The following is a 58450-nucleotide window of genomic DNA, read 5'->3' on the forward strand; positions in this document are numbered from 1 at the left end:
TGAGTAGCAGGAGGGGGGAGGAGGGGGGTTGCAGGAGGTGTTGATGTTTGTGTGAAGTGAAGGTCAGAGTGGGTGTGGGGTGTGAGATTGGGCCTTTCAAATCTACACTAGAACACATTCAAGTCGTCAGCCAGTTGTTGGTCCACCACAGGGTTGGGGGTAGGAGTCCTGTAATTCATAAGTTGTTTCATGCCACTCCACACTGATGCAGGGTCGTTAGCTGAAAACTTGTTTTTCAGCTCCTCAGAGTATCTTATTTAGCCACTCTGATTCCCTTATTCAGTGTGTTCCTGGCCTGATTGTACAAGACTTTATCCCCAACTCTGTAAGCATCCTCTTTATCCTGACGAAGCTGCCTGAGTTCCACTGTAAACATCATGGTTACTGGTGTAACCTCCGTTCCCTGATGGAGGGAACGAGACGTTGGTGTCGATGTAGTGACACTAGGGGTCACTCTTGGGAGCCCGAGACACCTCTGGTCTTTGATAAAAGGCCAATGAAAATTGGCGAGTGGTATTTGCATGCCACTCCCCCGAACATACGGGTATAAAAGGAGCTGGTATGCAACCACTCATTCAGGTTTTACGCTGAGGAGCTGATATAAGGTCCGGCCATTTCAGCGGGTAGTTCAGCGTTGTGGCAGGAGGGACCAACGTCTTGTTCCCTCCATCAGGGAACAGAGGTTACACCAGTAACCATGACGTTCCCTATCTGTCACTCACTCGACGTTGGTGTCGTAGTGTAGACACAGCAACGACAGGGCTGGGTCTGCCTCCTCCTGGGGCAGCGCTTGCAGGTTCACCACCTGGTCCCTAAAAGGAGTGGTGGGAACCTTGGGCACATAGCCTGGTCGGGGTCTCAGGATCACGTGAGAATAGCCCGGACCGAACTCCAGGCACGTTTCGCTGACAGAGAACACTTGCAGGTCACCTACCCTCTTGATGGAAGTGAGCACAGTCAGGAGGGCAGTCTTCAAGGAGAGTGCCTTAAGCTCAGCTGACTGCAAAGCTCAAAGGGGGCTCTCTGTAGACCCTGAAAAACTACAGAGGTCCGATGAGGGAACGAGGCGTGGCCTGGAGGGATTCAGCCTCCTGGCGCCTCTTAGGAACCTGATGATCAGATCATGCTTCCCTAAGGACTTACCATCGACTACGTCGTGGTGTGCTGCTATGTCAGCAACGTACACCTTCAAGGTGGAAGGGGACAGCCTCCCTTCCAACCTCTCTTGCAGGAAGGAAAGCACTGATCTGACTGCGCATCTCTGGGGGTCTTCCCGACGGAAAGAACACCACTTAGCGAACAGATGCCACTTAAAGGCATACAGGCGCCTCGTAGAGGGAGCCCTAGCCTGAGTGAACGTGTCTACCATCACAGGTGGGAGACAGCTTAGGTCTTCCACGTCCCGTCCAGGGGGCAGACATGGAGATTCCAGAGGTCTGGGCGCGGGTGCCGGATGGTGCCCCTTCCCTGAGAAAGAAGGTCCTTCCTCAGGGGAATTTGCCCGGGGGGAGCTGTCGCGAGGAGCATGAGGTCCGAGCACCACATCTGGGCGGGCCAGGAGGGTGCTTACCAGGACGACCTTCTCCTTGTCCTCCTTGACCTTGCACAGGGTCTGTGCAAGCAGGCTCACTGGGGGAAAATGCATATTTGCGAATACCAGGGGACCAGCTGTGTCTATGTCGAGGAAGGCCTCGGTCAGGGCGTACCAGAGCGGGCAGTGGGGAGGATTCTTGGGAGGTGAACAGGTGCACCTGTGCCTGTCGAATCAACTCCAAATCAGCTGGACCACCTGAAGGTGGAGTATCCACTCTCCCTTGAGGGTAACTTGTTGTGACGGCGCGTCCACCGAAGTGTTGAGGTTGCCCGGGATGTGAGTGGCTTGCAGTGACTTGAGGTGCTGCTGACTCCGTTGGAGGAGACGACGGGTGAGTTGTGACATACAGCGGGAGCGCAGACTGCCTTGGCGGTTGACATATGCTACCGCTGCCGTGCTGTCTGTCTGAACTAGCACGTGCTTGCCCTGGATCAACGGCCGGAACCTCCGCAGGGCGAGCAGAATTGCCAGTAACTCGAGGCAGTTGATGTGCCAACGCAGCCGCGGACCCATCCAGAGGCCGGTGGCTGCGTGCCTGTTGCCAACAGTGCCCCAGCCCGTTTTGGAGGTGTCTGTCGTGACCACGACGCACCTGGAGACCAGTTCTAGGGGAACACCTGCTCGTAGAAACGAGAGGTCGGTCCAAGGGCTGAAAAGACGGTGACAGACTGACGTAATGGCCACGCGGTGTGTCCCGTGGTGCCATGCCCATCTCGGGACTCGAGTCTGGAGCCAGTGCTGAAGCGGCCTCATATGCATCAACCTGAGCGGGGTGGCCACCGCCGAGGATGCCATATGCCCCAGGAGCCTCTGAAAAAGTTTCAGTAGAACCGCTGTTTTCTGTTTGAACGCCTTCAAACAGGCCAGCACCGACTGGGCGCACTTGTTCGTAAGATGCGCTGTCAAGGAGACTGAGTCCAACTCCAAACCGAGAAAAGAGATGCTCTGAACCGGGAGGAGCTTGCTCTTTTCCCAGTTGACCCGAAGCCCTAGTCGGCTGAGGTGTGAGAGCACCAGGTCCCTGAGTGCTCATAACACGTCTCGAGAGTGAGTTAAGATTAGCCAGTCGTCGAGTTAGTTGAGAATGCGAATGCCCACCTCCCTTAATGGGGCAAGGGCAGCATCTGCGATCTTCGGAAAGACGCGAGGAGACAGGGACAGGCCGAAAGGGAGGACTTTGTACTGATACGCCTGACCCTCGAACGCAAACTGCAGGAAGGGCCTGTGTCGAGGAAGGATCGAGACGTGAAAGTACGCATCCTTCGGGTCTACCGCCGCGAACCAATCTTGATGCCGGACGCTCGCTAGAATGCGTCTTTGTGTCAGCATCTTGAACGGGAGTCTGTGTAAAGCCCGGTTCAGTACTCGCAGGTCCAAGATTGGCCGCAACCCACCGCCTTTTTTCGGTACAATGAAGTAGGGGCTGTAAGACCCTTTCTTCATCTCGGCTGGAGGGACAGGTTCTATCGCGTCCTTCCGTAGGAGGGTAGCGATCTCTGCGCAAGGTAGCAGCATTTCCGTCTTTCACCAAGGTGAAGTGGACACCACTGAACCTGGGTGGATGCCCGGCGAAGTGAATCGCGCAGCCGAGTCGGACGGTCCGGACCAGCCCTCGTGACGGACTGGAAGGCGCAAGCCATGCATCCAAGTTCCACGCAAGGGGAACCAAAAGGACAACGTCATCGGATGTACCGGCAGGTGGGGCCTCGCGGCGGGGCGGAGCTCGAGGTGCCACACCACGCCGTGGCCGTGCTGAGTCCGAGGACATCGAAGCACTTACCTGGCTCCTTGTGACCACCCCCGGAACAGCCTGGGACGGGGGAGGAAGAGGCCTGTCCTCGTGACCCGTGGAGACTGTCACATCGGGGGCGGATTTGTGCCACAGCTGGGCGCTCAGGGCGGGAGACCGCCGCTGGAGCACCAACCTGCCAAATGGAGTGGTGGACGGTGGTCGAGATGCCAGCCGTACACACGGGATACGTGACCCAGGGAACAAGGAAACCACTCTTGCTGAGCTCTTGAGTACTGCAGCCACTTGGGCATGCAGTGCAATTAAATGCAAAAGGTAACAAAAAGATGAAGATCTGCTTACCAGCTCCAGAGCAGCGGGTTTTGTTGTCCCTGGGTCGCCCTTCTCAAGGGCGCTTTGAAGCCTTTCATGGGTTCTGGGCGGCCGCGAGATGGGTGGCGTCTGCTTCCTGCGGTGGGCTCCACGCCGGGGCCAGGCCGAAGGGGCGGACTGCGGCGGAGCCGATGCAGTCACTGCAGGGGGCGCCCTTGGCGATGAGTAGATGAGGTGCGGGATCTTGAGCCGCGCCGGGGCAGGATATGCTGGCTAGCATCCATCTACTGCTCTACCATTGAGAACTGCTGGGCAAAGTCCTCGACAGTGTCGCCGAATAGGCCTGCCTGGGAAATGGGGGCAGCAAGGAATCGTGTCTTGTCGGCCTCACCCATCTCGACCAGGTTGAGCCAAAGGTGGCACTCCTGGACCACTAGTGTGGCCATTGTCCGCCCGAGAGACCGCGCCGTGACCTCCGTCGCTCGGAGAGCGAGGTCGGTCGCCGAGCACAGTTCCTGCATCAATCCCGGGGCGGAACTACCCTCGTGCAGTTCCTTTAGCGCCTTAGCAGACTTGCAGGAGAGCCATGGCGTGCAGGGCGGAGGCGGCTTGTCCAGCGGCACCGTAGGCCTTGGCCGTCAGAGACGACGTAAATCTACAGGCCTTGGACGGGGGCTTTGGGCACCCGCGCCAGGTGGCGGCGCTCTGCGGGCATAGGTGCACCACGAGTGCCTTTATCCACCGGGGGATTGCCAAATAACCCTTGGCTGCCCCACCATCAAGGGTAGTGAGAGCGGGGAAGCTGAAAAGATCGGGACCGAATAGTAAAAAGTGCCTCCCGCAACCTTGTCAGCTCTTAATGCACTTCCGGGAAGAAAGGAACAGGGTGGGGCGTTGCTTTTGAGCCCAGGAACCAATCACCGAGCCGCGAGGGTTCAGGGAAGAGCGGTGAAATCCACTCTAACCGACGCTCGCGGCTGCCCGGGAAAGCATGTCGTCATCTCCGCGTCAGCCTGTGACTGGGCGATCGACCCCAAAGGGAGGAGCCCAGTTGAGGCTTCCGACTGGACGAGCCCGCTCTCCGATGCTGCGCTCGAGAGCTCATCAGTTTCACGGGCTCCGAATAAGAGGTCGAACTCACCGTGAGATGAGCCGGCGGACTCACCCGGAAGCCCGATCAGGGCAGATGAGCGTGCTGGGGAATGGGAGGTCCACGGGGATACCCGGCGGAGGCGGTCCCATTGGGGTCCCCAAATCACCCCCAGTGCTAGCCACGCTGGCCTCAAACCCGTGGGTAAAAGGACCAAGGCGGTAGCCTCTGGGGTGGCTCGCTTTCTTACGAAGGCGAGCCGCGACCACAACGTTGCCATGAACATATTCTCGCAATGAGAACATGACCATCCAAGAACGCTGTCTCCGCGTGAGCAGTGCCCAGACACGAAAGACAGTGATCGTGACCGTTAGAAGGCGAGAGATAACGAGCACAACCAGGAATAACACACAATCGGAAAAGCATCTTTAAAAAGATGCGTCTTTAAAAAGACGTTCCGTGTGTGCGCTCTTTTAGAGAAATATATACTCTTTTAGAGGGGAAAAATGCTCTTTCAGAAAATATACTCTCTAGTTTTTCTGCCGAAGCGCCCAGGGGCGTTCTCTGCAGTGCACCAGTGCAGAGGAGGGAGAAGCCGCTGAAATGCGCCGTCAGATCCAGCAGAGGTGAATGAACAGTAGTATTCAGCTCAGTGAGCATGACCGTTCGGCTCCGAAGAGAAAATCTGAATGAGTGGTTGCATACCAGCTCCTTTTATACCCGTATGTTCGGGGAAGTGGCATGCAAATACCACTCGCCAATTTTCATTGGCCTTTTATCAAAGACCAGAGGTGTCTCGGGCTCCCAAGAGTGACCCCTAGTGTCACTACATCAACACCAACGTCGAGTGAGTGACAGATAGGGAACCATGGTTTGTCATTGTTGAACTTTAAATAAGTCCTAGTAGGGATGCACATATCCTCACAGAAACTGATATATGATGTAACAGTATCTGTGAGCTCGTCCAGGTCTGTGGCTGCAGCCTCAAAAACACTCCAATCAGTGCAGTCAAAGCAGGCTTGTAGTTCCAGCTCTGCTTCATTGGTCCATCTCTTTACAGTCCTTACTACAGGCTTAGCAGATTTTAATTTCTGTCTGTAGGTTGGAAGAAGTTGAGCCAGACAGTGATCAGAGAGTCCCAAAGCTGCTCTAGGAACAGAGCGATATGCATCCTTTATTGTTGTGTAGCAATGATCCAGTATGTTCCTGTCTCTGGTGGGGTAAGTAAAGTGCTGTTTGTTTTTGGGCAGTTCACGTGTGAGGTTTGCTTTGTTAAAATTCCCAAGAATAATAATAACTGAGTCCGGGTACTCTTGTTCCATGTCTGTGATGTGATCAGTCGGTTGTTTTCCCCATTAAAACGAGAAGGCGGTGGAACATGCTTTTATATCAATGAAAGTTGGTGTACAGATGTAACAACGTTAAAGAGGATGTGCTGTCCTAATTTGGAAGAGCTCTTTATTAACTGTAAGCCTTTCTACTCGCCGCGGTAGTTTTTATCGTTTATTCTGTTGAGTGTGTATATAGCACCAAACACCTGTTTGAACACAGCGCTGCAACTGCTGGCTGATCAAATCACAGACACGGAACAACAATACCCGGACTCAGTTATTATTATTCTTGGGGATTTTAATAAAGCAAATCTCACACGTGAACTGCCCAAATACAAACACATTACATGCCAAACCAGAGACAGGAACATACTGGATCATTGTTACACAACAATAAAGGATGCATATCGCTCTGTCCCTAGAGCAGCTTTGGGACTATCTGATCACTGTCTGGTTCATCTTCTTCCAACCTACAGACAGAAATTAAAATCTGCTAAACCAGTATTAAGGACTGTAAAGAGATGGACCAACGAAGCAGAGCTGGAACTACAAGCCTGCTTTGACTGCACTGATTGGAGTGTTTTTGAGGCTGCAGCCACAGACCTGGACGAGCTCAAAGCTACTGTTACATCATATATCAGTTTCTGTGAGGATATGTGCATTCCTACTAGGACTTATTTAACATTTAACAACGACAAACCATGGTTTACAGTGGAACTCAGGCAGCTTCGTCAGGCCAAAGAGGATGCGTACAGAGTTGGGGATAAAGTCTTGTACAATCAGTCCAGGAACACACTGAATAAGGGAATCAGAGTGGCTAAAAGAAGATACTCTGAGAAGCTGAAAAACAAGTTTTCAGCTAACGACCCTGCATCAATGTGGAGTGGCATGAAACAACTTACGAATTACAGGACTCCTGCCGCCAACCCTATGGTGGACCAACAATTGGCTGACGACCTGAATGTGTTCTATTGTAGATTTGAAAGGCCCAATCTCACACCCCCACACCCACTCTGACCTTCACTTCACACAAACACCAACACCTCCTGCAACCCCCCTCCTCCCCTCTCCTGCTACTCAACCTGCACTTAAGATCTGTGAAGATGACGTGAGCCGCGTCTTTCGACATCAAAGGATAAGGAAAGCACAGGGCCCAGATGGCATTTCACCTGCATGTCTTAGATCCTGTGCACAGATCTTCAATAGATCACTGGAGCAGTGTGAAGTCCCATGCTGCTTCAAACGTTCCACTATCATCCCCATCCCAAAGAAACCAAAAATCACAGGAATTAATGACTACAGACCTGTCGCCCTGACGTCTGTGGTCATGAAATCATTTGAGAGACTGGTGTTGGCCCACCTGAAGAACATCACTGGACCCTTTCTAGATCCCCTTCAATTTGCTTATCGAGCAAACAGGTCTGTGGATGATGCAGTCAACATGGGATTGCATCATATCCTGCAACATCTGGACAGGCCAGGGACATATACAAGGATCCTTTTGTGGACTTCAGTTCTGCTTTCAACACCATCATCCCAGCTATTCTCCAGACTAAATTACACCAACTCTCTGTTCCCACGTCTATCTGTCAGTGGATTACCAGCTTTCTGACAGACAGGCAGCAGCTTGTGAGACAGGGGAAATTCACTTCCAGCACCTGTACAATCAGCACTGGTGCCCCCCAGGGATGTGTGCTCTCCCCACTACACTTCTCCCTGTACACCAAAGACTGCATCGCCAAGGACCCCTCTGTCAAGCTCCAGAAGTTTGCAGATGACACCACTGTCATCGGCCTCATCCGAGATGACGATGAGTCTGCATACAGAAGGGAGATTGATCAGCTGGCTGTCTGGTGCAGTCAAAACAACCTTGAGCTGAACACGCTCAAAACGGTGGAGATGATTGTGGACTTTAGGAGGAACACCCCAACACTGACCCCCCTCACCATTCTAAACAGCACTGTGGCAGCAGTGGCGTCATTCAGGTTCCTGGGCACTACCATCTCACAGGACCTGAAGTGGGAGACCCACATTGACTCCACTGTGAAAAAGGCCCAGCAGAGGTTGTACTTCCTTCGCCAGCTGAGGAAATTCAACCTGCCACAGGCGCTGCTGATACAGTTTTACTCAGCAGTCATTGAGTCTGTCCTCTGCACTTCAATAACTGTCTGGTTTGGTTAAGCTATGAAATCAGACATCAGAAGACTACAAAGGACAGTTCGGACTGCTGAGAGGATTATTGGTTGCCCCCCCCCCCCCCCACCCCCCTTCAAGAATTATACACTTCCAGAATGAGGAAAAAGGCTGAAAAAATCACTCTGGACCCCACTCACCCTGCCCACTACCTTTTTGAACTGTTGCCTTCTGGCCGACGCTTCAGAGCTCTGAGCACCAGAACCGTCAGGCACAGGAACAAATTTGCACTGTACATAACAGATTTGTATTTACACTGTACATAACAGATTGTATTAGATTTGCACTACCCATGTGTATGTGTGTATGTATGTATGTGTGTGTCTGTACGTGTATAATTAGTTTTATTTTTTATTATTATCTATGTCTTGCTGCTGTTTTTGTATTGTTTTTGTATGGTTGTACACTGGAAGCTCCTGTCACCAAGACAAATTCCTTGTATGTGTAAGCATACTTGGCAATAAAGCTCATTCTGATTCTGATTCTGTTAACAGCTAGGAACATTACACATATACAGCCCTAATTTGAAACGTATATAGAAACTTATAAACTACATAATTATGCTTTACATTTTGTGCATTTCAAGGCCAGTGATTCTGTCAAGCTCAGATGAGGAATCAGATGGTGCTGGGCATGATCATCCACCATCCAATGTGCCTTCACCTCCCCGAGTTCCAGAGAACCTCCAACCAGAGGCTCCTCACTCGCTCAACACCCGTCCGTTTATCCAGCCCCCTCCGCCTTCAACAACTTCAGTTGTTACACCAGATAACCCCTGTAGACTTCTGCAAGGTGCCAATTCTGCATTTAGAGATGGCATGTTTGAACGCCTCCTAACCTTCCTGGAGAAAAACAAGGAGATGCAGAGGTTCATGTGAAGATGATACAATCACTCCTCAAACAACGTGATGCAACCACTGTTGCAGCACTACCCGAGGATGTTGAAGGAATGGAGAGGAAATTGGCAGACCCCACCTTTCACAAAGGAGTGGTTAGTATGTCCTAATATTACCATTTAGCAGGTTCACCAAATGATCATAGAGCACCATACACTTGACTGAGTTCAATAAAAAATGTCAGGCATATCTCTATAAAATACAGGAATCTCTCTCTCTGTGTGTGTGTGTGTGTGTGTGTGTGTGTGTGTGTGTGTGTGTGTGTGTGTGTGTGTGTGTGTGTGTTTGTGTGTGTTCTTTGCATATCTCTCAACCGTTCATCCGATCGGCTTCAAGCTTGGCGGGTGTATTACTGGGAGGCAAAGGAAGTGCAATGTCAAGTTTCATATTCTGGCTAAAAGCTGTTTTCTGTTACACTTTCACAACAACCAGTTGCCTGCATTTAAGGCGTTTATGGGACTGTAAATTGTAGCTAATAACCTGTAGCAACTCGACGTGAATACAAAACTTGATATGAACACAAGACAGACGTCTCAATGGAAATATTTTCACACTCTAGTTTTTGTGTACATTGCCTTTCTGGATGTGACTCTACCCGAACAGGCACTACATTAGTGGATACCAATGTTGCATGTGCCATCTTCCTGCTGCTAGCATGCTGCTATTCAAATTGCTAGCTAGCTTCCTGAATATAAGCAACTTCAGCAAAATGGCAATGTCCAGAGTTCTTATTTAAATGTTCTAAAATTAAAATATCTCTAATACAGGACTTATCATGTCAAGTTGGGCTTTCTGAAATATGACACAAGTTAAGAATTTTCCAAAAAAGCCTTAAAGTGTTTCTGTGTTGTCTCCCCCTATAATGATAACCTTTTTTTCCCTTAGGTTGCCGTGGTGGCATTTATTGGAGGGAGTACTGTGGATGAAGCCACTCGGAGAATGATAGCCTTCCTTTTGGACCACCCCTTATCAAGAGAGTACAATTTTGTTGGGAGCCATGGAAAGCGAGAATTCCAGGGACTCAAACTGTTTGAGGTTTTATACAGAATGTTTACTTGCTGTAGGATTATTTGTAACATATTCATGTTCGAACAGAGGTTATTCAGAGTTGTTCATAAATCAGCGGAATCAAAACAATTTGATCGTATGCAAACAATAGAAAATTGTCCCTACTTGGGCAGAGAACACCATGAATTGTGATAATATGGGCCAGGTTATCTGCCAATTTCAGTGATTTAATCTAGGCACATCACCTACAGCACTTAATATACATTGATCTCCATGAAGATACCATAAGAATACCATACATGGTGGCTTATTTCACAGGCAGCTTGAAAAAAAATGTCCTTACAAACCAAATAAATAGAAAAGATGCTGAAAAGGCAGTGTCGAAGTGGCTAATTGGTGCCAGGGACAGGGGAGGAAACCGTACTGCAAGGGCACATGCTGGAGAGCAAGATGGGTATAAGTCGCTATGTTTTAAGTGGAACTACAATGCACAAAATGTTGACATAAATATAAATCCAGGGCATCTTTATGTATTTGGTTAATATGCAAATTATTGTATTTGAACTAGCAGGGCCCTATGAAACATGCATACTACATATTTAAATTACTTTTTTTGCATTTATTAATCACAGACACTAGTCCATATCACGATTATAATTTGATTAACAGCCCTACTATTTATTTTTTTAATAAAAAAAGACAAATTCCGTGACATTCCACATTATACAGTAAATTCCATTTTTATGACTCGATTCTGCGATTCCGTCTACGTTTTCCGCATCGTGGAAATCATAGGGCCCTAAACTACAAAACTTGACTGCCTGTTGTAGTGTTTATGTATTTTCTGCTGAGACAGAATTTCCACTTTTAAAAAGTCTGTTAAAAGCCGGATCAGGGTCGTGGTCGACACAAAAAGGCCGGCTCCATAATACAATAAAATAATAATATAATAAATAATATTAATTCAAATCCTAAGGCTAACCTGACACATCTGTTTTAACTGTGAAAAAGGGAATAAAAAGAGTGGCAAAATGGTTGATTAATTTATTTTCTCTTTTCAAGGGGCCGTTGGGAGGGTGAGGACAGAGGAGTGAGGAGCTGCACTGCGGTTTTGTTTTATTCAAGTTATTCAGATTATTTTTTATATAAGTTTTATATATGTTATTTTTCAGAGTTTTTAATAACTTTAGAACATAACTTTTAAGTCATGTTAATATGTTATGCAAGTTATGTACAAATTATTCCCACAAAAACCTTGCTTAATAAAGTAAAGCATGAACTACTGGTCTCTCTTCATTGAAGCAATACATTTTACATTTTAGTGTACTTAAGTCAGTTAAATGTAATATTTGTATTTAGGGGTTTACTATAAAATAAGGTGACCCAAGCAGACAAATATGGTAGCCCATTTATTTACCTGTTGTGGCCCATAAGAGCACTAGATAAGACCTAGCTGAGTCCCATCATCAACCCATGTAGGCAGACTCCTGTAGGCTCCAAATGGGAGAAACCTGGGTAACCCACATGGGCCCTATATGAAGCCCATCAAGGGCCCATCATCAACCCACCTGGGCTAACCCATGGAAACTGAGGACAAAATTGACTGGGCCCCAAATATCAGCCCAGGTGCAACCCCTTTGGGCCGCACATGGGAGTGCTGGCTGGGATACGGCATTCACTAAGATTTTCACTTTGTCATAAGACTTCATTGTATGTGTTGTAAAAATAAGTGAATGTTAAAGGGATATTTGATAATTTCCTCACCCTCATGCCATCCCAGATGTGTATGACTTTCTTCTGCAGAACATGAATGAAGATATTTAGAAAAACTGCTGGTCCATTCAATGTAAGTAAATGATAAGCGGTAAGAAACAGATCAATAATTAAGTCATTTTTTACTATAAATCTCCACTTTCACTTTCATAAGTACTCTTCTCTCTTAAGAGTTCTTCTTCTGTTTTTGGTGATTTACATAAGCATATCGCCCCCTACTGGGCAGGGAGGAGAATTTACAGTAAGAAAAAACTTAAATATTGATCTGTTTCTCACCCACACCTATCATATCGCTTCTGAAGACATAGAGTAAACCACTGGAGTTGTATGGATTACTTTTATGCTGCATTTATGTGATTTTTGTACCTTCTGATTTCTGATCACCATTCACTTGCATTGAAAGGACCAACAGAACTGAGAAATTCTTCTAAAAAGCTTCATTTGTGTTCAGCAGAAGACAGAAAGTCATGCACATCTGGGATGGCATGAGGGTGAGTAAATGATGAGAGAAATTTCATTTGTGGGTAAACTAAGTTTATTTTAAAGACTATCTAGGCACATAATAACACTATAGAACTGTAAATGTTTATAACTCTTTCAAGATGTACAGGCTCACACTTTAAATGGTCAGTGCTTTGTATTTTAGATCACTAAAATAGCAACAGATCCAGTGAAACAATTAAGGTTGAGTGATTGTTTTTACATTTTTACTGGCCATTCAAAAATGTGCCATTTTACAATGATAAGAGTGAAATAAAAGACTAAAAATAACACATTTGTACTTTTCTTTTACTTGGATTGTAAATGTTCAGGACAAAGGCAAAATGGTTACTGTGTCTTTAAGAGGGTTTTATCGCATTATACAACACTGAAGGCACTCTGTGCAGTTTGTTTCATTGAGTTTAATCTTTTGAGAGCTGTAAAGTCCCATTATTTTAGCACCGTGTCATGCTGTTGCATCTGTATTCATTTACTTTAAGTATTCTGTTATTTTGTGACAAAAAAATAATTTAGCTATTATCATTCTGCACTGCTAGGAAAGAGGATTTCAGAGATTAATTGATTGAGATTGTGAGACTGCAGTCAGTATTAAACTTGTGATGATCTTGTAACTGAAGCACATTCATCCATTCAGCTATTAGTAGCCTATCTGTTCTCGATGGATCTTCCGTGATCCTTCCCGCGCTGTCAAGTGAAGCACATCAGTTTCATCTCTCACAGGCTACTCCCTCATTTGTTTGTGTGTGAGATGATGAAATACAGACTGCGTCCGCTATAATACGGAACACAATTTTGATCTCTTAAATACCGGATGTGGCGGACTGTTGGTAACTGTTATGCAACATATGAAGAAAGTTTGTCAATCAACTTGCGGACCTAACCGGCCCAATTTTTGACCGGCCCAACGGGAATTCTCCCGATCTTCCCGATGACAGTTATGTTTTCATCTTAACTAATGAAAAAGTCTTCAAAAATTATGTTTTCAAGCCTGCAAATACATTGACATAAAAACAAATTTAAACAAAGTACAGTGATAACCACTGAAATGAACCTTTTTAATTTACTATTAGGATTCAAGTTGTGCTTAGCACAGACTTCATGCAAGGTCAAACGGATGTGGTGTAGAGAACGAAGGGTGTGAAAACATGCCTGACAGGAAGAGGGTTTTGGTGTGGTGTCAAATTATTTTCAAACTACTCATTTTAAAAAAGCAGTTGAGAAATGTGCCTGACTTCTATGCACTCACACCATTCTATGAAAAATCAGCAACATTATCTTGCATGTATCTAATTTGTAGTTAATTTATGATACAGACATTTACAAATTACTTACAAATATTAACATTTGAAAAACAACAACATAAAAAAAACACCACTACAAGCCAAACTATTCTCAAACTACTCATTTCTAAAAAGCAGTTGTTGAATTTGCCTGTCTGGGAATAAATCAAAGTCAAATTTATTGACCTTTTATTTGCACCTTTATTTAACTTTTATTTAACCAGGTAAGTACCGTTGAGAAAAGAGACCTGGGCTGGGTTTCCCGAAGCACAAAGTAGAATGTTAGTAGTACTTAAGTAGTACTTAATCACTAAGGCAAGTTTCCCAAAAGCATTGTAATCCAAGTAGTTCGTAAAAACGTTCGTAAATTGAGGAGAGATTTGAGCCGCCCTTAAGTCCATTAAGTGCAACTTTAATGTATCTTTCTGGCATCTTTCACAATTTATCAAAGACAATGGGACAATGAATAAATTGTTTTGATATATTTTGATCATTAGAAAGCCATTTTAAGCTATTTCAGAGGATAAAATGTATTGAAAAAATCACTATGAAATCAATAGGCAGTCTCCACAGTCTGTGCATATGACGTGATAGGTCTAAATTTACATGACACATAATACAGTATAACATTATATTAGCCTTCTTTGATAAGCATAATTGTAATGGCAATAGAAATAAAATATGTCCTTATTAAACAGATTATTTAAGAAGACATGAGTAATGTAATGTGACCATGCAGTTTAAAACTTAAATAAATATGCCTAATAAATAATAAAAATTTGGTTAACAAAGGAGATTAGAGTAAGAGTGTAAAGTAAGTCTCTTTTTCCTCCACCTCCACCTCCTCCTCTTCTTCCTTCCTCCAATGGATGTTTCAAATCGGCTTGCCTATAGTCTTTTTACAAGGCAGTAACAAACTGCATGATGCATAATGGCAGAAAGGCTACAAGTACACAGTCTCTTGAACTCTAACCAGACTATCTATTAATGTTTATGAGTAGTTCAATACTGATGCCCATCATTTTAATCCTGTTCTGTGTGAATTTGCTCAGTTTCCAGCCAAAAAACATTAGGCTACTGTAGAGCCGAGGAGGGCGGGGCCGGGCTGGAATGAGACACACCCGGTCCCCAATCAGGCTGATGGGGCGCGCGAGGGATAAAGGCGCCGGGGACGACAGTTCGAGAGAGAGAGAATTACAGGCAGCTGTACTGTGTGTTTTTGGTTGTGTGTTTTGTTTAAATTGTTTATTAAATTATTATTTATATTATTAAGCCGGTTCTCGCCTCCTCCTTTCCACTGAACACCCTTACACTGGTGCCGAAACCCGGGAAGGAGGAGGGATTCCCGTCGCAGGGTCCTCGACACTGCCGTCCACCCAGGGGAGCGCCGCTGCCGTCCGACGGTGGACGGAGTAGCCCGACCACCCGGACGCGGGGAACGGCCGCCGTCCGCGAGGCGAGTGGGGACGGGACTCCCCGACCGCCTGGAGCGAGGGAGCCGCTGCCGGGGGCGGAGGAGTGCCCTGCCCTCCCCCGGGAACGCGGAGGGGTCGAGAGAAGACCGCCGTCCGCGAGGGGAGGAGGGAAGCGACTCCCCGACCACCTGGAGTGTAGAGCCGAGGAGGGCGGGGCCGGGCTGGAATGAGACACACTCGCGCGCCCCATCAGCCTGATTGGGGACCGGGTGTGTCTCATTCCAGCCCGGCCCCGCCCTCCTCGGCTCTACAGCTACGTGAGAGTCGCTTATGATTCACATCGTGCACATTCACCTTATGTGCATTTATTGCGTCACTTTCATTAATCTCTATGATTGAGAATCAATACATCTGAAACTCTGTTTTACTGAAGCCATAATTTTTTCTATAATTTAATTCTGTAATAGTTAATACATTTTCGTGCCTTGACAAGGTTACAAACAACTTCCATATTTGTTAGTTTTTCCACATTATTTTCATGTTGAGAAGACAAACTCTGGACATATTTTTCCAAAGTGATCAGCACCTTTGGACCGGACAGCACCCGTAATGAAGCACTTAAGTTCTACTTTATAACGAGCGATCTACGTGCTGGTTTGGGAAACAGGCCTTGCTCTATCGTAAAATAACGAGCAACATTATTTAAGATGATCGTAAAAGCTTAAGCTGCAACATTATCGGGAAACCCAGCCCTGGGCCTTGTTTCCCAATAACGATCGATCTTAGGGGTTAAGAGCGTTTTCTACATGCGATTTTACAATGTTCGTTATTATTTACTTGCGTTTCCCAAAACTGCACTTAACATGAATGTGTGAGGATGCACTTTAAGTGCTACTTAAGAGAGTCATTGTCCATGTGACTGTGCTAAAATGTGATCGTATAGTGCTGCTCGTCATTGTGACTTCATTATATTTTTGCGTAACTTTACAATAATTTGTAATTTACCTCGCTAATATTTGTTTAAAAATATTTCATAAATATTCAACCTAATTAACTACATATTTACATATTGTTATACAATAATTTTGTGCAGAACGATCTATTTCTTTTACACAATCTGCTTCCATTATCAGGCATGCATGTGTAATATTTGGTTTTCACACATTTCTCTTGATATGAAAGCTTCCAGGATTATTGAAGACAGCGGGGGCCCTGTGTATGATCCTGATAATTATCAGGATCATTGAATATTACGAGGTTCACCATGTTATCACGCAGCACAAAATAAGGAGACGTTTAGAAGATGTGTTTTAGGGACATTCACCAATAAAGCGGAGGTCTGCTCTTTTACTCCAAAAATGTATAACGGTGACAGCAAAAGGGCCGCAAAACTAAGATGAATCGTCAGATGGATTCTACAATCTATTAGACTTACAATGCTTTTGGGAAACGAGGCCCAGATCTTGACAGTATAGCACATAAATACATAAATCAACATTATATAAAACAAAACAAAATCATTAACAACAGTAACAATCAAAAGATTGTAATTATTTGGACTTATCATTCATTTTAAACATTTAAGAGTATTGCGATCTTGAAGTTTAAGGACAGATTGCAAACTTGTTCCAAGAAAATGGTGCTGAAAACTTAAAAGTATTTTTACCCATTTCAGAGTAAGCTTATACCATTTTGTGACAAAAGCTACAACATTATCTTTCATATGTCTAAACTGCAATTCAATTTATGATACAAATACTTACAAATTACAAATTACTTACAAATATTAACATTTGAAAAACAACACCACCAAAAAACATTACTGCAAACTGAAAGGATATTAATCATTAAGCATTTCTTCAAACAAAATATAGCCAAGAAACTTCGATATGATGCTCTATTCCAAAACCTAAGGACACTTTCAAAATTATTTATCCTAATTTGTCATACTGCTATGTTTATGTCAACATGTTTGATGCTTGAAATAGCACATTACAGGGGCTTCCCAGTGAGTTTTTTTTTTTTTTTTTTTTGCTTTATGAAAACAAATAAATAAATAGTGGTCCCACAGAAATGCCTAAATGAGTTGTTTACTCTCCTCAAAGGTGCATATTTGAGAAAGATGATGAAAATTTCATGAAGGAAGTTAGGCAACACTTCACACTTTTTTTTTTTTTTAATTTTATGCCATGGCATAAAAAACTAAACAAAACCACTAGTCAATACATCTGCTGAGGGAGTGGCAGTACATTTTGCATCTTTGTGGAAATGTAATGGTGGATTTTGTCTTTTACTATTGCAGCAAACGGGAATGCAAAAATAATATTTGCTATGGTACCTTTACAGAAGTTTACCCCACTATAGGGCAGCATTAGGATGCAGCAGTATCAGTTCCAGTGGGTGTTTCTGGTGTGGATTCACCCTAGCCCCCATTAGACCCCACCATAACCCGTTATAGTTACTTCCATGTTCCAAACCCGGAAATGTGAAAATGGTCCACGCTTATATAGTGAGGGGGGCTCGGGAGCGATTGTTCCCGTCAGAGCTGTGACTGTTCATATGCCATATTTTACGTACAGCATCTACATCCATTTCCTTGCGGAAAGTCTCTGTGGTGAAGTAGTAAGCAAGGGGGTCCAGCATTGCATTCAGGCAGGCTATCATGAGGCTGTACTGGTAAACCGGTACCAGTGAGCATGGAATGCTCTCAGGTTTTGTATAGGCATACAGCAGGACTAGCATAAAATGATATGGCAGAAAACAAAACAGAAAGATTGCCAAGTTAGTCGTTATCATCCTCTTGATCCTGCCGCTGTCTACTAGCTCACTAGTCTGGGCAGCGGTGCTTTTACTTATAGCCCGGATGAGCCCCCATGAGCTGAGAATCATTACAGTTAATGGAATTCCAAACCCAACAATTAGTGTGGAAATGAGAGCAACGGTTCGAGTGGCATACTGAGGAAAGTTCGCAAAGCAGTGCTCTGTATTAGAGTTGTTGTTTGGTGGAATGGTTTGCTCCTGTTTGAAGTAGATTGGCAAGCTTGTTCCTATAGTCAGGAACCAGATCCCCAGACAAACACACCATGCTTTCTTGCGACCCTCACGAACTCGAGAAGACAATGGGAAGCAGACTGCTACACAGCGGTCAAAGCTAATGCATGTGAGGAGGAAGATGCTTCCATACATGTTAGCTAGCAGTATGAGACCAGTAAACTCATGGATTTTCTGGGGCAGACCCCTAAATCCCCCATGGTAATAGATCCGCACAGGAAGGGTACAAACCAGAATAAGGTCTGCAAAGGCTAGGTGGATCATGTAGACGGTGGTATGCGACCGTGACTTAGAGTTACGTAAAAAAATCACAAGTGCAGTGAGGTTGAGGACTAATCCAACAATAAATACCACTGCATACACAGTAACAAAAACCACATCCACTTGGCCTTGGGCTGTATTCTGAGATGTAGAATTTGACATTGCTGCTCTTAGGATGTATCTTCTTCACTAGTCTGGAATTACCTGAAAAATCAAAGAAGATGGTTGTATGTTAGCAATTATATTTTGTAATGTTAGCAAAAATATTTGTGCTTAAAAATATCAAAAGTACATTTCAATTATAAGAGATCTTTCTTACAATTGTATGTAGAGGTTTAGCGAAGTGCAGATTGAGACAGTAGAAAACAGAAAAGTGTCTGAGAGCAAACCCTTTCTGTCATTTTTCAGAGTTTAGAAGCCGATGTAGGCATTGTTTAGCAGATGTAAATCTAAAATTCAGGTGGCAAAAATTTCTCAGAAAGGGCATGTGTGCATCAAAGATCTTGCCAGTCTGGTCATATTCCACCCACACTTATGTTCTCATTATTGCAAAGATATTCGTTCTTACTTGCACAAGGGTCATGTGAGCTAAAAAAAAAAAAAAAAAATGTAAAAAGAGAAATGAATAACTCCCCACTCAGCCCTCGATTCTAAGTTGTACACTTTGACTCTCTTTTCATTGTCCTTTGTTCTCTCTGAACCTCTTTCAGTCACTCTCTGTCTCTAGTTCAACAGTACCAGAGCTCTCTTCACAAAGTCCTTCTCATTGCACGATATTGCTGTGTGCTCTATTGTGGCAAAGTAATGCTTTTGTTATTTATATGTATGGCTGACAAGCTTGGCTACTTAGACACAACAGATCTTGAAAACTTTTTCTGATTAACAGTTTTTATTTATTCACACAATTGACAAAGAAAAGCAAAACATATATTCACAGATCTTGACAACTTTGAAATTTCTCCATCTGTTAACCTCAATGATAAGAGACAAGCCATTAGTACTTCCTTTAATAATTTCCCTTTCAGAAATTGTGAAAACTTTCTGTAATACAATATCTCCACTATGTTAAACTCTTCTACACACAGAGTCAAATGTCTTGACAAAGCACATAGTTTTGTTTTATTTAGCCTTGCCACTTACAAATGGCTTTGGCTTCTTTAAAATTTTTGCATTAGGTTATGAATGCTTTTTGTTTGTAAAGAAAATGTAGTGCACATTTTAGTACACATGCATGGAATACACTTTTTATTCAATATTTCAGAAGTGTGCAATGATTCATTGTTCATCCAGACCCAAACACTGACCCAAGTTTTATTGAACAAGAGGTTCCTTTAAATAGCTAGTGCATTATAGTACACCCAAAGCTGTCAAAAGTATCATAGTAAAAAACATTAAGTGGATTGTATTACATGGATTGTGTTGTGATTACACTCACCGCTGGGGTTTCTAGAAGAGGACAGCTCCTTCTGTTGGTCCTAATGCTAAAGAGTCAGTAGGTTACTGCTCTTATATTACAGTCTCACCTCTCCTATCCTCCATTTCAGGAAATGCATTTGTGATGAGAGCGGAGAGTTCACAACTCACTGTTTCTCTTCTCTTTTATATTTCTCCTACGCTACTTACAGTAACCACCTGAATTTTCCAGATATGTGAATAAAGACAAATACTGTATGCACATACATGCAAAAATACTGACACAGATTACCACATTGTTCCTCAGTAATGCACCACTAAAATGATCACTGAAAAAAACAGAGAAACCTGCAACACAAGAGCCAAAACTATCCAGACTATCTGTTATAAGTTATAACCACATAAAAAAGAACTTGACAAAGCCTTGAATAATTAGCATATGTTTAAACATGTTTTTCATACACATTTAGATCATAGTTAAATAAAAGACTACCTCATATAAAGTTTCAAAAGTGATTTTTTTTTTTAGATAATAATGCTCAATCCTTCCCCTACATTTTATTGCAAAAGTTGCTAGGCTGACAAAATAGATATATACATGATTACACAAAAACAGATATGTTTTAACACTCAGTGTGGATATTTATAATATATAAACAGAAATTACATAATATAGCACCAGTAGAGTAAGTCTTGCAGTTCATTTCTCATTTCATTGTGTTCACTTCCACATCGGCTGATCGTCACTAAACAGTAATGATGAAAAAGGAGAATGTGTAGGGTGTCATAATAAATCTGGATCCTTTCTTCACTTTTATCTAGTCTGTTGTCATCTTGATTTTATGCCTAAGGAATAAAACATAATTTAGACCCATTATCTAATTTGAATATGAAAACATTTATTAAGGCAGTGTGCTGAAACCATAAAACAACTACAAACAATATATTACTGTTATTGCAAGACCATTTTACTTTCAGTAGTAAAGACATTAAATGAGTAGTGAATCGGCCTGTAGAAATCAAGTCTATTTACCAATTTGTTATTGCATGTACAACAGATGCAGCCAAAGAGACCATTGAACATCTGGAATCCACAGAGAACCACTTCTAAAAACCCAGCCACCAGCAGGGCGCTAAACAGGCCAATGTTAAACTCTACTACATTTTCTGGCTCTTTGCAGCTGTTCCAAATGTCAGAGTTTCCGAAGTAGCTTTCACTGCTGCAAGATTAAAAAGCAAAAAACATATTTATATAAACAATACAGTAGCAGTTCACACAGCAAATTTGATGTACATCATTAAAATGGAATTACATTTCATACCTGTTTTTGAATGGTCTGCCCCAGATGCCAAACTCATTCATGCAAACTGGCCCATCAACCAATCCAACAGCAGCTACAACAGCACTGTACAGTGCTCCAACCACACCAACTGCAGCAAACATAATGGACAGGAACATCTAATGGACAAAGAGAACAAACTACAAAGGTGAATTAAAGGGTTGCTATACTGAATAATGTAGGAAAGCACATTTGGTCATAGTGACCTAAAGGAATAGTTCACCCAAAAATGAAAATTCACTCATCATTTACTCACCCTCATTCCATCCCATATGTGTATGACTTTCTTTCTTCTACTGAACACAAATTAAGAATAATTTTCATTTTTGGGTGAACTATTTCTTTAAGTGTCTTATTTAGTCTTTTCAAGTAAGATGGGTCAAATTACTATTTAACTATTTAACTATTTTAATGCACTCAGATAGAAATTTTACCAAGAATCAAATTCTGTGGTGTAACACAAGCAGAACTATAGCAGAACTCACCCCACAGCAGTTTGCACAACAGCCTTGCCTCCCCGTGCTGTGGATGTGAATAGCAGTGATCAACACCTTAAAGAGAAAAACAGTATATCAAAATAGAAATTTTAAAGTACAGTGAATTTTAGAGCTCTGGAATAGCAGTAATATTCACAACCTGGTCCGAGAAGCTGGCCTGACAACACTGGAAATGTCAACTGAAAACTCATCGAAAAGGGTTTGAGGACTATGAAATGAGATAAAGTATAATTTTATTTAGCTGTAATCAATATGCCACCTCCAATAACGCCTCCCATGTATTTGACCTCATCCGTAAGACGGTAAAGTCCCTCTGTTTCCTGTTTGGCATAAATGCTTTTCCAATAAGGGAAAAACAGAAAAATATTACAGATGACTGACAGCAGTGCCAGTGGATAGAGACTGATCCCAATACACTTGGAGCACTTTCCAGTTCATATGATGTAAATACTCAGTTATAGTAAGGTAGTTGCTGACTTTAAAATTATAACCCTTTACAGATTGCCAGAATTTTGATTCCAGCCCTTCTTCTTGAGTACTAAACTGAGGCAAGGGACGATTATAAATACTGTATGTCATCAGACTAACACACCTCCAAGTCATCAGATCCGGTGCTGATGTCACATCTTTATCATATATTAGTTGCCATAAAAAAATGACTGCACTTTGACTGTCCTGGACAGAAAACTGTGAGACAGAGAGGCTGAGAGAGGCTGTCCTTACATGTTGTTTTTGACATCATTAAGCAATTATCCACATAAAAATAGCCCCTAGGTGTTACTACTCATAGTCAGGGAGCACAGACTTTTTATAGCCTGAACATGAGCATTTATTTCCAAATGTAGTATCATGTGAATTCACATGAATTCAAGGCAGTTGTAAAACCGTAACAACACTCTTTGGTCCTGGAGATCAGATTGAACTTTATCTGTTGCTGTGCATGGAGGTGTAGGCTTTTGTTTCTGTCTCTATAAGACAGGGTTGAACTGTGGACCTCTCAGCGCACTGATTTACAGATCCTACAAACTCTCTAATCAGAAAGTCTATAAAACAACAGTGGAACTCTGACAAAATTCCTATCACTGGATCAGACCAATACATTTCTAATTTAATGTAATGACAAGCGAGACTAAATTAAGCCAATTGGGTCACGGATCAAGGTACAAATAAGTGAATGTTTCAGTTAGTTGGATATAAACATGGTGAGAGAAAAACATGTTATTTCAATATAGCTTCTATCAGGTTTGTGTAAAGGAAAATAATAATAATTTTAAAAAAAATTGTGTTTCATGCACAATTAAATAAATACTGAATTGTACTGTTGGTAAAAGTACAAACAGTACTTAAGAATCTCATTCTTCATACAGGCTTAAACAAGATAAATCTAAATAATGAAAAAGTGGTTAATTGAGAAAAATATTTCTACAGCAGTTTGTTCACCACAACACACATCATAAAAAAAGTCATGAAATGTGTGTTGGGACCTCACTGGTTGAACACACATTCTTTGGTTAACCACTGAGGGAAGTTTATACTTAAAACATTTAAAAACATACCTGACCTTAGCTTAACCCATAAATGAAGATAAACGTTGTACAAACTGGGAAGTAGAATATAAGAAATGAGATCAACTGTTGGATCAGGAATACACGGACAGTGAATTACCACTTAGATTCCTATATCATTTAATTGCTATCAAAGCCATCGTTTTAAGCTTGTTATGTGCTTACACAGGTAACCATACATAAATGTATGAATTTTGAAAAGTATTGGAAAAACTCCACTAAATTAGAAGAGCAGTTCCTTAAACTATTCTTTACAATACTTAAATAGTGAAGTAAAGGTATTTTATTTAAACACTACTCAAGAATTAATTTTGCTAGCATATTTCCCTCTATTTTTTAAAAGACTGGAGGTCCATTACTTCGAACCTCTACGTAATCAGGATATTTGAAGTCCTAAAAATCTCATTAACCTGGCTTGGAAGCAGAATCCTTTGCGTTTAAAAGTTTGGGCTGAGGAGAACAAGAACAGCAGCACAATTATATTTCAATTCACATTTGATTTAAGGACATAAAAGCACTGAATATACAGTATAAGGGATTGGCTTTACATTGACATTTATTCACTTAGCAGAAGTTTTTATCCAAAGCAACTTACAAAAGAGGAATACAGCAAAAGCAATTTATCCTAACATGAGAAGTATACTGCAATGCAAAGTTTCAAACTGCTCAGAGAGGTACAAGTAGGGGGGAAGGTGAGAGATAGTGGTGAAAAAATGGATTGAGATTTTTAACTGGCAGCCAGTGCAGTGAGATAAAGAGAGGCTTGACATGCGCCCCACCATGTTCTGGAATCTGGATCAATTGCAAAGGTTTGACTTTACATGCAGGAAGTCCTGCAAGAAGAGCATTGCAGTAGTCCAGTCTAGATATGTCAAGAGGTTGGACAAGAAGTTGTGTATCATGCTCAGAAAGGAAAGGTCTGATCTTCCTAATGTTGTACAAGGCAAATCTGCATGATCGGGCTGTCTTTGCGATGTGGTTAGTGAAGTCCAACCGATCGTCAAACAATACCCCAAGATTTTTGGCTGTCCTGGATGATTTAATTGTTAACGCGTCTAGCTGAAAGTTATGTTTTGTAGCTGAGCTTGCTGGAACATCGAGAATATCTGTCTTTGCTAGGTTGAGTTGGAGGTGGTGTTCTTTCATCCAGCACGAGATGTCTACCAGGCAGTCTGAGATTCGTGCAGCTATCGTAAGATCGTCAGGCTGGAATGAGAGGTAGATTTTCTAGTCATCTGCATAGCAATGATAGAAGCAACAAGTGAAAATTCAGAACATGTAAGAAGAAATGTACATGTAAATGATATTTTATTATTCCATTGCAACTCTTCTTTCGGCTGCTCCCATTAGGGGTCGCCACAGCGGACCATCTGTGATCTGCATATTTGACTTGGCACAGGTTTTAAGCCAGATGCCCTTCCTGACACAACCCCCAGTGGCTGGAGGACTCTCAATCACACCTATGGGGCGATTTAGAGTCTCCAATTCACATAACCTGCATGTTTTTGAACTTGTGGGGGAACCCGGAGGAAACCCACGCAAACACAGGGAGAACATGCAAACTCTTTTATTTCATTGCAACTAATCTACTCTTATTACATATTTACTTGTTGCAACCCCAGAGAGCACAGGCTTACATAATACAGGTAGCACACATTGACAATGCAATAAAACTGTATTTTGATAACTGTATTTAATTGTGGCCTATTACGGCTGCACAGCTGTAATAACTACAGGAGAGTTCAAAATCAAAACAGTCGCCATATCCTCTTTTTTTTTTTTTTAACAACAGCACTGATATTTTCTTACACGTTTAAATGATTAACATGACACTCATAAAATAAAAATACATTGTTAATTTTTTGTGAGAAAACCATGACCTCACTTTGGCAAGTAAGATCCGAGTAAGAGTGAGTCAAAACATCTGACATTACTTCTATAATTATCTTAGGTCTCATGACTATTGTTTTAAATCTGATAAAGCCTGAAAAGAACTTAAAATTGCCAGTGAGTCAGTACCTTGAGTAGTCAATATCAGTAACATGAAAAACTGAGATAAGGTTTAAAATCATGGTGAACATTCATGAATAAAATGAATCCATTTCATACCCAGATTAGAGCAACCTGGTTCTCAGTTTTATTGTAATGTATAATGTTACTGAAGTAATTATTCAGTTAAGCATGTCTCAAATAGACCTTTTTCCAACCAAAAAGGAACTGTCAGTAGCCTAATTTGAAGTACATTTAAGAACTATGAACTGAATGGCATGGGCAAACAGGCAGGCCAAGGTGCCATATTATTAGAACATCACTGCATCACAGTAGTAAAGGTCAAGGTTTCATAAGTGGCTTATTCGAACTCTTGACTAAACTCATCTTCAGGATTACATCAATGCCATTATTGTCTGTGCACCCTAAACAATGGCCCGTGTCCAGGAATGATGACATCAGCAGTCTGTAACGCCATTTGTCGGTTGGTCTCTTGTATCTGAGGGTTCTCGCTCAGCTCCTTCCAGGAGTCTTCATCATGGCAACACTCAAACAAATCCCCAGCAACAAGGACTGTGCCCTGTGAGGTTCCCTTTACCAAGACACTGACATCTCTTCCGGTGTGACCAGGAGTGGGGATGATGGATACCTTGTGGATTAAGTGGATTGCTACATTAGTGTTTTAAACACTAAAACACTGATTAATTCATTTGAATATCTGAGCAGTCTGATTATTAGATATAACTTTTTCTAATCTAGTTTACCAAAGATTTAGCCATTTCAACACACATTAGATATAAAAGCATTTTTTTTTTTATTATAATCAAATCAGGTATTATTGAATAATTCTGACTGATTGTGGTATGATTTATCATGGCCATACATTCTGAGTATGTATGCAAGTTCACATGTTCACAGTGTGTATTAACTTAAAGTTGCACTCAGTCATTTTTTAACTCATTAAAAAAAGTTTCACTTTTTACTTTGAAACATACAGTTGCCCCAAAAATGTATTTGGACACTTAAGCTGCACTTAACAATATATTAATTCCATAGCATCAGAGAACAAAGTATGAGAAAGGTGGCATATATTGTCAGAAAGATATAATGAAAACACTTTTAATGCAAAACATTTCACACATAAAAGTTTGTTACATTTAACATTAGAAAACAATAGATATAAAGTTCAAAATTAACATAAGGTATTTGGACACTTTTTGTTTGTCAAATCTTAGTGGAGCATGACAATAGTTCATATGATGAACTACACCTGTGGTTACTCTAATAGGACACCTGTGTGAACTTGAGGGAAACCGAATCACTGCCACACCAGTTAGTTAAAAGTCATTGCAAAAATGGCTAAGAACAGTGAAATAAGTAAGGAGAAAGGTCCAGCATCATTTCTTTGCTTGAAGAGGGCCACTCTATTCACCAGATCAGCAAACAACTCAATCTTTCATTCTCCACAGTAGGGTAATTTTTCAAGTTCAAAGAAGGATGTGAATGAGAACAGTAAAGCAACCAGCAGATTGGACAGGACAATTTAAAAGTAAAATCAAGAAAAATATGCTAGAAAAAGTGGCAAGGATTGAGGCATCAATGAGAATCACCAGATACAATTTAGATCACATATCATTCAAAACAGGATGGGTACAAATAGTAATGCAGAAGAAATCATTGATAAGCTTAAAGAATAAAAAAGCCAGGATGAAGTTGGCAAAAGACCATCCACAGAAAGACAGCAGCTCGTGGTAGAGAATTTGTGTGGTGTGGAGAAACCCATCAGATGAATTCCAGCCACAATGCACTAAGAGCACTGTAAATCACAGAGGTGGAAACGTCAAAGTCTGGAGCGGTTTCTCTTACAGTGGTGTCGTGAGCTTGTGTTCATTGATGGAATCATGAACTCTGAAGTGTACAGAAGAATTCTGGATGCAAACTTACAGAAATCAGTGAAGTTATATAAGAAGACAAAAGTGGATCTTTCAACAGCATAACAATCCAAAGCATATCAGCCACCTGTTAAAAGAATACTTTGCAACAAAGAAAATTAAGGTCCTAGAATTGCCCTCCTAAACCCTTTGGGATGAAATGGAGATGAAAATGTCAGATGGTCGATGTTCAAGTGTAGATGAACTGAAACTTAGGTGGCTGAAACATGGAGAAAATTTTCACCACAGCTTTTAAAGAAACTTGATGATTCTATGCCCTGATACTGTCAAGAAGTTCTGCGAAGGATTGCAACCTAAATACAAAAACACTTGAAAAGTGATGATATTTAATGAAAGCAATATTAAGTGTCCAAATAATTTTAATTTTAACCTATTGTTATATTATTTAAAACTAGCTTATTTTTGTTAAATGTTTTGCTTAAAAAAAGTGCACACATGCTATCTTTCTTTACAATAAATGCCATTTAGTTTGATATTTTGTTCTTTAATGCAATAAAATATATTTTTAAGAGCATACTAGGTGTCCAAATACTTTTTGGGGCCACCGAATGTTAAAAAAAAAAAAAAAATGAAATCTCGACCACTCCTATGAGATAAAAACTCCAGTCATATCAGTAACCTTATAAAAGCAGTTTTATTTTACATGGAGAGGGTCCCCTTATGGGGGCTGCCATGTTAGAATCACATGACTAGCTGAATACTACTTGCTTTATCTCAGTAACTGTCCTGTTATTGGATACATTCATTCGGATTATATTAATCATAGCTGTCTGTGATTAGTGCAGAGTATGTACAGCTCTTGAAAAAATTAAGAAACCACTGCAAAATTATCAGTTTCTTTGGATTTACTATTTATAGGTATGTGTTTGAGTAAAATTAACACGTTTGTTTTATTCTATAAAGTACTGACAACATTTCTCCCAAATTCCAAATAAACAAAAATATTGTCATTTAAAACATTTATTTGCAGAAAATGACAACTGGTCAAAATAAAAAAGATGCAGTGTTTTCAGACCTCAAATAATGCAAAGAAAACAAGTTCATATTCATTTTTAAATAATACAATACTAATGTTTTAACTTAGAGAGAGTTCAGAAATCAAAATTTGGTGGAATAACCCTGATTTTCAATCACAGCTTTCATGCGTCTTGGCATGCTCTCTGTCAGTCCTTCACATTGTTGTTGGGTGACTTTATGCCACTCCTGGTGCACAAATTCAAGCAGCTCTGATATGTTTGATGGCTTGTGGCCATCCATCTTCCTCTTGATCACATTCCAGAGGTTTTCAATGGGGTTCAGGTCTGGAGATTGGGGTGGCCATGACAGGGTCTTGATCCAGTGGTCCTCCATCCACACCTTGATTGACCTGGAGCATAGTCCTGCTAGAAAAAACAATCCTCAGAGTTGGGGAACACTGTCAGAGCAGAAGGAAGCAAGTTTTTTTTTTCAGGATAACCTTGTACGTGGCTTGATTCATGCATCCTTCACAAAGACGAATCTGCCTGACTCCAGACTTGCTGAAGCACCCCCAGATCATCACTGATGTTGTCAGTACTTTATAGAATAAAACAAAAATGTTTATTTTACTCAAACACATACCTATAAATAGTAAATCCAGAGAAACTTATCATTTTGCAGTGGTCTCAATTTTTTCCAGAGCTGTATGTATTTCGACAATGGCATCGGTAACTGAAAACTAAAAAATAAAATAAATTAAAAAAAATTACCTTTGAATGATGCCCACGCCCCGCCCTCGGTGTACCCTTATCATGTAAAGGCGTCCAGTGATACTTCTCATTAAATGTCTGTACATACTTAGCCTCTTTATTTAAGACTTACAAAATCATCAATAGGATATGGCTGTCCTTCAGCCAGTTGATTTGGCAGGTATCGATCTCCCACGCTTATGTCACATCCCACGATTATTTTGGCATCTGGAAACAACCCCAAGTTTCCCACGTGGTCAGAGTGACCGTGTGTTCCGACTACTAGAGCCACACTGTCTGGCGTCAGACCCTTCTCCTTTAGTCTTGCGACGAGAAAGTCCCGGTCCCACGGACCCCCCGTATCGACCAGAACAGTGTTTGGTCCAGTAATTAAAGAAATAGTACCGTCAGCTTTGAACGAGCCATCGGGTTGAGCTGTGCAGTAGCCCTCTTTTAACACCGACACGCAATAAGGTTGGCCTGGGATGTCGGGATTGATGCCAGACTCACTCTTTCTTATTGAGCGTTGCATGTCCATTTGTGCTATATAGGTGCGATCAACTTTCTACACTTCAAGTTAAAGTTGAATCTTTACCAGAGCCTTTTCGACTTCTACGGGAAGTCATTGAGGACAAATTAGTAGGGGATCGTTTGAAAGCAGCGTTATTTTGGCGCCACCCTTTGTTGACAGGATTCAAAGCACATATTTTATAAACACTTTTTAACAAGAACCACCGTTGACCTTTTATTTTTAATATCTGTGTGTAAAAAGAAAATAAGTGTAAAAAAATAACCGCTATAGCTAAAACGCGAAGATCCATGTTCACAAGGAAGAAGCTTACATTTTATATCTTGCCAGTCAAATGCTCAGTGGTAGGTATAGGCATTTGTTAAACAAATAATTAATTAAAATGTAAATACACACACACACACACACACACACATATATATACATACATATATATATATATATATATATATATATATATATATATATGTATGTATGTATGTGTGTGTGTGTGTGTGTGTGTGTGTGTGTGTGTGTGTGTGTGTGATAAAATTATAAAACAAGTCTGTTGTCAATAGAAACACACACACACACACACATATATATACATACATATATATATATATATATATATATATATATACACACACACACACACACACATATATATACATACATATATATATATATATATATATATATATATATATATATATATATATATATATATATGTATGTATGTGTGTGTGTGTGTGTGTGTGTGTGTGTGTGTGTGTGTGTGTGATAAAATTATAAAACAAGTCTGTTGTCAAACACACACACACACACACATATATATACATACATATATATATATATATATATATATATACACACACACACACACACATATATATATATATATATATATATATATATGTGTGTGTGTGTGTGTGTGTGTGTGTGTGTGTGTGTGTGTGTGTGTGTGTGTGTGTGTTTCTATTGACAACAGACTTGTTTTATAATTTTTGTAACATTTTATCTGTTCCTGTATTATTTACTAGTATATTAAAACACTGTCTTGATCATCATGTAGGCTACACTCACTTCCTTCTAAATCTCAAGCTTTGTAGAATTTGTTGAAGCTTGAGATTTTATTTACTTCCAAATACAAAGTTTAAAATGCATTTTAATCCATGTATCTGTGTCATGGTGCATTATCTTAATATGATATTTATAATATTATATGTTTATAATAAAACATATGTATATTATAGAATAACATATTAATAATATAATATAGCATTTATTGTACAACATATGATGGACTATTACATTTGTTTTAAAACCTGGATAGTCTGCTCTGTTCTATATCAATAAAGGAATATTCCAGGTTCAATACAAGTTAAGCTCAATTGACAGCATTTATGACATAATGCTGATTACCGCAAATATTAATTTCAAGTCATCCCTCTTTTTATTAAAAATAAATCAATCAATCTGGCTTACAGTATGCCACTCACAATGGAAGTGAATGGGACCAGTCCATAAACGTTAAAACTCACTGTTTCAAAAGTATAAAGACTTAAATAATAGATTCGTTAACATAACTTTAGTGTGATAAAATGATATCCAATTTTACAACTTCGTTGTCATGAAGATTTAACACCGTAAAGCCTAAAACCCTAAAACGACCGTAAAAACGATACTTTAAACAACTTTACAGCTCAAATAATACATTAGTTTTAACAGAACAACTAATGTATTATAAGCTTCACACTTTTGCTTTTAAACCCTTAAAAAATTGGCCCCATTTAATCAATTGTAAGAACCTCAGTGTTACCTCGATTTCTGAGGGATGAGTCAAATTAATTGTGTGAATAATCAACATTATGCCACTAATGCTGTCTATTGACATTAACTTGAGCTCAAAATATTCCTTTAAAAAGATGATTTGACCTTAGCTTTAGTTTCAAATAATGTGGTTGTTAGCAAAACAAATGGCGTGCAAGATTTACCATACTGGTGTGTTAGAGGGGGAAACCTTTGTTCCATAATGTTTTTATGTGTATTAATAATTTGCAAAATGTGACATTCAACACAATCTATTTCTTTCTAAAGGCGTCTTTACACAGCAGAGTAAAACCTGCTCTGAGACTGCTCAAAATTCTGTGTAAAGATGCAAAAGTCAGACTAAATTATGGCTTCTCTGTCCCACCTCAGCCCCTAGAATCAGAGGCTGCTCTGATGCTGCTTAAATGAAATGCAGCATCAGAGCAGCCTTAAACAGCCTGTTATGACAGAGCATATATTTCATAATTTAGTTTCATATTTAAAAGAATAACTTAATATTTGCATTGTTTCATGTTTCTGCATTTGAAACAGTAATCTCATAACACTATTTATGCAGTTGTTATTGCTGTGTAAATGCATTTATGCCTGCTCTGAGCAGCTATAGTCCCTCCAGGATTTTGCGATCGCGACAATTCTTGTAAATTCAGCTAATCTCCGCATTATTTGCGGTAGCTTGCAGTTTTTATCATTCCTGAAAAAATCCCCACTAGTTGTGTAATTAAATATGATTAGAATTTGAAGTGTTATTAATACAGTAGGCTACGAATCTGAAAATGGCAATTTATGCTGAACACTTGTGTGCTGAAAGTGTTCGTAAATGTTTTTACTGATATAAAAAGGTCACTTATATAGATACATGCAATATATATGACAAAAGTGGCAATTTTCACATATGTAACATATATACTTGAATGGAATTTAAATGTGTACATAAATGCTCAAATATATGAACTCTAATTGTATTTGTTCGTATATGGCCATATACCAGATTTAAATATCAGACAATGTAATAATGGCAACAGGCCTAATTATTGAATCCTCATTTGTGGTTTTAACTTACAGATTTATTGTACATCTATTTTAAACTTAGATATGTTTTCTTGCATTCTCTGAGGCAGAACATTTTAATACAACAATAATTAAGGGTCTTCCAATATCCACTGCTTTCAACTAAATGTATGGTACTTTTGTGTGGAATTTTTTTTTTTTTTTTTTTTTTTTTTTAGCTTGCTAACTGCATATTCAGTTATTATGCACTAAAATATTTACATGTAATTGCATCTTCAATGTAATTAACACAATTACAATGATGATTTGTGAGTTTTCACTGCAAAACAACCCCAAAAAAAGCCGCAGCAAATTCAGTCATTTTGGTAATCCTGGTGGGACAGAATGCACCTTCAATGTTCCATTGAAATGTGTGTCATGTTATTTGTGTTTGGGAAACTGTAACTGCCCATTATCACCCTGTATTACTATATTTGACTCGATGCTATTGTTAGCTTTTATGTTTTATTATACGACATCTCTTTGCACTCACTGATAGAGGAGTTAAATGGCTTTTAATAAATGTATCATGTATCAAGTGCATCAAGTCAGTTCGCGGAACACAAGTCGATGAACGGTTTCCACAAACACAGCGGAAGAATGCCGATAAAGGACGACGTCACGTGACGTCACAATCTGACGTTTTGCATCATGGCGGCATCGGAAGCAGCTTTGGCAACATCGTTCATGGATCCTTTCAAGGATGTACTTGTTAATTATTTAATGCCGGAAAAATGTTATGACGAGTTTTTCTTACAGTTCAATCTTCTGCACGGTAAGAGCACATCTGACTAGTTTAGTGTTAATTCGACAGTGAAACGGATGATATCACAATGCTTCCTACTTGGTGGACTGGCAGCGATTCAATGACAGTGAACTTCTATCAGAGCACTTGTCACTTCGGCAAGTTAGGAGTTGCCTGTGTTATTCACTGTCTTGTTGGCTCTCTCTCTCGCATGAACAACAGACATTCTTAATCACAGCAATTTTATTACATTTATTGAATGTCAGTAAAAATTCTGCGAAGTTAAAGGCAGGATCACTGGTCAGCTGTCAAGAGGCGTAACCAAACACATGGCACGATCTTACTGGACGCTAGTCTCATTCTGTTTTCGTTAAGCATCGACAATTTCCGTAAAACGGTCTAAACTTGAACATGATACTGTCAGACAACCTATGTTCTGTTGATTTTCTAAATGTAAAGAAACATACACAAAGAAATGTAAACATGACATTTGTTGGTATATTAGATCTTGTCTTGACTTAAACAGTTTTTCCCACTCTGAATGACATTGGCATTCTGGAACAATAAAGGGATAGTTCACCCAAAAAAAAAATTTCTCTAATCATTTACTCACCCTCATGCCATCCCAGATGTGTATGACTTTCTTTCTTCTGCAGAACACAAATGAAGATTTTTAGAAGAATATCTCGGCTCTGTTGGTACTCACAGTGCAAGTGAATGGTGACCAAAACTTTGAATCTCCAAAAAGCACATATAGCCAGCATAAAAGTAATCCATAAAGCCCTAAGTATACTTCGATTTTGACGTGAATGCTCAGCGTCTGCGTGCAGTCAAACGCGAGCCTGTCAAAGTATGCTCCATTTGACGTGCGCGCATACACAGGCGGGTGGCACATGCACGCTATGACTGTACGAGACACTATTTCTCTTCAGGAGTTTAGACTTGGGCTGAGTTTGGGCTTAAGACTCCAGTGGTTTAATCCATGTCTTCTAAAGTGATCCAGTCGGGTTTGGTGAGAACAGACCAAAATATAACTCCATTGCAGTCTCTAGGCACGATCATGATTAGTGCTTAACGCATGTGCAGAGTGCTAGATGGTGCAAGGAAGTGAAATCGAGCTTGAAATCATGATCGTCAAGGAAGCTGCTGTCAAAATTTATAGTGAAAAATTTGGTAATATTTTTGTCTGTTCTCACCCAAAACGATTGGATAGCTTCATAAGACATGGATTAAACCACTGGAGTCATATGAATTACTTTTATGCTACCTTTATGTGCTTTTTGGACTTTCAAATTTCTGGTCACAATTCCCTTGCATTGTATGGACCTAAAGAGCTGAGTAGGACTGGGTAGAAATGTAGATTTCCCGATGCATTGCGATCTTCAGTTGAACAATCTCGATATTGATTCTTAAATACGAAGATCGATCTTTTACTCTATGTACAAACCTCTACTACAGTGAAAAGAAAATAACTCGCATTCTGGCCAGTAAATGTTCAGATTTCACTCACCAGCAATTGTATAATTTAGTGGTGCAGTATTCAGCAGCAAGATCCTTTCACTGCATGTTGAGTGTCCAAAGATGAGATCCACGCAACCCATTTGTCATTGAATAATGTCGCTTTTAATACCTTTTATGTTCATTACAGTCAATTGTTGATCAGAAACAAAAAAATAAACATTTAATTCTAATCATGCATAGAACATATGAGATAAAGTCGTTCGAGTCTCTCTTGTTATCATGCGCTCATTTACAGACACTCTTTACAGAAATGCTGGTTTTGTTAAAGAGACAGTACCGGGGGCCTGGGTAGCTCAGTGGTAAAGATGCTGGTTACCACCCCTGGAGTTCGCTAGTTCGAATCCCAGGGCGTGCTGAGTGACTCCAGCCAGGTCTCCTAAGCAACCAAATTGCTAGGGAGGGTAGAGTCACATGGGGTAACCTCCTCGTGATCGCTATAATGTGGTTCGTTCTCGGAGGGGCGCGTGGTGAGTTGAGCGTGGTTGCCGCGGTGGATGGCGTGAAGCCTCCACACAGGCTATGTTTCCGTGGCAACGTGCTCTACAAGCCACGTGATAAGATGCGCGGGTTGACGATCTCAGATGCGTGGGTTGACGATCTCAGACGTGGAGGCAACTGGGATTCGTCCTCTGCCACCTGGACTGTGGCGAATCACTACGCCACCACGAGGACATAAAAGCACATTGGGAAATGGGCATTCCAAATTGGGGAGAAAAAAAAAAAGAGACAGTACCGGATTTAGCACGTGTTCAACGAATCAATTTAAATACTTGTAAATAGTACAAATTATGCAATTAAGCAATAAACATGTAACAAAAATAGTATATGAAATATGTTATTTGTTGATTGAATACATGGATTTGTTTGTTTTTAAAAATGTGACAAATGATGAAAAACATATATAATTAGCAAAATTAACATTTGGGTGAGTGGGTGGTGAACCAATCTTTTTAAAACTGCAAGCAGAAAGCATTTAGATATTTTTATCTCTGCTTTTAAGTAATTTGCCAAGAGAAGTCCATGGTTGTTGAGCGTCAGGCCCTGCTTTGCAAATGGCTTTTTTTTTTTTCTTTTCTTTCTTTTTTTTTTTAACACATTTTTAAATGTTAAACATCATCTACATTATAATTTTCAAGATAAAGTATGTTTGCTGAGAAGGTTGTGTTAAGATACATCACCTAAAAACATGGCCAGGAACGAAAACATGTTTGCGTACAACCGTATTGCAAATCTTACTGAAGGTTGACAGAAGGTTGCCTTTTGGTTCTCTACAGTTGATTGTTTGAAGATTGTAATCAGCAAAGGCTTGGGCATTGGGATTATCCTTGGCTCTGTATTAGGTAAGCACTAGTGTCTTCCCTTAATTTTTGTACTTTACAACACACAAACAATTTCCTCTAACACTGATATTTTTGTGTATGCTTATCGGTAGTGAAGCTACCTCAGATTCTGAAGCTGATTGGTGCTAAAAGTGCTGAGGGCCTGAGTTTTAACTCTGTACTACTGGAGCTGTTTGCTATCACAGGCACAATGGCCTACAGTATTGCCAACAGCTTCCCTTTCAGGTACATCAGTCAGTTTTTTATGATTGTACAAAAGTCTATTGTCATTACTCATTCTGAATGATTAGGGGTTCATGTTTGTCCATACATGCATCGTTTAATAACTATCAAATGACAAAGTGAAAACCGATAACTGGACACATAAAATACAGTGTATATTAATGTGGTTGTCTTGACAGTGCCTGGGGTGAGGCCCTTTTCCTCATGTTTCAGACAGTGATCATTGGTTTCCTCATCCAGCACTATGGAGGAAACACCATCAAAGGTAAGATCATTTGTAGTGTCTTTCTACTGTGTCTAAAACTTTGAAAATAATAATTTCAAGTGTCATTGTTTTTCACATTCTGACTGTGTTGCTGACCGATTTGGTTATTTACAGGTTTGGGGTTTCTGGTAGTTTACCTTGGTCTATTGGCAGTTGTCATCTCTCCCTTGACCCCCATGTCCGTTGTCACTACCATGCAGGCCTCCAATATGCCAGCCATCATCTTTGGACGGGTAAGCTGGACCCAAGGAAACAGCCCTGTTTAACAGCTGACCCAGTAGAAATGTATCTATTTCTGATTTTCTCTGTATTTGCAGTTAATTCAGGCTGGCACCAACTACAGCAATGGCCACACTGGGCAGCTGTCAGCCATCTCAGTGTTTCTACTGTTTGCAGGCTCCCTAGCGCGCATATTTACTACAGTGCAGGTATAACCACAGTAAAGAGTTACCATGCAATACGTTTGATTGTTGTTTTTGTCTTAGCTTGCTATTGACCTTCCTTGGCGTTTGTATTTTAAATTAGTTTGAAATGTACCCAAGAACATGAGTAAATTTTCTGTGATAATTTCATATGTCTTTGTACAGGAAACAGGAGATTCCCTCATGGCTGTCACCTACATCATATCTTCTTTTTGTAATGGTGTGATCGCTGCTCAGGTCCTTTACTATTGGAACAGAAGCCCTGCCCTTAAGAAGAAGGCAGAGTAGATCCTAACAAAAGGCGACATGCAGGCAGATTTCTAATTCGGTGACCAGTGCTTTGAACAGCAGATTTAGGATGAAATGTATCCGAATCAAAACAACGGTTCTAGTCAAATTGAGCACTGTTACTTGTTCAGTTGTTTAAGGCATTTTTAACATCAGTGCATGCACAAACATGCTGGGATGAATACTGTATAAATATTCATTTATTTCAGGTTCCCTTTAATGGACCAAAAAGCTAATGTGCAGTATAGTGGGGGATCCTTCTATAAATTGTAGGACTGTTTTGTTTTTCTATTTACTCTGTGTTAGGGTAGCAGGTTACCAATTCAGCACTTTCTTGGACCATTTTCTTAGCTCAGGGAGGGGAAGTGTCCATGGTATTCTTCAACCCTGCACCAACAAACTTGTGTACTGATTTTCTCTGATTATGATTAGTCATGTTTCATGTTGCTGTCAACAAAATCCTTGTGTTAGTACTGACATACTCTCTCTTAATCTTGACATTACCCTGTCTGACTGTATTTTTATCAAAGCCCATGCACTAGAAATTATGTTATTTCCCCATTTTTTCCCCTTCATTCCTGCTGTTGTCTTGAAGAACTGGTTGGAAAACCAGTTCCTTAATGCAACAGTTGGTGACAGCTCTTATCTATTCTGTTTCTGAAAAAAGAAATACTAATTTAGTAATGCAATACTAATCTAAAGTATTTTGATATGGCATATCTGTGAGGCAAAACTGCAGAGTGAGATGAGCTTTCCAAGGTTTTCAAAGGTGAATTCTAGAATTGTAAAAGTCTGAAAAAAAAGATGTGCATATTTTAAGCGTACGTACATTTGTCATTGTATGCTAAATAGTCCCATCATTAGTTTTTCCTACTGTGCAGACAAATCCACCCCCATGAACACTTATTTCAAGTCTTCCAGAAACTCCAAACCTAGAAAAGCTCATGTTGCTTAACACTCTAGGTATCACATTCTTATGTGTTCAACAAAATAAATAATTTTTCGTAATGTTATGGATAGGTATTTTAGTGAGTCATTGTTCTGTTGTTTTTCAGTAGGAAGTATCAATGCCTGCATTCAAAGTGTAATCTTGAATGACTGATGTATTGTAAATCAAAGTGGGAACTGGGCAAAATATGGGGGGAAAAAATCTACAAAGCACTTTCTCAAATAAAATGGTAGTGTTCAGTTGTTGGTCAGGTTTTTTCATCACTAAAAATATATATTTGCCTATTTTAAAGATTTAGGATTTTAATTCTTTAACAAAATTCCATCAAATTGTATTGTGTAATTTTTAACAAAATTAAATTTAGTTGAAATATTTAGTTTCTAAAATATTAGTTTGTTCTAGATTACTTAATTTAATTTGATGGAATTTTGTTATGAAATAAAAAAATATATGATTTTGCTGTCTCCAGGTTAAAGGAAATTAATTAATTTATTTGTATTAATTTTTTTTAATGTGAACAGCTATTATTCATTATTTCCATTCATTACAAGAATTATAAATTCCAGATGGCTGTAATTACGGTTTTAACTGATCCACGGGCAAAAGTAACAGCAAACTTTTGACCATTAAGTCAAACATTTCCAACAGATAACTAGTGTTCATTGCTGTTTGTTCACAAAGCATTTCCTGATCTGTAGTGTGAAATGTGTCAAAAGAAGATGTATTCACTTGTAGACAGTTTAACAGAATAAAAGGTTGTATTCTCTCTTTTTTTTTTCTTCTTTTTGTGTGTGTGTGTGTGTGTGTGTGTGTGTTTCACATGTTGGGTTGAAGGACAGGATTGTGATATATATGTGTACCACCAGGTAGAGGCAAAGAGTCACTGCAAATCCAGATGCGAGAAGTTGGTATAGTTTAGTTCAGGGATTTTCATACTGGTGGCCACAACGAGGCGCTACGGAGTCGGTGGCCAATTTAAGAGAGAGAGAGAGAGAAAAAAAGTTTATGTAATTTTAGGGCTTTCAAACTTGAAACCTAATTTCCATATATTTATACAAATTACATTGTACTAACAAATGTTTTATGTTTACCTAATTTTAAATCATTACAGTTTGATTCTGCTTCCTAATGATCAGTTGGACCTAGAGCACCGTAAGTGTACATATCAATAAAGTACATACAGACACACACACACTGCAGTTCCTCAGCTTAGTTCCTGTTTATCAGTTAAGAAGTTCTGAACATTTTTTCAAATTGTAATAGTATTTTTCACATTATTAATGTCCTGACTATACATTGTGATCAGTTCAATGCCACTTTGGTGAATAAAAGTACCAATTTCTTTCCATAAGAGCAAAATCTGTACATTATTCAAAACTTTCGGCCGCCAGTGTATATATATATATAAGCAGTATCACACAAGCAAGATATGGCTGCAGGCCGAGTTACACAGGTGTTCACAGCCATGCTGATGTAGGGTCATACAGCATTATTGTGAATGTGATATTGCTTATATACAATTGTTCAATGTATAAATACATACAAATTTTGGAAAAAGTAAGGACTGTCAAAAAAAACAACAAAAAACAAACAAACAAAAAAACACGTTACACCACAGATCAGGATCTGCTATTGCTAGTTCAAAAGATGTGTACGTTTTCCTTACTAAATTGAAAACATCACTTTAGGACTAGAAATGGCAGCTTGGGCTGTTTCTAACAAGTCATTGGAGAAACAAGGATGTGTGTGTGTTTGAGGGAGGGAGAGAATGATAGAGAGAGAGAGAGAGAGAGCAATTACCGGAGTCAGTGCATCAGTCACAGCTCCCAAGCAGTGATGAACAGTAAAGCTATAGTTGTTTAATGTTATTCCACAGCTGTAGTGTAGTGTTAGCTTGCTGAAGATAATGGAATTTTGGTCAAATACATCCTATTATCTCTGTGTAAAAATAGCAGTCCGAGTGGGGTCCCCCCTGAGTATTTTGCGGTGGCCATTGTGTACTCTCCTCCGCCATATTGAATGTTTATATTTCACAATGCTAGAGAGGCTCGGTGGCAGTATTTTAAGCGCAAACACGCTGGTATTTCCACCAGTGCTCCCCAGCCAAAGCACAATAGGCAAGATGTGGCAGCCTCAGTATTTGCCAGATATATTAGAGATAAATGCCCCCCTGGACTATTCTCTTTTTTCTGAGGCCATGTCTATGCAAAGTATTGATCAGCCACTGTGATCCCAGATTGAGAGAACAGTTGAATCCTTGAACGTTCCTCCAGTTTTTGTGGCAGCTGTAGCTCCTTCCTGGTTTGACGTGGCTGATGTGTTGATGTGATCCAGGCCCTTTCTCTCTCCCATCTTGCCTGATTTTGAGTGACCTACCAAGCCCCCACCATTTTTAAGTTAGTTTAAAATTCTTGAGGGTGTCTAGTAGGCAGGTAGATTTGGATGTGGTCCCCTTCCTTCAATTGACCAGCCAATTGCTGCAGTGACTTCACCACCCAAATCACTTTTTGACCGCCCGGATGGACTAAGCAAGAACTCCCAAGCCATGGACTGGATTTTGCACCTGTTACATGGTGATGTTGCCAAGATATCTTGCCTGGCTAACACGGGTGATATTTTTCAGATCTATCTCAATCAGCTGTTGCAGGGTCTCAATGAGTCGCTGAGCACCAAGAATATAGCTGAACTTCAGCTTTTCTCTTCTACCCTGTTAAGGGTTTCAAAAGGGCAAGCAAACACAGTGGGCAGATCAATGGCTTGCTTGTGGACAGCAAGGTGGCACCTATGGCTCTCCCAATCAAAGCTGCACCCAGCAGACTGTGCGTCCTGCTGGTGCTTCCTGTGGTACCTTCGGCAATGTTTGGGCCAAGTGCAACGGAGATGCTGCAGCAAGCACGTGAGGCTTGAGCATGTGCATGTGAGATTAGTTTTTTTTTTCCCCAGTTCAGTACAGAGCCCAACAGGAGTTGGTAGAAACTGGTCAAGATACCATCGTACTCACAATGAGGGTCAGCAATCAGCTTGGGGGGGGGGGGTCTGTGGCAGCTACCCGTAGATGATGGGAGAGTGGACCTCCGTCTTGTTTCTGATGGTTTTCAGAGCTTGCTGTGTCTCCTCCCCACTTCAACTCATGTGGCAGCCTGGAAAGGCATTACAAATGATCCTTAGGTCATCACTACAATGACCCAGGGCTATCAGCTTCAATTTATAACCAAGCCCCCCCTTTCAAGGGTTCTGAATATGTCCTCCACTTTCTGGTCATTCAGAAGATAAATCTTTGTTAGAGGAACTTTTCTTGAAAAAGGAGCTATACAGGAACAGACCGGGTTCTATTCCTGTTACTTTTATGTGCCAAGGACCTCAGGGGTCTGAACAGCTTTCTGAGACCCTTGAGGTTCAAGATGTTAGCTATCCCACGAGTGAAACAGGCTGTGCAATGGGGCAACTGGTTCACATGCATAGATCTGAGGGATGCCTACTTCCAGATCCCAATTTTGGAAGGACACAGGCATTTTCTTTGGTTTGCGTTCAACAGCAGGGTGTTCCAGTTCCACGTTCTACCTTTTGGCCTGTCCCTCACTCCCTGCACTTTAACACGGCACATGGATGCTGTGCTTGACCCCCTGCTCCGCCAGGGTGTGAGAATTTTTAATTATTTGGATGATTGGTTGGTATGCACACAAAGGAGACTTTTCATCAGCATGTGGAGCTGGTTGTCAGTCACATTCAATCCCTAGGGCTTCAGCTGAACAAGGAGAAGAGCAGACTGAGTCCATCTCAGAGAGCTCAGTTTCTTGGGATGACCCTGGACTCCCTGGGCATGTCTGTTTTCCTGACAGCCTCTCATGGCCTGTCCTTTTTTTGATATGGTCAAATGTTTCAGTGGAGAACTTGTCTCAGTCTGTTGGGCCTCATGGCACTCCACTGGTACTTCTGTTTATGCATCCAGCCCAGAGGTGTCTACAGAGGTCCGGATGCTGCCCTCAGAAAGATCGGACTTGCATGTTGCCTGTCACCCGGGGACTGCTAAAAGCCCTCAATTGGTGGAGGAATTCAGGGAACACCATGAAGGGCTCTAGGTTGGGTCCTGTTTTGCAGCATCAACTGGTCTCAATGGATGCCTTCTTAGAAGGCTGGGGTGCAGTGCTCAATGGCTCATAGACCAGAGGTCTCTGTGAACCCCCCTGGACATCTAAGCAGATCAATGTGCTGGAATTGTGGACCATTCACTTAGCACTAAGTCACTTTCTGCCACACATCTTAGGTCTTCACGTCCTAGTAAGGACAGACAATGTGGTGGCTGCATCGTATGTGAGCAGGCAAGGGGGGGCTAACATCCCCTCTGCTCTGCAAAGTGGCCCACACTCTACTCACTTGGGTACAACCACACCTCCTCTCACTGAAAGCAGTGTATCTTCCAGGGCATCACAATCAGGCTGCAGACATGCTGTCAAGGGGAGTTCCCTGGCCAGGAGAATGGCGTCTCCACCCAGATGTGGAGAGGACAATCTGGGATCATTTTGGGATGGCAGACGTCGATCATTTTGCCTCTTGGGAATCAACACATTGCTCTCTCTTCTTCTCACTGGAGAAAAAGCAGGCATCACTGGGGAGTGATGCCTTGTCACAGGAGTGGCCTCAGGGTCTCCTGTACCCTTGTACATTTTTCCTCCCTTCAGACTGCTTCCTCCTCTACTTCAGAGGATACAAACACAATCAGTCCGGGTGATTCTTGTGGCTTCACTGTGGCCCCACCTGCCCTGGTTCTTGGACATACCACCTCTCCTGGCAGGTATGCTCCTGGAGATCTATCACTGATGGAATCTTTTCTCACAGGCTCAGAGAACACTGCTCCACCCACTTCCACAGGGGCAGAAGATGTGGGCTTGGCCCCTGAGAGGGCCCAGCTGTTAGCTATGGGGCTTCCTGAGTCTGTGGTGCACATGTTGCAAAGTGCCAGGTTTCCATCAATGAGAACTTTATACTCCTATAGGATGGCTCTTTTTCCCCTCATCTTCTCCCTCAACTGCAAACGTCTATCCTCACCGATTGGCAAGACTAGGTGAAAGCGTAAAACATACCTATTGTCCATTATGCTGTTGCCAGAGCCTGTCTCATCAAATAAATTTACTTGATAGGAAATACATTATGTTTTTGAAGATTACATTGTTAGCTAAAGATACAAGGAATGGTGCTTGGTTAGATTCTGAGAGAGTGGTCAGATTTTGTTGATTTGTTTGTGAGTTTCTAGACAACTAAATGAGTTAGCTCTTAAATGCATACTGTTGGATAACAGGATACAAAAATAGATACAACTGCCAGATGGCTGAGGAAATGTGATCTCAAATTAAAAATAGAAATATTTATTTTGTGGTTAAGAGAGTCAGTGTTTTTTGGAGGTCTCACATTGAGCATTTGTTTTGTTTGACTGTGAGATCTGTCATCTTTTTTTCTCTTACCGAGTCTGCCGAGAAGCCTTGTATGCTGTGGCTGCTCCATGTTCTTATCTCACCTCACCTGAAAAGGAGAGTGTTTGCCATATCCATATCTCTTAATCAGTGGTACACACTACCTCACCACTTATGTGAAAAATACTTTATCCGGCCTATAACTGCAGATTTAATGTGCCAGACTGGTTTGTCAGAGGCTCTCAAAATGTTTAGCTCTCATCTTTTTTTTTTCTGTCAAAGCATAAAGAATACTAATATCAAAAAAGTATGTCTGCAAAACAAACTGTAGTTACTTTGAGCCATTATAAAATCACAGAACTTTATCTTTTTTGGTAAAAGAGTAGCCCTGAGTACCTTGTTTCACTTTGTCTCTCTGTTTCACCCCACCCCCCTCTCCCTCTCTTTGCTGCAAGACCAGTCTAGCCCAGGGTGTGGTGCGCTCATTAGTGTTAGCTGTCAATCACTCTTTCATTGCTGTGCAAACGCTTCCTCTATTAACCACATTATCCCAACAAAAATTTACACGCGCACTGTCAAAGCCTGCTAGAGCTGCTCAGAAAGGTGGGCTTTGACCTCTGGGGTGTCTATTATGGAGCGCATTTAGTCTATATTCAATATACTGAAACTGATGTTCTCCTAGTTTGGTCATGCCCTCTGTGAAAGTTTATAAAATGCGCTTGAAGAAGGGCCATTAACACATGACCTATTTTGTGTTCCGCTGCTCTATTTTTTAAATTGTTGGTCCATGTAAACAAGCCCTAGATGGACCACTTTACCATTGCGATTTGTCTTATTGTGTTTTCAGAGTCTCCACAAAAACAAATGGTTATAGCATGGGCATTGCCGAACATGAGGTAAGATAAAGCTTGTTGACTACCACTTTGGCTTTATGCCACTTCTTTGAAGTATTTGTTTTGTTGACAAGCTGGAATCTGTGTGTCTCATTTTATTTAGAACTGAATAAATAAAGTGATTGTAATCACTGTGTAGGTAATCACACGCCTGCTTCTTTGTTAGAATAGTATCGTTATCTTGATACATGAATTTAGCTCAAGGTCTAAGCTGTCAATAAATTTGGCAGAAAATTCCCACCCCATGTGTGCAGATTTGTCCTTTTAATTTTTCATATGGTATACACGTGTTTATGTGTGCACACAGCACAATAATGTTTAAAATCTGGCTCTGGTAATGAATATGCCACATCCAAATGAATTGAGGGCTGATGTTCCAACACTCCAAAAAACTATTTTAGCCAATTTTTAAGATTTACACATTTTTAAATTCATAACAAAATTCCATCAAATTTAATTGTGTAATATTAAATAAAAATTAATTAATAAAACTAAAATGTTCAGGTCTTTATTATTTTATTTTATTAAAGATTACTCAATGCAATTTGATGGAATTTTGTTATGAAATGCGTACATTTTAAAATTATCGTTTTTAGTGAAATAATGCTACTTCAACAGGTTGCATATTTTTTAGCTTGTAAATTTCTACATTTGGCAAGTGGCAGACACAACAGAGACTGTTATCGGATAAGTCTGGCTGCCCTCCTGTTATGGCGTGACAGGCTGTACTGGTCTAGTTTGACTTACACACATGCGTGTATCCAGCGCTGGTGGCATTTCAACCAACCGCAGCGGTTCTGTTAAAAGAAGAAAAATTTACGCCCACTCACTCACCTGTGTGTACACAACGTCTAAGGCATGACTGACAAGCCATTGAACAGATGAGTGATGAAGCAGGTCTTATTATCATGACTGTCGCTAAAATTCACAGGGGCCGGCACAAAATTTTTATGGGTGGGTCTAGAGGACCTTAGAGAACCCTCACCCTTTGTGACAGGGCCCCAGTTTCCACCCACCCCCCTCCCCCGACAACCGCCTTGTTTATTATACAGCAATTCCTACTTTAGTGTACAACTGTGGACAGTTAGTGAAATAGGCATATAGCCTTTAAAAAAGTGGTTCACACAAAAATTTTCATTCTGTCATTATTTACTCACCCTCATGTATTTCCAAACCTGTATGCTGTTTTGTGTGAGAAATATAAGTCATTATTCACAGATAATCTTCGAAAAATATGAAAAAAGTATGGCAAATGAGATTTCAGCAGCGGCAGAGCAGGGCCGGTTCTAGGGTCAGTGAATGTTCGGGGCTTAGCCCAGACCTCTGTGGATACATATGGGGCCATCCTCTGATGAAAAATAGGAATATAATACACTTTATAATAATAAATAATACAAATTTGTGATATGTGGTTTATATACCCTTACAAAAAATCTATAGTTGCCACAAACTTTCTGAAAACTTGCCGCAAATTCGGCACTCACTAATTTTCACATGCAAATGAGCTGTGCGGCAAACTATTCATTGTTGCCAGAGGTTTGCTGAAGGCTCACCACTACCGGTGAAGAGCTGCAAACCTCTGGCAAACATTCGCCTCGAATACCAAGCTCATTTACATGTAAAAATAATTAATGGCAAATATGCGGCAAGTTTGCAGCAATTTTGCAGCAACTCTAGATTTTTTGTGAGGGTATAGTAAATCTTTAACTTTTCAAACTAACTTTTGTCTTGGCTTCAGATATGCTCGAAGATCAGAAATGTCATGCTTTTACTTAAAAACGTATTGTCCATTTCGGCTTTCCATAGGTAGTTTAGAAGATAGCAGGCTGTAAATAGGCTAAAATACTGTAGGTGCTTATGAGAAAAAAAAATGTTTTGCTAGTTTTGCCAGAGTTTGTGAGGTTCATGCCACTGTGTCATAAACTAGTTTTGAAAAAAATGCAAATGCTGCAACTTAAAGTTTGCAAATTCCTCGAGCACATCTGTATATAGTACTCTTTGTTTTCAGGGTAATATATCTTAATATTTGGTACTTACTCCATCTGGATGGACTAACTCAACACAGTTCCCAATGTCTCACCAAGACAGAAATATTGACCGGACACACAAAATATTATATATCAACTTGATAGAAGTACTGAGGTCACTACAAGATGATAAAAATGTTTGTGGCTCAAGCCCTGGAAGCCCAGCCCTATAGCGCCACCCATGCGGTAGAGGTAGATTATCAGTGATAATAACCTAAATTTTTGTTCCTCAGACAAAGCTATTGTATGTTTCAGAAGACACTGAATATTGTGAATGCATTGTATGGACTTTCGTGGTGTTCCTTACACCCCGTCTACACTGGACGAATAAAAGTGAACGTTCTAAACCGTTTATTTGTTTATGATGTCGTTAGTTTAGTTCTATTCACTTCTTTTTGAAGCTTGGCAGACGTGGTTCCTATGAACTGTCGTTGGTGGGAAAACAGCTGGGTGAAGATTCTTCAAAAACATGGGAGTGAGTAAATAACAACAGAATTGTACGTTTTGGGTGAAAAGGCTTGATCAAAATCTACACTGATTTATGTTTAGGTAACGTGTTAATGTGACTTTTTTGTTTTGTGCGTAAATTCTTTCAAATGTGAATGAAATAAAAGGTTTAAAATGGAACATTTAACAGTAATTTTGTCGTAATCACCACGTTCTTGATATTCGCAGTTTCAATTTGACCTGCTGAAGCGTCAATATCTTGTGTGTGTGCAGGAGGGGAGCGGCTCTAGACTTTCTTCAGAATGCATGTAAATAATACGCACCCCGAGTCTCCAGAGCAACCATTAATATCTCGTTTCCGCGTTTATGACGAAATAGTAACAGTCTGTCAAAGGATTATCATCTTCTATTGTGGGGGGGGGAATAAAAAACAGATTAACAAATTACGCAGCAACAATCGTGCCAACATATGGCGCTCATTCAGTCTGTTACTTGACACCGAATTTGAGCCTTTATCTTCAAATTGGCAACCCACAACTTCTGACAATTTACCATGGGGACCGTTTGTTGAAGCCTCACTGGTCGTTGCTAAGAGATCGTATGTTTCTCACCAGAAAATCCAGCACCCCACCTTCTTCTACACCCACAGTCGCCCTTTTAACCCCCTATCACCCCCTAGTAAAAGTCGTCAGACGAGATAAGAGCATGTGCTGCTCTTTTGGGACCAAAATGGCCTTGATTTTCTCCCATTTAACATTTTTAATTAATAGGTAATGGATAATGTATTAAGTTACATTGCATCTAAAGCTTGAGAACACGCCCGGCTGGACTGTTATCAGAATAAATGAAAGTGCACCCTCATCATCACCCCCTCCTGTCGCCCTCCGATTAGCGGCAGCGAGCTCTTACATTTTCATGAGAATGACATCAGGAGGTGAAGGGGTTAAACCCGAAGAGAAACGCGCAGAGGCGACGGCAACGCCAATTTTCTGCGCAGCGTGAAGCGAGAAAAGAGAACAAAGTGGTCCAAGGGAGCCCCTCCGGATTCAGCAGCTCACTATGTACACCTGCAAGCTCAAAAGCAGCGGACAATGTGCCTTCGAAACTACCAATTACGGCCGAGACAACAACCTGTTTTCAATCTGGAGAGAGAGGGTTATACAGAGGTGGACAGTGAGTTTGATGGGAAAGTTGATGATTTCGCCCTTAAATAGTTCCATCCTTTGAGTCTTTTGACCGTGAATATTTTGTCCTCTCTAAGACTGGTGCATTTTAACAGAAGTCACCAAATGGCGACTCTAAAAAGGGCAAGAAGCTAATGCATTTCAATCTCTATTAAAAACATTTGTTTTCATTTTTTTTATCTTGCATATATCATTAAAAAAAAAAAACATTGAAAAGATAGGAACGTTTGCAAGAATATAAAGGTAGCTTATCTCTGAAAATTAATTCTGTTTTATTTACCAACACAGAGTTGACAGAACTAAAATATTGCTTTTATTTTTAATTTTTACAGCTGGTAGAAATGAGGAAATTAACATTGAAAAGGAGCATTTGCCTCCAGGTAGCTGCCTTCCCCCAAAAAAAAAAAAAAAAAAAAAAAAAAAAAAGTTGCCTTTTTACTTTTAAAGATTATGAGTCGATATTAGACTTTGAAAAGTTGCATGTCCTCAGTAGTTGCAGGGAACCCCCTTTTCTATATTTTTTCACAAAAAATTGAGGCGCACTCATTGATCTTTTCCCCCAGCCAGTGGCATTTTAGTTTTAGACCCAGGCCCATTCATTATATTAGAGATTATTCTTTGACTTCCAGTATATATATTTATAAAATATTATGCATATATTCATATTTCTAAAATTGAGAGAATTGTTTGACTGTGCAGCTTCTCTGTTAAGAGAAAAAAAAAAAAAAGTCCTATTTTTGATGCCTACCAAAAGTAATTTCCTGGCTATGCCCTTGCCCCCAGTCACTTAAATGTTTGTATCCCCTAGGATATGAAAACCCTTTTAAGGTTGAAAATGGTGCCATGCTATTTTTAAAGATTGCAAGTTTAAATACAAAGTCACAAACTCAGTATTTGCAGGAACCCCCTTCAAATATTTTTCACAACATTTCTGAACTACTCAGTCACTGCTCGCTCCGCCGCCTCCCAACAGCCTCTTAGGTTAGTTTTCTAGAGCGGAAACAAACATTTCTTTAGGGTTAAGTTAGAGCACACACTTAAGCACAGAGAAATAACCACATAAGATTAAATGGTTCTGTTTGGTCATTCTCTTTAAGAAAATAATCCTTTTGAGGTCATCACATTTAACAGATGTAAATGTTCTTGTAATTTCAATTTCTTTGACAAAGACATGTTCAACTCAAAAGAAAACATGAAACCAGAGGCATGTTGTTGATGCTATGTGTGTATTTTTTTTATTCTGTAAAACAGGCACTTATAAGAGCCACCCAAATCAAGAAATATACACTGTACAAAAAAAAAGGTATTTACAACCTGGATAAAAAAAATTTAAAAATTAAACAGCAAGCTGCAGACTCACTTTGGTAATGTAAACTTTAGTTTCATTCTTAAATTATCAAATAACTGACCATAATATTAGTAACTAACTGACCGCAGCTTTAAAACGGCAATACATCAGGCTGACAGACTTATATTTTTGACTGCCATAAAAACCACCTGCACCGTTTACTCATTTCAAACCAAATCCCTAGACCTTGACAAACATTTTTTGTGTGTGTTTTGCTGCAAGGACTTGATGACTCAGCAAGGCCAGAGTACAACAGAAGTTCATACTGCTCAAATTAATTTCAGTCAAGTGTTCTCCACTGAACACACTGGACAACCACTCTGCACTGCAAGCAGAGGCAGACTTGATGTGGCAGAATGAGAAAAACCAGAGTAAACAGTCTAACAGTCTATAGTCTAAATTGCCTAGTCCAGTGGTTCCCAACCCGGTTCCTGGAGGCCCCCCCAACACTGCACATTTTACATATCTCCCTTTTCTGACACACTCAATTCAGGTCTTGGAGTCTCCACTACTGAGCTGATGAGTTAAATCAGGTGTGATTGATTAGACAGATATCCAAAATGTGTAGTGTTGGGAGGGCTGCCGCCCCTCCCCCTCCAGGAACAGGGTTGGGAACCACTGGCCTAGTCTAATGAAGTGCATTGACTGAGAGTGAAGATCAGTGCATTCATTGGATCACAGTTGGACCCATTAGATGGAAAGGCTGGAATGTTAAGCAAAATAAACTTAACATTTCTTAATCTGAAAATCAGCTAAAACAGTTGACCATTTAAGAGTGCAATTTTCTTGAAGACTACAAACTGAAAATTCACAAACATAGAAGTATGCTCACACTGGTATCAAAGAAGATCTGTTAAAAGCAGGAAAACTTCAAGGCAGCTAGCGACAGAAATTAAATGACTTTCCAATCTTGGTTCTAATTAGAGGCAATTTTATAGCTGCTGTCATCCTCCATTTCGGTGAAAAGAACCCTGAGATTGTCTAAAATACTTTTAAAAATTACTGTATCCTCCCATACTATTAAACATACGGTGTTAAAAAGACATCAAATGGTCAACTTGACCAATCACTCAGCTACTCACGGTGCCAAGCAGTTTTGGGCATACAAGGGACATCAGGGTTCAGAAAACAAATTAGTTCTTACAATTCGTGTGATCTTGAAGTGTGTCACCAGCCATTGCGATCATTATTGGCCGACCCGTTTTCAGAGTGCCCCGTTCTGCACCCCAGTTAGATTTTGGATCATGATCGCCCAGTGTTGCATAAACCGCATGTGTTTGAAACGATGTACAGAGCATGTATAAAAAAAAAAATAAATAAAAATAAAATTGAATATGAATAAGAAAAAAGGAGATCTGTGCTAAAACATCTGCATTAAAAAGTGTATTTAAAAAAAAAAAAAACAAAAAAAAAAAAAAAAAAAAGCAAACTGATGAGGTCCATCATGAGAAATTAGGACATGGTGTGAAACAGTGAGAAAACAGACTCAAACAGCTACATTTTCTACAAAGATTCAGCATACTTCGAGGTAGCAAATAACCAGAAGTTCTTATCCATCAGCAATCCATAAAGGCTATGTATGGCACAATGGTCCTAGTAGGGGTCCAGCTTGTTTTCCAAACTTCAGATGTGAGTAAGGGGAACCGTTCCACCAAGATAATGCTGCTGGACACCATGGTAGGCCCTCTGGGTTGAGCCATCGCCGGTGTAACCCTCTGGAATATACATGCTGATCATGTCCCTCTGATCCCCTTGGAAAGCCCCACGGTGGTGGTTTGGTGCTCCAGTAGGGGAATGGGATAAGGGTTCTGGTTTGACCATAGACATCACTGGACTGGGCTGCTGAGGGCTGCCACTATAGGACATTTGGCTGTGGACAAAAGTGGGCATAGGTGATCAATTAAAAGAAGATCAACAAGAGAATCAGGGCATCAGTTGTGGGGTTGTCCAGTTTTACATAACCATGCTGTGCCAATTTATCACTAAACACGAGGACGTGGCAATTTTAGAATCTCTCTCTTACATAAAACGCCTCCGCATTTGTTCCGAGTAATGCTGACAAGCAAATAACAGGTCTATACAGGTTAAGCCAGCTTAGATGTGGTGACTTTGAGAAAATCTACACAAGTGCTGAATAATGGAGGACATGATCAAATTAAGTGGCTAGTTAAGACTACACATTCAATTTATTACATGGGTCAATGACATGATGCTCAAGTTTTTGTCCAGATCTATTATTTAAAAATACATAAGTGAAAATGTACACAGTTACTTGAACAGACCTCATCTACGATGAGCCATTTTTCTGGGGCTTAAAGTAAAAAAAGTGTAATCTTCCAGAGATGTCGAATTAAAAGCTTAAATTAAAAACTAAAAACAAAAGTTGAGTAGTGCAGAATAATATCTTATTAATATTCCATATAAATAAGCAATGAAACAATTGCATTTTAAAATATGATGCAGACTTAAACTTTTTTCACCAAATCAGTCATGTGGTGTAACCAACATGTAGGTAGATATTTTGTTGTCCATCTTGACAGATCTTAAAACAGAGAGGACCCCTTCAGACCCTCAGGACAGCATGAAAATAAAAACAGATATTGACATTTTTATGAAAAGGCACTTTGTTCAGGTCATGTGGTGTAACCCTGAGAAAACTTAAACTCTGATTTATGCTCTCCTGTATTCCAGGCGCAAGGAACCTTGTTAAAACTTTACTTGGTGACAACACATTACAAGTCATTAAATAATTTTATTTTGTAGAAATCATGAAACCAAATTGAACAAGATCACATTTCTAAGAACTTGGCACAAGTGTAAACTAGATATTTCAAAGACTTATTTAACATCTCGGACAACCATATTTGTCAATTACCCACATAAGGTTCATGTTCAAGAATCATACCCTTAATGCAAGAGGAGGAGGAAGTAGTAAATTTAAAAACCATAACTCAATACCAATTAGGCTCATCTCTGTTTGGTAAAACGGCTATTTAAACGTTTCGAGTTGTTGACAAATGTTTGATTCTTCAGTTCATTCCACATAAAGACTGGCAGGTGTAGCAAACACGTCAAAACGGTTTCTTGTTTCTAAAGTTGAAAAAAAGTCAAAAAATAAACGGTCACAAACCTGTAAGAGCTGGCGCCGTTCATGTAGGTCTGTGTCGGAGGGTACTGAAGAGCTGACAGGTCGTAACGATGCATTTGCTGCGGGTATCCCAGAGTTTCCCCCTGCATGCCCATATAACCACCTGTGTGACCCCAGCCATAACAGTCCATTCTCGGGCTCCCACCTTGTCCCTGTGCCACGGCGGATGCCAACAGGTTGCCAGGCGCAAGATGATATTTGCCCACGGGATTGTCCTTCTTGAGGAGAGGTTTAGTCTTGCGCCGAGGCTTGTATTTATAATCGGGATATTCCTTCAAGTGTACGGCGCGCAATCTTTTGGCCTCATCGATGAACGGCCGCTTCTCCACGTCCGTCAAAAGTTTCCATTCCGCCCCGAGACGTTTGCTTATCTCGGAGTTGTGCATTTTGGGGTTTTCCTGTGCCATCTTTCTCCGCTGACCCCGAGACCAGACCATAAACGCATTCATGGGGCGCTTCACTTTGTCCATGGGGTCCCCGCCGGGCGGATAGGCCGTTTTTGATCCAACCCCGCTGACCGGGGGACACATCCCTAGACCGTTCTGGTGAGAGTGAGGATGACCCGCGGTCTTCAGCTCATGCTCCATCATGCTGTACATCGTGCTACACACTTGGAGTCTCAACTACTCTCAGTGCGTAAAGCAGCCAATTAAAAGTGGCCGAACTAATCTAATCAGGTCAAACAAATCCGGCGCAGGTGAAGTCTCTTTACAGCCGGGATCCTGTGACGGAATGAAACGCCAAAAAGCAGATATCAGAAAATAATTTCAACATGCATGATCATTTCTTTGAATGCTCACAAAGTTGGATGTTTTTCTAAAATAAAGTAAAAACGGAGTGGAAAGCTTCTCAATCACAGCTATTAGGAGAACTCGCAACTCTGTCCACAAGCCACTTGTTGAGCATTAGCTTGTAGTCCACGCTGCACCAGTTGTAGAACTGTATTTCAAGTCTGACCAATGAGTGCTCAAAAGCTTGCTCTTTGCTTATTTACATAACAATTGTAAGGGTGTGGCATTTCACGTAGAACATCACATGATGCACGGGTTAAGCAGTTCGCAGAGCACAACGTCGAAATGTTCAGACAATAATTATGTATTACTATTATTTATTTATTTATTTATTTTGAATGGCTGTGGCCATGAGATGTGTTTTAATAGTTTTTTTCTTTTTCTTCAAAAAAGAAAACTTTCACTTTTTATGACATAATTAGTTTCACTTTACTCCTTGACACTTTCTGTGTCTTTTAATGTGGTCGCAAAAGACCTGAACCCTTTCATCCTGGGGTCATGGGAACAAGGGGAACCAAAAGGGGAGACATTTTCTGTGAAAACGGGCAGTGCAAAACTCTGCATGTACTTTTTAAACAGTTATTGTTCTGTCTGAATGGTGAACGGAAATGTGCATGGTGTTAAATGTGTTTAAATCTTGTGTGTTTCCACTATTATGTGTTTCCTGAGTGCATTTATGTAAAATGTCTTTGACAGTACAGTTTGCAGTTAGAGGCACTGAAAACCGTAATAAGTTGAATTTACTCAATTGACTGAGTAATCCTGTTCCCTGAATTGAATTATGAAAACTTGTGTAATTAAGTTTACTTAACTTCATATAGAATGAACTTAACTTTAAATTTAGGTAGCCTAACTAGATGGAAATAGACATAACTCAGATTTGCTATTTAAATGTTGTTGTATTTACTTAATAATTTTAATTTAATGGACTAAAATTTAGGCCATGCAATAACACAGTTTACTGTAAAATAAGATTAGAACTGATTCTAGGGCAATCATTATATACACTTAATTCTCCATAGAAATGCAGAGATGCCTGTATTTAAGTTGCACACGCACAAAGAAAACTGAGAAAGTGTTAATTGGGTCCAAATTTGACCAAAGGGGACACAGATTACCCTAATGGTGTCATCTCACAAAACAATATTTGAAACAAAACCACATAAATAATACTAAAAAAAGAGAGCTAAAACCTATATGAATTCTTAATAACAACTATTTAAATTATTTCCCCATAATTTCGCTTTGACCAAGCAAACATAGTTAAATAATTAAAGCACAAGGCATTGTGGGATTTCCCCTAAGCCACAGATTTGTACTCAATTGTTTGAGTAGCCTAATTAACACTTAAAACTGGTGGATTTTTAAGAAGAATAAGTTCAAGGAACATAGAAATTTGAGTTATGAGCTTCAAACTTGACATTTTAAGTTGTTTAATTAAGACAACTTGATTTTTCCAGTAATGCCAATTAGGGTTTACAGTGTACTTGTTTTCACGTCAGACGTCCTCAAGTACAGCGGGGCAATATGCCACTATTCCTTTTTGATGATAGTTTATGATGTGTGCATGTCACAAACTTCTATAGCAGTGTGATTTTCAGGTGTGTTTGCAAAGCTTGTTAGATGTTTTTTTTCTTCTTCTTCTTCTTCTTTTGTAGACACAGGTGTGAGTGCTGGTGAGTTTGCAGGTGCTTTGTGAACCATGTGAGTAGCCTCTGTTCGTGACTGTTCGTTACACATGTATGCCAATCAAATCACAAATTGTGGGGCTTCATTATTCTTATAACCGTATCCAGAAAACCTTTTTGGACAAACAGAAAACACTCTTTCATTCTCTTCCTCTTTTTTTTTTTTTTTTTTTTGTCCCATTTGCGCTCTGCTCTGTGACAGGACCAAGATGTCTCGACAGCTTAAAGACATTCACAAAAATGTTAAGTGCAGCCCCTACACACAATTTGTTTTTCACATTCTTTTGACTTGTAATTTTTTTATACTGCACTAATATTTTCTATCTGCTACCCCTAAACCTAACCCTCACACAACATTTTTTTTAACACCTTTTTGTATTTGTATTTTGGATTGTATTTAGTATATTTATTAAGTTGTTTTCCTCATGGGGGCCATTGGCTGCTCCAGACAATAAGTGATTTCAGGTGTTACTATGTTGGCAAAACATGACACTCAGAACATTCAACTACTACCTCATGTTTGCATACAGATGTGCTCCACACACCTCTGTATGACCATTTTATCGCTTTTTAAAAAACTGTGTTTTCATGAGTTTGAATATGCAAGTCCACAACAAGTTACAACACAGTTGTTTTTCCAAAGCGCACAAAAGATAAACCACCCATTCAGCTGGGCTCTAAGCTGCTCAAAGAACTACCTGAATGAACCTGTACATTAGTGCACAGAATCAACATTAAATTTCTCAGACTGAGCAAAATAAATACTAGACTGTTCTTGTTCTTATTTGTTTGTCTCAGATGGTAATGACACTATTTCAGATGTACACAGATATACTTACCAGACACCTATTTTTTTCTGAATTTTAGATTTGGTGATCAAATAATCTTTAATTTTCATATTTACAAGGAGTTCTTTCAGTTGCTATAATTATTGCATTCTAGCAGCAAAAAGTTAATGTTATGTGCAACTTCTCCAAAAATTTTTTACATTTGAGAGAAAAAAGTAGTTTATTGATCACTGAAATATTCCAAGAAAGTTTAATATTGTGTAAAGTCCTCTCATTAGAAGCAAAGTAGTTTAACACTAGCTTGTTTTGACAAGAACTCATTTTAAAGAGATAATATTTAGTTATGTCTATTTCAAGAACCCTTTGATGTGTATTGGCTTGAACAGTGAATTTAGAGAATTTAGCATAGACATTTTTTTATCATTTAAATGTGTTTTCTCTTTAATTAAGTTATGAAGTGATTAATGTCTATCCCTTCAGCATATTCATTTTGTAAGATGCTTTGGATGCTAAATGCCTGAAATATAAAATCTTTTCGAAACACCAAGTCTGCTTGGAAATATAAAACAGTTAAAAGACTGGTGCGTGTTTTACAGATGGTTTACAATGTAGGGACTCCAGCATGCAGTGTATACTTTTTAAAATGAGAGCGCGTTAATATCTTATTCACTTCATTTTTATATTTTTATCTATGAACAATGAAAATTTAAATGCCATGTAAATAGGCCTACAATGTATATCATCAGAACAAATATCACATTTAGAATTCAACTGGGAAACTCAAAAGAATAAAAAAAATTAAGTGGCCCAAAAATGAAGAGACTAAGTTTTCAATAATTTACAATCGCTTGAAGAAAGGAGGACGGAGGAGGAAAAGCTTGAGAAAAAGGGAGAATGGCAAAGATAGCAAAGAAAAGAGAGCCTGAGAGGGGAAGAGGGCAACTTGGAGAGAGTGCAGTTTGTCCCTGAGTCCTCCTTGACAGACTGGCTGAATGGGGCCTCTATTCTCTCTCTTCTTATGTAAATCGGGGTTTCAGTCTCCTAGCCATCCGTCACTGCACAGAAAGACCCTGGCAGGCCCTTTACGAGCCTCCTGCTCGCATAATCCCTGAGCCCACAATCGTGCACCCAGCGGGGGGTGGGGGGAAGTGGCGGGGGGGGTTACCATGCAGACAGTGAATGTGTTTGAAAGGCCACCTACACTGAGCACACATAATCAAAACATTTCTCATAAGGTGTACAGCCTTTGGCAAGATGGAGTGTAGAGGTTGTTATGCTTCAGTTGGAGGCCAGTGATAGGACGAATAAGGTTGGAAAAGAAGATTGTGGGTATAAAAGGATAGGAAAGAGAGGGGGTTGGTACAATGAATTGAATGAAGGGGACATGGGACAGGGGTACATGATGCGGAAATTAACATAGTGCTTGCGTGATGGACAGGTGAATGAGAACCTATGCATTATGTCTGGGGAAGTTGGCGGAGCAATTCCACTGAAGTGATCAAAAGTTGCAGCCATGGAATTGTAATGACAGGCCTTCCATGAGTTTGGATATCTATTGGCTCACATATGTGTGAAAATAGCATTTCCTAATATATCCTCATGCACTGGAATGACAAGTCTTTAAATCTGATTGGTATGCGTCCCTAGTTTGTGGCACAGCTGATAAAAGGTCCCTTTTCTTCTTTGAATGCACATGGAGTACTTATATGCCCTCATGTGGACATGTTATGAACTTGCCATTAGAGGAGATATAGGGCAAAGTAAGTGTTGCACCTCTCAGAAGTGCTTATAAAAACTTAATCCTCTATATCAAGCAAATGCAATCAATTGTTCATATTTATTTTGTTTTTAATCATACATTTTTTTTCATTATTAACCAAGCCTTCTCATGACCAATAATTATGCTAGTTACTAAACACTGAATAGCTGTAACATACTATGTCTACATCATATCCAATGACCTTCACTAATTATTGATTATGGAAGTCAGGACAAAAACAAATTGAACCTGGAAGACTAGATAAAAAAACTTCTTAATAAGAAAAATCCACACCACCTTTTTCTGTCATCTTTCACAAAAATAGCAAGTAAAACACAAAAAAAAAATCATTAGGTTTTGATTCATTAGGTTTCCTTAAATGCATTTAAGCAATGTTATGTCAAAGTAGTATAGAATATTCTACTCAAACGCATACGACATCCAATAAACAAGATTTAGATAAAAGGTAATCCAAAAGTAATCAGATTAGATTCCCTAAAAATATGATCCAAGAGACTGTTTGTAACAAAGTTTGTAATGGGGTTGCAAGGAGGAAGAGGGAGATGGTGAATCCAACTCAAACTTTATTTATTTTATAACACAAAATTGGCTTTTCAGCACTTCACTCAATAAATACACTTTTCAGCGCGCATAGTTTAACAGTCTCGGGGTGTGTGTGGTAGCTCTCTCTCTCCCTCACTGGCGTCCGGCTCACTCTTAAATCCATCTCCAACTCTCACTGCAATGACAAACAGCTGTTAGAGACAATCATTGCCAGGTGTTGATCCTTACTGTTCTCATATCTTGATCTCGCTCTCCATTCACATGCTGGCACTCAACAACATGACTCCGACCACTGGACCGGGTCTGGGGCTCCCTTTTTAGTGAGGTTGGTCAGCAGGCTGGTGACAT

At 40.3% G+C, this 58450-nt stretch overlaps 4 protein-coding genes across 7 annotated transcripts; 1 reads left to right on the forward strand and 3 right to left on the reverse strand.

Annotated features, from left to right (window-relative positions):
• Positions 1–15461: 15461 nt before the first annotated feature.
• LOC127443152 (lysophosphatidic acid receptor 6) lies at positions 15462–20221 on the reverse strand. 2 transcript variants are annotated; one of them, XM_051701703.1, is made up of 2 exons: positions 19891–20221; positions 15462–18659 (listed from the first exon to the last, which is right to left on the reverse strand). In XM_051701703.1, the coding sequence occupies exon 2, from the start codon at positions 18615–18617 to the stop codon at positions 17646–17648; it is 972 nt and encodes a 323-aa protein (XP_051557663.1). In that variant the 5' UTR covers positions 18618–18659; positions 19891–20221; the 3' UTR covers positions 15462–17645. The 2 variants fall into 2 exon arrangements, with proteins under 2 accessions (XP_051557663.1, XP_051557673.1); XM_051701713.1 differs by having other exon boundaries at positions 18775–20221.
• A 146-nt stretch (positions 20222–20367) lies between these two features.
• On the reverse strand, positions 20368–29551 carry mblac1 (metallo-beta-lactamase domain containing 1). Of its 3 annotated transcripts, XM_051701682.1 has the most exons (6): positions 29051–29551; positions 25684–25908; positions 21694–21759; positions 21191–21327; positions 20902–21088; positions 20368–20714 (listed from the first exon to the last, which is right to left on the reverse strand). In XM_051701682.1, the coding sequence occupies exons 1-6, from the start codon at positions 29453–29455 to the stop codon at positions 20709–20711; spliced, it is 1026 nt and encodes a 341-aa protein (XP_051557642.1). In that variant the 5' UTR covers positions 29456–29551; the 3' UTR covers positions 20368–20708. The 3 variants fall into 3 exon arrangements, with proteins under 3 accessions (XP_051557642.1, XP_051557634.1, XP_051557652.1); XM_051701674.1 differs by lacking the exons at positions 20368–20714; positions 20902–21088; positions 21191–21327; positions 21694–21759 and adding an exon at positions 23809–24476; XM_051701692.1 differs by lacking the exons at positions 20368–20714; positions 20902–21088; positions 21191–21327; positions 21694–21759; positions 25684–25908 and adding an exon at positions 23809–24476.
• A 3396-nt stretch (positions 29552–32947) lies between these two features.
• On the forward strand, positions 32948–38823 carry mpdu1b (mannose-P-dolichol utilization defect 1b). Its single transcript, XM_051705623.1, has 7 exons — positions 32948–33080; positions 35846–35911; positions 36004–36136; positions 36313–36398; positions 36513–36631; positions 36716–36826; positions 36986–38823. The coding sequence occupies exons 1-7, from the start codon at positions 32957–32959 to the stop codon at positions 37106–37108; spliced, it is 762 nt and encodes a 253-aa protein (XP_051561583.1). The 5' UTR covers positions 32948–32956; the 3' UTR covers positions 37109–38823.
• Positions 38824–50764: 11941 nt separating this feature from the next.
• LOC127447149 (transcription factor Sox-19b-like) lies at positions 50765–53641 on the reverse strand. The gene is made up of 2 exons (XM_051708773.1): positions 52495–53641; positions 50765–51234 (listed from the first exon to the last, which is right to left on the reverse strand). The coding sequence occupies exons 1-2, from the start codon at positions 53109–53111 to the stop codon at positions 50988–50990; spliced, it is 864 nt and encodes a 287-aa protein (XP_051564733.1). The 5' UTR covers positions 53112–53641; the 3' UTR covers positions 50765–50987.
• Positions 53642–58450: the final 4809 nt, after the last annotated feature.

This window comes from Myxocyprinus asiaticus, chromosome 1, assembly GCF_019703515.2.
Source record: "Myxocyprinus asiaticus isolate MX2 ecotype Aquarium Trade chromosome 1, UBuf_Myxa_2, whole genome shotgun sequence".
NCBI classification, from domain to species: domain Eukaryota; kingdom Metazoa; phylum Chordata; class Actinopteri; order Cypriniformes; family Catostomidae; genus Myxocyprinus; species Myxocyprinus asiaticus.

What these genes read in the sequence shown, in the direction of transcription:
- mpdu1b (XM_051705623.1), top strand. Translation starts at nt 32,957, where the DNA reads ATGGCGGCATCGGAAGCAGCTTTGGCAACATCGTTCATGGATCCTTTC. An exon ending in ACAGTTCAATCTTCTGCACG is followed by an intron (nt 33,081 to 35,845) that starts GTAAGAGCACAT and finishes GGTTCTCTACAG; the next exon opens with TTGATTGTTTGAAGATTGTA. An exon ending in TATCCTTGGCTCTGTATTAG is followed by an intron (nt 35,912 to 36,003) that starts GTAAGCACTAGT and finishes GCTTATCGGTAG; the next exon opens with TGAAGCTACCTCAGATTCTG.
- LOC127447149 (XM_051708773.1), bottom strand. Translation starts at nt 53,111, where the DNA reads ATGTACAGCATGATGGAGCATGAGCTGAAGACCGCGGGTCATCCTCAC. An exon ending in AACGGCGCCAGCTCTTACAG is followed by an intron (nt 51,235 to 52,494) that starts GTTTGTGACCGT and finishes TTTTGTCCACAG; the next exon opens with CCAAATGTCCTATAGTGGCA.
- mblac1 (XM_051701674.1), bottom strand. Translation starts at nt 29,455, where the DNA reads ATGGACATGCAACGCTCAATAAGAAAGAGTGAGTCTGGCATCAATCCC. An exon ending in CATATCCTATTGATGATTTT is followed by an intron (nt 25,909 to 29,050) that starts GTAAGTCTTAAA and finishes TTAATCCACAAG; the next exon opens with GTATCCATCATCCCCACTCC. An exon ending in GACACGGGCCATTGTTTAGG is followed by an intron (nt 24,477 to 25,683) that starts GTGCACAGACAA and finishes CTCTCATTCCAG; the next exon opens with CCTGACGATCTTACGATAGC.
- LOC127443152 (XM_051701703.1), bottom strand. Translation starts at nt 18,617, where the DNA reads ATGTCAAATTCTACATCTCAGAATACAGCCCAAGGCCAAGTGGATGTG.